Genomic DNA, 72,089 nt, shown 5'->3' with positions numbered 1-72,089 from the left:
TTAAAGTTATGAACAGAATCGGTGACAAAGGGCAGCCTTGGCGGAGTCCAACCCTCACTGGAAAGGGGTCCGACATACTGCCGGCAATGCGGACCAAGCGCTGACACTGATCATACAGGGAGACACCCGCCACAACCAGACATGCCGATACTCCATACTCTCTGAGCACTCCCCACAGGATTTACCGGGGGCCAAGGTCGAATGTCTTCTCCAAGTCCACAAAACTTATGTAGACTGGTTGGGCAAACTCCCATGCACACTCAAGGACCCTGCCGAGAGTATAGAGCTGGTCTACCGTTCCACGACCAGGACGAAAACCACACTGTTCGTCCTGGATCCGAGGTTCCTCCTCTCCATTACACATGAATAGACCTTACCGGGAAGGCTGAGGAGTGTGATCTACGATAGTTGGAACACACCCTCCGGTTCCCCTTCTTAAAGAGAGGAACCACCACCCCGGTCTGCCAATCCAGAGGTACCGCCCCCGATGTAGACGCAATGTTGCAGAGTCTTGTCAACCAAGACTGCCCCACAGCATCCAGAGCCTTAAGGAACTCCGGACGGAGCTCATCCACCCCCGGGGCCTTGCCACCGAGGAGCTTTTTAACTACCTTGGCAAACTCAGCCCCAGAAATAGGAGAGCCCACCACAGAATTCCCAGGCACTGTTTCCTCATAGGAAGACGTGTTGGTGGGACTGAGGAGGTCTCGCTTGGCCTGTCGATATGCCCACTGCCTCTGGAGTCCCATGAGCCAAAAGGACCCGGTGGCTCTTTCTTCAGCTTGACAGCATCCCTCACTGCTGGTGGATTACCGCCACGACAGGCACCAAACACCTTGCGGCCACAGCTTCAATCAGCTGGCTCAACAAGAGAGGAACGGAACATGGTCCACTCAGACTCAATGTCCAGCACCTCCCTCGTGACATGTTCAAAGTTCTTCCGGACATGTTCAAAGTTCTTCAGGAGACTCTGCTAGGTGTTCCCAGCAGACCCTTACAATGCGTTTGGGCCTGCCAGGTCTGACCGGCATCCTCCCCTACCATCGGAGCCAGCTCACCACCAGGTGGTGGTTGGTGGAAAGCTCTGCCCCTCTCTTCACCGAGTGTCCAAAACATGAGGCCGCAAATCCCATGACAGAACTACAAAGTCAATCATGCGGCCGAGGGTGTCCTTGTGCCAAGTGCACATATGGACACCCTTATGTTTGAACATTGTGTTTGTTATGGACAATCCGTGACAAGCACAAAAGTCCAATAACAAAGCACCACTTGGGTTCAAATCCAGGTGGCCATTTTTCCCAATCACGACTCTCCAGGTTTCACTGTCGTTGCCAACATAGCGTTGAAGTCCACCAGCAGAACAAGGGAATCAACCGAGGGAGCACTCTCCAGTCCTCCCTCAAGGGAATCCAAAAAGAGTTGGTACTCTGCGCTGCTGTTTGGTGTGTAAACACAAACAACAGTCAGGACCCGTCACCCAACCCGAAGGCTGAAGGAAGCTACCATCTCGTCTATTGGGTTTAAAGTCCAACGTGCAGGCTTTGAGCTGGGGGCAACAAGAATTGCCACCCCAGCCTCTCATTAGTTGCAACGCCAGTGTGGAATCTCTTCCACTCTGGCGTTGCAAGTAATGAAAGTTCAGCTCAGTCCAGCCCCTCTGAGAGAACAGGTTCCAGAGCCCTTGCTGTGAGTCCAACTATATCTAGCCGGGAACGTCTCCACCTCAAGCACCAGCTCAGGCTCCTTCCCTCCCAGCGAGGTGACGTTCCATGTCCCAAGAGCGAGCTTATGTAGCCGATAAGGGCACTTGGTGGTCACCAAGTGCCCTGCCTTCGGCTGCCGCCCAGCTCACACTGCACCCTCTATGACCCAGCCCATGAGTGGTGAGCCCTGGAGGGGGGATCCACGTTGCCTCTTCGAGTTGAGCACGGCTGGGCCCCATGGGGACAGGCCCGTCAATCGCCATCGTGCCACACCTCTGGGCCTGGCTCCACAGGGGAGCCACGGTGACCTGCGTCCGGGCGAGAAAAAATCTAGGTCCTCAATTGTACTTTTAATAAAGGTCTTTGAGCTGCTCTTTGTCTGATCCCTCACCTAGGACCTGTTTGTCTTGGGAGACCATAGAAGCCCCCGGACAACATAGTTCCTGGATCAGTGGGACACGCAAACCACAAAGGTGGCGGCTCAAAAAGCAGGTTATATAAATATAACTCCAAAACCAAACTTGCAATATGTCTAAACATGCCTGTAATATTGTATCAATGTGAGTTTTCCTAGAATCGGTTGTTTTTGTAAGGTTTGCAAATACAAAAATTAGGTTTTACTCACAATGACAAAATCACACTCAATATGACAGTTATTTAAACATAACTCATAAACCACACAAAAAAATGGCTAATAATGCCTGAAATAATGAATCATTGGGAGTTTTACTGAGTTTTACATTTTGCAAACACAAAAAGTAGTTTTTTACTTGACTGTAATGTTCTTAGAACCCTGAGATAATGGGAAAAAAGCAATACAAATGTATTTAAACCTAACTCCTAAACAACACATGCAAAATGGCTAATATGTTAGTTAGTTTAAAAAAATGATCTTTTGTAAAGATATAAAGGACACAAGCTAGTTTTTTTTATTCAATATGACAGTATAACAGTCATACTAAATATGAAAGTTATATAAACATAACTCCAAAACCAAACATGTGTCATGTCTAAAAATGCCTGTAATAATGTATTTAGGTGAGTTTGTAAGGTTTGCAAAAACAAAAAGTAGTTTTTTACTCATATGAAAGTAATGATCTTAGAATCCTGAGATAATGCGAAAAAAGCAATAAAAATGTATTTAAACTTAATTCCTAAACGACCCATGCAAAATGGCTAATAATGCCTGGAGACATGTATCTTTGTTAGTTTTACTAGAAAAATGATATTTTGTAAAGTTTGCAAAGACACAAGCTAGTTGTTTTTATTCAATAAGACAGTATAACAGTCATACTAAATATGAAAGTTATATAAACATAACTCCAGAACCAAACGTGTGTCATGTCTAAAATTGCCTATAATAATGTATTTATGTGAGTTTGTAAAGTTTGCAAAAACAAAAAGTAGTTTTTTACTCAATATGAAAGTAAGGATTTTAGAATCCTGAGATAATGCGAAAAAAGCAATAAAAATGTATTTAAACATAATTCCTAAACAACCCATGCAAAATGGCTAATAATGCCTGGAGACATGTATCTTTGTTAGTTTTACTAGAAAAATGATCTTTTGTAAAGATATCAAAGACATAAGCTAGTTTTTTTTATTGAATATGACAGTATAACAGTCCTACTAAATATGAAAGTTATCAAAACATAACTCCAAAACCAAAACATGTGTCATGTCTAAAAATGTCTGTAATAATGTATTTATGTGAGTTTGTAAGGTTTGCAAAAACAAAAAGTAGTTTTTTACTCATATGAAAGTAATGATCTTAGAATCCTGAGATAATGCGAAAAAAGCAATAAAAATGTATTTAAACATAATTCCTAAACAACCCATGCAAAATGGGTAATCATGCCTGGAGACATGTATCTTTGTTAGTTTTACTAGAAAAATGATCTTTTGTAAAGATATCAAAGACACAAGCTAGTTGTTTTTATTCAATATGACAGTATAACAGTCCCACTAAATATGAAAGTTATCAAAACATAACTCCAAAACCAAACATGTGTCATGTCTAAAAATGTCTGTAATAATGTATTTATGTGAGTTTGTAAGGTTTGCAAAAACAAAAAGTAGTTTTTTACTCAATATGAAAGTAATGATCTTAGAATCCTGAGATAATGCGAAAAAAGCAATAAAAATGTATTTAAACATAACTCCTAAACAACCCAGGCAAAATGGGTAATAATGCCTAGAGACATGTATCTTTGTTAGTTTTACTAGGAAATGTATATTTTGTAAAGTTTGCAAAGACACAAGCTAGTTGTTTTTATTCAATAAGACAGTATAACAGTCATACTAAATATGAAAGTTATATAAACATAACTACAGAACTAAACGTGTGTCATGTCTAAAATTGCCTATAATAATGTATTTATGTGAGTTTGTAAAGTTTGCAAAAACAAAAAGTAGTTTTTTCCTCAATATGAAAGTAAGGATTTTAGAATCCTGAGATAATGCGAAAAAAGCAATAAAAATGTATTTAAACATAATTCCTAAACAACTCATGCAAAATGGCTAATAATGCCTAGAGATATGTATCTTTGTTAGTTTTACTAGAAAAATGATCTTTTGTAAAGTTTGCAAAGACACAAGCAGGTTGTTTTTATTCAATAAGACAGTATAACTGTCATACTAAATATAAAAGTTATATAAACATAACTCCAAAACCAAACATGTGTCATGTCTAAAAATGTCTGTAATAATGTATTTATGTGAGTTTGTAAGGTTTGCAAAAACAAAAAGTAGTTTTTTACTCAATATGAAAGTAATGATCTTAGAATCCTGAGATAATGCGAAAAAAGCAATAAAAATGTATTTAAACATAACTCCTAAACAACCCAGGCAAAATGGGTAATAATGCCTGGAGACATGTATCTTTGTTAGTTTTACTAGGAAATGTATATTTTGTAAAGTTTGCAAAGACACAAGCTAGTTGTTTTTATTCAATAAGACAGTATAACAGTCATACTAAATATGAAAGTTATATAAACATAACTCCTGAACCAAACGTGTGTCATGTCTAAAATTGCCTATAATAATGTATTTATGTGAGATTGTAAGGTTTGCAAAAACAAAAAGTAGTTTTTTCCTCAATATGAAAGTAAGGATTTTAGAATCCTGAGATAATGCCAAAAAAGCAATGAAAATGTATTTAAACATAATTCCTAAACAACCCATGCAAAATGGGTAATAATGCCTGGAGACATGTATCTTTGTTAGTTTTACTAGAAAAATGATCTTTTGTAAAGATATAAAAGACACAAGCTAGTTTTTTTTATTCAATATGACAGTATAACAGTCATACTAAATATGAAAGTTATATAAACATAACTCCAAAACCAAACATGTGTCATGTCTAAAAATGCCTGTAATAATGTATTTAGGTGAGTTTGTAAGGTTTGCAAAAACAAAAAGTAGTTTTTTACTCATATGAAAGTAATGATCTTAGAATCCTGAGATAATGCGAAAAAAGCAATAAAAATGTATTTAAACTTAATTCCTAAACGACCCATGCAAAATGGCTAATAATGCCTGGAGACATGTATCTTTGTCAGTTTTACTAGAAAAATGATATTTTGTAAAGTTTGCAAAGACACAAGCTAGTTGTTTTTATTCAATAAGACAGTATAACAGTCATACTAAATATGAAAGTTATATAAACATAACTCCAGAACCAAACGTGTGTCATGTCTAAAATTGCCTATAATAATGTATTTATGTGAGTTTGTAAAGTTTGCAAAAACAAAAAGTAGTTTTTTACTCAATATGAAAGTAAGGATTTTAGAATCCTGAGATAATGCGAAAAAAGCAATAAAAATGTATTTAAACATAATTCCTAAACAACCCATGCAAAATGGCTAATAATGCCTGGAGACATGTATCTTTGTTAGTTTTACTAGAAAAATGATCTTTTGTAAAGATATCAAAGACACAAGCTAGTTTTTTTTATTGAATATGACAGTATAACAGTCCTACTAAATATGAAAGTTATCAAAACATAACTCCAAAACCAAACATGTGTCATGTCTAAAAATGTCTGTAATAATGTATTTATGTGAGTTTGTAAGGTTTGCAAAAACAAAAAGTAGTTTTTTACTCATATGAAAGTAATGATCTTAGAATCCTGAGATAATGCGAAAAAAGCAATAAAAATGTATTTAAACATAATTCCTAAACAACCCATGCAAAATGGGTAATAATGCCTGGAGACATGTATCTTTGTTAGTTTTACTAGAAAAATGATCTTTTGTAAAGATATCAAAGACACAAGCTAGTTGTTTTTATTCAATATGACAGTATAACAGTCCTACTAAATATGAAAGTTATCAAAACATAACTCCAAAACCAAACATGTGTCATGTCTAAAAATGTCTGTAATAATGTATTTATGTGAGTTTGTAAGGTTTGCAAAAACAAAAAGTAGTTTTTTACTCAATATGAAAGTAATGATCTTAGAATCCTGAGATAATGCGAAAAAAGCAATAAAAATGTATTTAAACATAACTCCTAAACAACCCAGGCAAAATGGGTAATAATGCCTAGAGACATGTATCTTTGTTAGTTTTACTAGGAAATGTATATTTTGTAAAGTTTGCAAAGACACAAGCTAGTTGTTTTTATTCAATAAGACAGTATAACAGTCATACTAAATATGAAAGTTATATAAACATAACTACAGAACTAAACGTGTGTCATGTCTAAAATTGCCTATAATAATGTATTTATGTGAGTTTGTAAAGTTTGCAAAAACAAAAAGTAGTTTTTTCCTCAATATGAAAGTAAGGATTTTAGAATCCTGAGATAATGCGAAAAAAGCAATAAAAATGTATTTAAACATAATTCCTAAACAACTCATGCAAAATGGCTAATAATGCCTAGAGATATGTATCTTTGTTAGTTTTACTAGAAAAATGATCTTTTGTAAAGTTTGCAAAGACACAAGCAGGTTGTTTTTATTCAATAAGACAGTATAACTGTCATACTAAATATAAAAGTTATATAAACATAACTCCAAAACCAAACATGTGTCATGTCTAAAAATGTCTGTAATAATGTATTTATGTGAGTTTGTAAGGTTTGCAAAAACAAAAAGTAGTTTTTTACTCAATATGAAAGTAATGATCTTAGAATCCTGAGATAATGCGAAAAAAGCAATAAAAATGTATTTAAACATAACTCCTAAACAACCCAGGCAAAATGGGTAATAATGCCTGGAGACATGTATCTTTGTTAGTTTTACTAGGAAATGTATATTTTGTAAAGTTTGCAAAGACACAAGCTAGTTGTTTTTATTCAATAAGACAGTATAACAGTCATACTAAATATGAAAGTTATATAAACATAACTCCTGAACCAAACGTGTGTCATGTCTAAAATTGCCTATAATAATGTATTTATGTGAGATTGTAAGGTTTGCAAAAACAAAAAGTAGTTTTTTCCTCAATATGAAAGTAAGGACTTTAGAATCCTGAGATAATGCCAAAAAAGCAATGAAAATGTATTTAAACATAATTCCTAAACAACCCATGCAAAATGGGTAATAATGTCTGGAGACATGTATCTTTGTTAGTTTTACTAGAAAAATGATCTTTTGTAAAGATATAAAAGACACAAGCTAGTTTTTTTTATTCAATATGACAGTATAACAGTCCTACTAAATATGAAAGTTATCAAAACATAACTCCAAAACCAAACATGTGTCATGTCTAAAAATGTCTTTAATAATGTATTTATGTGAGTTTGTAAGGTTTGCAAAAACAAAAAGTAGTTTTTTACTCAATATGAAAGTAATGATCTTAGAATCCTGAGATAATGCGAAAAAAGCAATAAAAATGTATTTAAACATAACTCCTAAACATCCCAGGCAAAATGGGTAATAATGCCTAGAGACATATATCTTTGTTAGTTTTACTAGGAAATGTATATTTTGTAAAATTTGCAAAGACACAAGCTAGTTGTTTTTATTCAATAAGACAGTATAACAGTCATACTAAATATGAAAGTTATATAAACATAACTACAGAACTAAACGTGTGTCATGTCTAAAATTGCCCAATGTATTTATGTAAGTTTGTAAAGTTTGCAAAAACAAAAAGTAGTTTTTTCCTCAATATGAAAGTAAGGATTTCAGAATCCTGAGATAATGCGAAAAAAGCAATAAAAATGTATTTAAACATAATTCCTAAACAACTCAGACAAAATGGCTAATAATGCCTGGAGACATGTATCTTTGTTAGTTTTACTAGAAAAATGATCTTTTGTAAAGTTTGCAAAGACACAAGCAGGTTGTTTTTATTCAATAAGACAGTATAACAGTCATACTAAATATAAAAGTTATATAAACATAACTCCAAAACCAAACATGTGTCATGTCTAAAAATGTCTGTAATAATGTATTTATGTGAGTTTGTAAGGTTTGCAAAAACAAAAAGTAGTTTTTTACTCATATGAAAGTAATGATCTTAGAATCCTGAGATAATGCGAAAAAAGCAATAAAAATGTATTTAAACATAATTCCTAAACAACCCATGCAAAATGGGTAATAATGCCTGGAGACATGTATCTTTGTTAGTTTTACTAGAAAAATGATCTTTTGTAAAGTTTGCAAAGACACAAGCTAGTTTTATTTTATTCAATATGACAGAATAACAGTCATAATAAATATAAAAGTTATATAAACATAACTCCAAAATCAAACATGTGTCATGTCTAAAAATGTCTGTAATAATGTATTTATGTGAGTTTGTAAGGTTTGCAAAAACAAAAAGTAGTTTTTTACTCAATATGAAAGTAATGATCTTAGAATCCTGAGATAATGCGAAAAAAGCAATAAAAATGTATTTAAACATAACTCCTAAACAACCCAGGCAAAATGGGTAATAATGCCTAGAGACATGTATCTTTGTTAGTTTTACTAGGAAATGTATATTTTGTAAAGTTTGCAAAGACACGAGCTAGTTGTTTTTATTCAATAAGACAGTATAACAGTCATACTAAATATGAAAATTATATAAACATAACTCCAGAACCAAACGTGTGTCATGTCTACAATTGCCTATAATAATGTATTTATGTGAGTTTGTAAAGTTTGCAATAACAAAAAGTAGTTTTTTCCTCAATATGAAAGTAAGGATTTTAGAATCCTGAGATAATGCAAAAAAAGAAATAAAAATGTATTTAAACATAATTCCTAAACAACCCATGCAAAATGGCTAATAATGCCTGGAGACATGTATCTTTGTTAGTTTTACTAGAAAAATGATCTTTTGTAAAGTTTGCAAAGACACAAGCTAGTTTTTTTTTATTCAATATGACAGAATAACAGTCATACTAAATATAAAAGTTATATAAACATAACTCCAAAATCAAACATGTGTCATGTCTAAAAATGTCTGTAATAATGTATTTATGTGAGTTTGTAAGGTTTGCAAAAACAAAAAGTAGTTTTTTACTCAATATGAAAGTAATGATCTTAGAATCCTGAGATAATGCGAAAAAAGCAATAAAAATGTATTTAAACATAACTCCTAAACAACCCAGGCAAAATGGGTAATAATGCCTAGAGACATGTATCTTTGTTAGTTTTACTAGGAAATGTATATTTTGTAAAGTTTGCAAAGACACAAGCTAGTTGTTTTTATTCAATAAGACAGTATAACAGTCGTACTAAATATGAAAGTTATATAAACATAACTACAGAACTAAACGTGTGTCATGTCTAAAATTGCCTATAATAATGTATTTATGTGAGTTTGTAAAGTTTGCAAAAACAAAAAGTAGTTTTTTCCTCAATATGAAAGTAAGGATTTTAGAATCCTGAGATAATGCGAAAAAAGCAATAAAAATGTATTTAAACATAATTCCTGAACAACTCATGCAAAATGGCTAATAATGCCTAGAGATATGTATCTTTGTTAGTTTTACTAGAAAAATGATCTTTTGTAAAGATATCAAAGACACAAGCTAGTTTTTTTTATTCAATATGACAGTATAACAGTCCTACTAAATATGAAAGTTATCAAAACATAACTCCAAAACCAAACATGTGTCATGTCTAAAAATGTCTGTAATAATGTATTTATGTGAGTTTGTAAGGTTTGCAAAAACAAAAAGTAGTTTTTTACTCAATATGAAAGTAATGATCTTAGAATCCTGAGATAATGCGAAAAAAGCAATAAAAATGTATTTAAACATAACTCCTAAACATCCCAGGCAAAATGGGTAATAATGCCTAGAGACATATATCTTTGTTAGTTTTATTAGGAAATGTATATTTTGTAAAATTTGCAAAGACACAAGCTAGTTGTTTTTATTCAATAAGACAGTATAACAGTCATACTAAATATGAAAGTTATATAAACATAACTACAGAACTAAACGTGTGTCATGTCTAAAATTGCCTAATGTATTTATGTGAGTTTGTAAAGTTTGAAAAAACAAAAAGTAGTTTTTTCCTCAATATGAAAGTAAGGATTTTAGAATCCTGAGATAATGCGAAAAAAGCAATAAAAATGTATTTAAACATAATTCCTAAACAATTCATACAAAATGGCTAATAATGCCTGGAGACATGTATCTTTGTTAGTTTTACTAGAAAAATGATCTTTTGTAAAGTTTGCAAAGACACAAGCAGGTTGTTTTTATTCAATAAGACAGTATAACAGTCCTACTAAATATGAAAGTTATCAAAACATAACTCCAAAACCAAACATGTGTCATGTCTAAAAATGTCTGTAATAATGTATTTATGTGAGTTTGTAAGGTTTGCAAAAACAAAAAGTAGTTTTTTACTCATATGAAAGTAATGATCTTAGAATCCTGAGATAATGCGAAAAAAGCAATAAAAATGTATTTAAACATAATTCCTAAACAACCCATGCAAAATGGGTAATAATGCCTGGAGACATGTATCTTTGTTAGTTTTACTAGAAAAATGATCTTTTGTAAAGTTTGCAAAGACACAAGCTAGTTTTTTTTAATTCAATATGACAGAATAACAGTCATACTAAATATAAAAGTTATATAAACATAACTCCAAAACCAAACATGTGTCATGTCTAAAAATGTCTGTAATAATGTATTCATGTGAGTTTGTAAGGTTTGCAAAAACAATAAGTAGTTTTTTACTCAATATGAAAGTAATGATCTTAGAATCCTGAGATAATGCGAAAAAAGCAATAAAAATGTATTTAAACATAACTCCTAAACAACCCAGGCAAAATGGGTAATAATGCCTAGAGACATGTATCTTTGTTAGTTTTACTAGGAAATGTATATTTTGTAAAGTTTGCAAAGACACGAGCTAGTTGTTTTTATTCAATAAGACAGTATAACAGTCATACTAAATATGAAAATTATATAAACATAACTCCAGAACCAAACGTGTGTCATGTCTACAATTGCCTATAATAATGTATTTATGTGAGTTTGTAAAGTTTGCAAAAACAAAAAGTAGTTTTTTCCTCAATATGAAAGTAAGGATTTTAGAATCCTGAGATAATGCGAAAAAAGCAATAAAAATGTATTTAAACATAATTCCTAAACAACTCATGCAAAATGGCTAATAATGCCTGGAGACATGTATCTTTGTTAGTTTTACTAGAAAAATGATCTTTTGTAAAGTTTGCAAAGACACAAGCTAGTTTTTTTTTATTCAATATGACAGAATAACAGTCATACTAAATATAAAAGTTATATAAACATAACTCCAAAATCAAACATGTGTCATGTCTAAAAATGTCTGTAATAATGTATTTATGTGAGTTTGTAAGGTTTGCAAAAACAAAAAGTAGTTTTTTACTCAATATGAAAGTAATGATCTTAGAATCCTGAGATAATGCGAAAAAAGCAATAAAAATGTATTTAAACATAACTCCTAAACAACCCAGGCAAAATGGGTAATAATGCCTAGAGACATGTATCTTTGTTAGTTTTACTAGGAAATGTATATTTTGTAAAGTTTGCAAAGACACAAGCTAGTTGTTTTTATTCAATAAGACAGTACAACAGTCATACTAAATATGAAAGTTATATAAACATAACTCCAGAACCAAACGTGTGTCATGTCTAAAATTGCCTATAATAATGTATTTATGTGAGTTTGTAAGGTTTGCAAAAACAAAAAGTAGTTTTTTCCTCTATATGAAAGTAAGGATTTTAGAATCCTGAGATAATGCGACAAAAGCAATACAAATGTATTTAAACATAATTCCTAAACAACCCATGCAAAAGGGCTAATAATGCCTGGAGACATGTATCTTTGTTAGTTTTACTAGAAAAATGATATTTTGTAAAGTTTGCAAAGACACAAGCTAGTTTTTGTTTTTATTCAATATGACAGTATAACTGTCATACTAAATATTAAAGTTATATAAACATAACTCCAAAACCGAACATGTGTCATGTCTAAAAATGCCTGTAATATTGTATCTGTGTGGGTTTAACTAGATTTAGTTGTTTTTGTAATGTTTGCAAATACAAAATAAGGGTTTTACTCACTATGACAGTTTACTGTCACACTCAATCTGACAGTTATTTATTCAAACATAACTCCTAAACCACACATGCAAAATGGATAATAATGCCTGGAGATATGTATCTTTGTGAGTTTTACTAGAAACATTATATTGTGTAAGGTTTAGTTAGTTTTTGTACTCAATCTGACAGTATAACTGTCATTCTAAATCCATCCATTTTCTTCCGCTTATCCGAGGTCGGGTTGCGGGGGCAGCAGCCTGAGCAGAAAATCCCAGACTTCCCTCTCCCCAGCCACTTCGTCCAGCTCTTCTCGGGGTATTCCGAGGCGTTCCCAGGCCAGCCGGGGACATAGTCTTTCCAATGTGTCCTAGGTCTTCCCCGTGGCCTCCTGCCACACCTCCCTAGAGGCGTTCGGGTGGCATCCTGAGCAGATGCCCGAACCACCTCATGGCTTCTCTCAATGTGGAGGAGCAGCGGCTTTACTTTGAGTTCCTCCCGGATGACAGAGCTTCTCACCCTGTCTCTAAGGGAGAGACCCACCACCCGGCAGAGGAAACGCATTTCGGACGCTTGTCCTTTCGGTCATAACCCAAAGCTGGTAACGTAGATCGACGGTAAATTGAGAGCTTTTCCTTCTGGCTCAGCTCCTTCTTCACCACAACGGATCGATATAGCGTCCTCAATACTGAAGACGCCGCACCAATCCGCCTGTGGATCTCTCGATCCACTCTATCCTCACTCGTGAACAAGACTCCTAGGTACTTGAACTCCTCCACTTGGGGCAAGATCTCCTCCCCAACCTGGAGATGGCACTCGACCCTTTCCTGCGCGAGAACCATGGACTTGGACTTGGAGGTGCTGATTCTCATCCCAGTCGCTTCACACTCAAGGACCCTGCCGAGAGTATAGACCTGGTCTACCGTTCCACGACCAGGACGAAAACCACACTGTTCGTCCTGGATCCGAGTTTCCTCCTCTCTGAATAGACCTTACCGGGAAGGCTGAGGAGTGTGTTTCACGATAGTTGGAACACACCCTCCGGTTCCCCTTCTTAAAGAGAGGAACCACCACCCCGGTGTGCCAATCCAGAGGTACCGCCCCCAATGTTCACGCGATGTTGCAGAGTCTTGTCAACCAAGACAGCCCCACAGTATCCAGAGCCTTAAGGAACTCATCCACCACCGGGGCCTTGCCACAGAGGAGCTTTTTAACTACCTAGGCAACCTAAGCCCCAGAAATAGGAGAGTCCACCACAGATTCCCCAGGCACTGCTTGGCCTGTCGGTATTGCCTCTGGAGTCCCATGAGCCAAAAGGACCCGATAGGCTCTTTCTTCAGCTTGACGGCATCCCTCACTGCTGGTGGCCACCAGCGAATTCTAGGATTACCGCCACGACAGGCACCAAACACCTTGCGGCCACAGCTCCAATCAGCAGGCTCGACAAGAGGGCACGGAACATGGTCCACTCAGACTCAATGTCCAGCACCTCCCTCGTGACATGTTCAAAGTTCTTCCGTATGTTTGAACATTGTGTTTGTTATGGACAATCCGTGACGAGCACAAAAGTCCAATAACAAAGCACCACTTGGGTTCAGATCCGGGTGGCCATTTTTCCCAATCACGACTCTCCAGGTTTCACTGTCCTTGCCAACATGAGCATTGAAGTCCCCCAACAGAACAAGGGAATCACCCGAGGGAGCACTCTCCAGTACTCCCTCAAGGGAGTCCAAAAAGAGTGGGTACTCTGAGCTGCTGTTTGGTGCGTAAACACAAACAACAGTCAGGACCCGTCACCCAACCCGAAGGCGGAGGGAAGCTACCATCTCGTCTACTGGGTTAAAGTCCAACGTGCAGGCTTTGAGCAACAACAATTGCCACCCCAGCCTCTCATTGCTTGCAACGCCAGAGTGGAAGAGAGTCCAGCCCCTCTTGAGAGAACAGGTTCCAGAGCCCTTGCTGTGCGTCGAAGTGAGTCCAACTATATCTAGCCGGAACTTCTTCACCTCGCGCACCAGCTCAGGCTCTTTCCCTCCCAGCGAGGTGACGTTCCACGTCCCAAGAGCGAGCTTATGTAGCCGATAATCGGACCGCCAAGTGCCCTGCCTTCGGCTTCCGCCCAGTTCACACTGCATCCGACCTCTATGACCTCAATGGGCCCATGAGTGGTGAGCCCATTGGAGGGTTGACCCACGTTGCCTCATGGAGACAGGCCCGGCCACCAGTCGCTCGCCATCGTGCCCCACCTCTGCGCCTGGCTCCACAGGGGAGCCACGGTGACCTGCGCCTGGGCGAGAAAAAATCTAGGTCCTCGATTTGTGCTTTTCATAAAGGTCTTTGAGCTGCTCTTTGTCTGATTCCTCACCTAGGACCTGTTTGTCTTGGGGGACCCTATCAGGGGGCATAGAAGCCCCCGGACAACATAGCTCCTAGGATCAGTGGGACACGCAAACCACAAAGGCGGCGGCTCAGAAAGCAGTGTGAAGCGACTGGGATGAGAATCAGCACCTCCAAGTCTGAGGTTCTCGCCCGGGAAAGGGTGGAGTGCCATCTCGAGGTTGGGCAGGAGATCTTGCCCCAAGTGGATGAGTTCAAGTACCTGGAGTCTTGTTCATGAGTGAGGGAAGAGTGGATCGTGAGATGCACAGGCTGATCGGTGCGGCGTCTTCAGTAATGAGGACGCTATATCGATTCGTTGTGGTAAGAAGGAGCTGCGCCAGAAGGAAAAGCTCTCAATTTACCGGTCAATCTACGTTCCCATCCTCACCTATGGTCATGAGCTTTGGGTTATGACCGAAAGGACAAGATCACGGGTACAAGCGGCCGAAATGAGTTTTCTCCGCTGGGTGGCGGGTCTCTCCCTTACTGTAAGAATTTTCACCGTTTAATTACAGTAACCTACTGGCAGCTAATGGTTCCAGTATAAAACTGTTTTTCTACAGCACACATACTGTGATTTATCACTACAGTTTATTACTGTAAAAAGTATCACAGTACTGTGCTGTATCAAATATACGCTTCACAGCATAATACTGTCATCTGTTTAGCGGCATTACACTGTTATTTTAGTGTATCTACTGTAATATCCATTAACTGTTAATTACAGTAAAATAATTGTAAGCACTATAGACTGAGCTTTACAGTATAATGCCACTAGAAGTTAATGAGTTGAACTTTTAATTTTTCAAAATCAAAACCCCTGCAATCTGCTGGCATAAAAATGACTGGAGAAATGGCCTTGCAAGATTATGTTTTTATTAACCAATTATTTTAAAGTGCATCAAATACATTCAATGTACATTTAGTGCATTCTTCTTATTTTCAGTAAAGCATTTTAACATTTATAACATGTCCACTTAATTTCTAACTGGAGACAAAACACTGAACACGAGTCCAGTGTTTAGTTGTCGGCTACATAAAGCCCCACTCAAAGTCTGTGAGATGTTTTATAAGGGTGGCTACGTGAGGATTTACAGTTGCTGCCTTTTTCTGGACCAGCTTCCCGGTCTTCTTGGACACCACCTTTCCCTGGCTAGCCTTTGTTCCCCTCTCAGGGTTAACGCCAATGAATCGCCTAAAAAAGAGAGAAAGCATATTAGATATTCTGTTGTGATTGAAGATTACTTGCAGTCGATACAGAACCCCCCTCACATTGTTATTTAGGAATATGCACTGCACAAATATTAATATCAATTTTAGGATATATGTGAGCCTATACCATAACCACAGCTGTAGATGAGTGAATGCTCTAAAACCCATTAAGACAAATTCAGAGAGGAAGACAATGCTAAAGCCTCCCCAATCCCTCTCTCTATTTATGTTTTCTCTCCATCTACGGGACCGTGTATTTACGCTGATGTTTCCTGCTTTCACCCATTTAACATATCGTTACCTGCTCATTACCTATCTTCTCTGCATCCTGGGGTCACACTGGTGCTTCTTGCCTTTACCCATTCAACATATCTTTACCTGCACATTACCTACCTTCTCTGCATAGTGTGGTCACGCTGCTGCTTTGTACCTTTACCCATTCAACATATCTTTACCTGCACATTACCTACCTTCTCTGTATCCTGGAGTCAAGCTGGTGTTTCCTGCCTTTACTCATTCAACATATCTTTACCTGCACATTACCTACCTTCTCTGTATCCTGGCGTCTAGCTGGTGTTTCCTGCCTTCACCCATTCAACATATCTTTACCTGCACATTACCTACCTTCCCTGCATCCTTGGGTCACACTGGTGCTTCTTTCTTTCACCATACAACATATATTCACCTGCACATACCTACCTTGTCTGCATGGCCTCGACCACACCTGCGCTTCCTTCTTTCACCCATTCAACATACCTTCACCCGCACATTACCTACCTTCCCTGCATAGTGGGGTCACACTGGTGCTTCCTGCCTTTACCCATTCAACATATCTTCACCTGCACATTACCTACTTGCTCTGCATTCTCGGGTCAAGCTGGTGCTTCCTGCCATCATCCAGTCAACATATCTTTACCTGCAAATTACCTACTTTTTCTGCATCCTGGGGTCAAACAGGTTCTTCCTTCTTTGACCCAGTCAACATATCTTTACCTGCACATTACCTACCTTCTCTGTATCCTAGAGTCAAACTGGTGCTTCGGTCCCTAATAAGAAGGTCCACAAAGGAACAGAAGAGTCATTGATTTAAGGGACAAAATTGGGGAAATGACAAGTCAAATTCCTGAACAGAGGTGAGAAATATAAAATAAAATATCCTAACAGTATTTTAACAGTATCAAGAGGATTTACCTTTGAACAAATTCCAATGTCCGAGGACCTTCCTCTTGGTATTCCAAGTTGAACACATAGTAGGTGGCAAGAAGGGCAGCAAGCCCTGAGATTAAGCTAGGTTGGACGCCTTTGCAGATGACATCACCTTCCATGCTGATCATCCAACGTTTTATTGTGACTTTGTCACCAGCAACTGGTACAGTCAAGAAATGCAGTTTATGTTCCTAAACAGTATCCAATATGGGTAGCATTTTAAAAGTATTTGGAATGGCCACCTCACTCGCTCTCTCTTTCCTCTGTTTACATCTAGTCTCCTAAGGTAGTGGTTCTCAAATGGGGGTACGCGTACTCCTGGGGGTACTTGAAGGTATGCCAAGGGGTACGTGAGATTTTTTTTAAATATTCTAAAAATAGCAACAATTCAAAAATCCTTTATAAATATATTTATTGAATAATACTTCGACAAAATATGAATGTAAGTTCATAAACTGAACAACTAATCAAGTAGGCTATTCCATTCATTACCATAAAGCCAGAGTTTCCCCCATGCCATGATGGTTTGACCCTACCTGGCGGTGCCACACGGCACCAACTGTCAATCAACTATCCATGTAGAAAACAATGGAGGCTTGGTTAAAGCGTAGTGGACATGTTCCATAAATATTGATGTTAAAGATTTCTTTTTTTGTGAAGAAATGTTGAGAATGAAGTTCATGAATCCAGATGGATCTCTATTGCAATCCCCAAAGAGGGCACTTTAAGTTGATTACTTCTATGTGTAAAAATCTTTATTTATAATTGAATCACTTGGTTATTTTTCAACAAGTTTTTTGTTATTTTTATATCTTTTTTTCCAAATAGTTCAAGAAAGACCACAACAAATGAGCAATATTTTGCACTGTTATACAATTTAATAAATCAGAAACTGATGACATAGTGCTGTATTTTACTTCTTTATCTCTTTTTTTCAACCAAAAATGCTTTGCTCTGATTAGGGGGTACTTGAATTTAAAAAATGTTCACAGGGGTACATCACTGAAAAAAGGTTGAGAACCACTGTCCTAAGGCAGTGGTTCTCAACCTTTTTTTTAGTGCTGTGAACATTTTTTTAATGCAAGTAGACCTCCATGTCTTCATAACAGGAATATCCTGAATTCTCAAGTTGCATATCACAATAGTCATCATCAGTGTTAATAACACGAGAGCTGTTTGGATTTGCTGTTGATCAAGTCAAACTTCGTTCAGTGTAGCCGTAGTGCTTCCTTGACGCGTGCGATGTGAAAGTAGACTTAACTGTAAAAAAAATTTCACATTGACTGAAGGGGCACGTAACTGTCCTACCTTCGGTAATATGACTTTTCAAATGCAGGAGAAAGGCCTGTATATCATCGCATTTCGCGCTACATGAGACAATATTACAAGGTAAACCTTCTGCGCTATACATATCAGTCCTACTCTTGCCATATTTATGACGACGGCTGTGAGTTTTGAAGGCTGAGAAGTTGGAAAAAACTCTTGTGCATTTAGGGAAAGCACACTTAAACGATGCATTAGGCATACAACTATGACTTCGCATGTGTCTAACATACGCAAATACATTGCTGCAAGTCGTAGCACATATGTTGCAAGTTATCATCTTTTATGATGACTATGACAAAAAAGAAGAAAACTTAGGTAGCTAGCATGCGGCGGTACATGCGCGTGGTCAACGATAGTGTCTGTGATGCTGACATTTCGGACTTTATAAATATATATATAAAGTAATTCAAACAGACAATGACACATCAAGGTACAAGTGACTCTTACCTTGTTATCAAAAACACACGATGCAGTAGGATGGATTTAGCTCGGTTGGACGAATTGTGGGCGGACCCAAGAAACAAGTCTGAAAAATACTGAATTACACTGTAGGTTTTACAGTAACTTACTGCTGGTCGATATTTTTTGAGAAATGCAACAACATTTACAGTACTTAACTGCATTTAAGAAGAACATGATAGGTTGATTGGCAACACTAAATTGGCCCTAGTGTGTGAATGTGAGTGTGAATGTTGTCTGTCTATCTGTGTTGGCCCTGCGATGAGGTGGCGACTTGTCCTGATTGTAGCTGAGACAGGCTCCAGCGCCCCCCGCGACCCCGAAGGCAATAAGCGGTAGAAAATGGATGGATGGATGGAGTATATAACTGTAATTGTATTTTTTATTCTTACAGTAATTTTTTACAGTGAAGGTCATGGGTGTCAAACTCTGGCCCGTGGGCCAAATTTGGCCCAACGTGTAATTTGACTTGGCCCTTGAGGCAATATCAAATTAACACTAAAGCTGGACCGTCGATTATACATTGCGGCAGTGCCACGGTAACACCGCATTCACCGCTACTTCTAATACTTGCCAACCCTCCCGGGAGTGACTCCAGCACTCCTCCCGAATTTTTTTTTTTTTTTTTTCAGCTAGTCAAACGAGGGCCCAGTTTCATGTCAGTGCAGCTTCTGCACCCACCCACACACACACACACACACACACACACACACAATTGAATGCAACGCATACTTCATCAACAGCGATACAGGTTAAACTGACGGTAGCCAAATAAAAAACTTTAACACTTTTAGAAATATACGCCACACTGTGAATCCACACCAAACAAGAATGACAAACACATTTCGGGAGAACATCCGCACCGTAACACAACATAAACACAACACAACAAATACCCAGAACCCTTTGTAGCACTAAATCTTCCGGGACGCTACAAGGTGTGTGTGTGTGGGGGGGGGGAGGTTTGGTGGTAGCGGGGGTGTATTTTGTAGCGTCCCGAAAGAGTTAGTGCTGCAAAAGATTCTGGGTATTTGTTCTTTTGTGTTTATGTTGTGTTACGGTGCGGATGTTCTCCCGAAAAGTGTTTTTTATTTTTGTTTGGTGTGGGTTCACAGTGTGGCGTATATTTCTAACAGTGTTAAAGTTTTTTATACTGGCACCCTCAGTGTAACCTGTATCGCTGTTGATGAAGTATGCGTTGCATTCATTTGTGTAAGCGTGCTGAAGCTGCACATATCTTGTGACTGGGTCTGAATGATGTTAGAATTGGGTGTACGAGATATGACTGTTGAACACCTTGTTTGATAATGAAAGTTGCCTCAGCTCAAAGCCTGAGCCCCGACATTAAAGAACTAGCATCTAAAAAAAGATGCCAGGTATCTGGCTTGGGCACATCAAATTAGATCAGTGTGTTGCAAACTGAGCAGTTTAAAGTCCTGAATGGTTGTTTTATTCATTGTTGTTTTATTTTCAAATGTATTAGCCTGTGGAAAAAGTTAACGTTGATATTTACCTCAGAAGGCTGCAAATAGAAAAGAGGCATTCAATTTTTATTTAAATTGTATTTGATATGCAATTGATATTTTTTAATTATTATTATTATTATTTGAAACTCCATTTTGCATGTCACTATAAAGTTTATAAGCCTTGCTTGTTCAATATTCAATGCAAAACTTGTTTGGGTCCCTATTAAAAGGTTAATTTGTTCAACCTTGGCCTGCGGCTTTGTTCAGTTTTAAACTTTGGCCCACTCTGTATTTGAGTTTTCTCATTTTTCCCAATCACGACTCTCCAGGTTTCACTGTCGTTGCCAACATAGCGTTGAAGTCCACCAGCAGAACAAGGGAATCACCCGAGGGAGCACTCTCCAGTACTCCCTCAAGGGAATCCAAAAAGAGTTGGTACTCTGAGCTGCTGTTTGGTGTGTAAACACAAACAACAGTCAGGACCCGTCACCCAACCCGAAGGCTGAAGGAAGCTACCATCTCGTCTATTGGGTTTAAAGTCCAACGTGCAGGCTTTGAGCCGGGGGGCAACAAGAATTGCCACCCCAGCCTCTCATTAGTTGCAACGCCAGTGTGGAATCTCTTCCACTCTGGCGTTGCAAGTAATGAAAGTTCAGCTCAGTCCAGCCCCTCTGAGAGAACAGGTTCCAGAGCCCTTGCTGTGAGTCCAACTATATCTAGCTGGGAACGTCTCCACCTCAAGCACTTGCTCAGGCTCCTTCCCTCCCAGCGAGGTGACGTTCCATGTCCCAAGAGCGAGCTTATGTAGCCGATAATCGGACCACCAAGTGCCCTGCCTTCGGCTGCCGCCCAGCTCACACTGCACCCTCTATGACCCAGCCCATGAGTGGTGAGCCCTGGAGGGGGGATCCACGTTGCCTCTTCGAGCTGAGCACGGCTGGGCCCCATGGGGACAGGCCCGACAATCGCCATCGTGCCACACCTCTGGGGAGCCACGGTGACCTGTGTCCGGGCGAGAAAAAATCTAGGTCCTCAATTGTACTTTTAATAAAGGTCTTAGAGCTGCTCTTTGTCTGATCCCTCACCTAGGACCTGTTTGTCTTGGGAGACCATAGTAGCAACATAGTTCCTGGATCAGTGGGACACGCAAACCACAAAGGTGGCGGCTCAGAAAGCAGGTTATATAAATATAACTCCAAAACCAAACATGCAATATGTCTAAACATGCCTGTAATATTGTATCAATGTGAGTTTTCCTAGAATCGGTTGTTTTTGTAAGGTTTGCAAATACAAAAATTAGGTTTTACTCACAATGACAAAATCACACTCAATATGACAAAAAAATGGCTAATAATGCCTGAAATAATGAATAATTGGGAGTTTTACTGAGTTTTACATTTTGCAAACACAAAAAGTAGTTTTTTACTTGACTTTAATGTTCTTAGAACCCTGAGATAATGGGAAAAAAGCAATAACAATGTATTTAAACCTAACTCCTAAACAACACATGCAAAATGGCTAATAATGCCTAGGGAGACATGTAACGTTGTTAGTTTAAAAAAATTATCTTTTGTAAAGATATCAAAGACACAAGCTAGTTTTTTTTATTCAATATGACAGTATAACAGTCATACTAAATATGAAAGTTATATAAACATAACTCCAAAACCAAACATGTGTCATGTCTAAAAATGCCTGTAATAATGTATTTATGTGAGTTTGTAAGGTTTGCAAAAACAAAAAGTAGTTTTTTACTCAATATGAAAGTAATGTTCTTAGAATCCTGAGATAATGCGAAAAAAGCAATACAAATGTATTCAAACACAAATTTTAAACCAAACATGTAAAATTTCTAAAAATGCCTGTAATATTGAATCTATATAAGTTTTACTAGAATCAATTGTTTTTGTAAGGTTTGCAAATACAAAAATTAGGTTTTACACATAATGACACTAAAACTGTAACACTCAATATGACAATTATTTATTTATAACTCCTAACCACACATGAAACATGTCTAATAATGCGTGAAAAAATGTATCTTTGTGAGTGTTACTAGAAATATTTTCTTTTGTAAGGTTTGCAAAGACAGGTTAGTTTTTTTTACTCAATATGACAGTATAACTGCCACACTCAATATGACAGTTATTTAAACATAACTCTTAAACTACACATGAAAAATGATTAACAATGCCTGAAATAGTGCATTCTTGTAAGTTTTACTCGAAACATATGCTTTTTTAAGGCTTGCAAACACAAAAATTATTTCTTTACTCAATATGACAGTAATGTTCTAAAATTCTGAGAAAATACGAACAAATTAATAAAAATGATTCCAACATAATTCCTAAACCAAACATGCAAAATGTCTAAAAATGTCTGTAATATTGAATCCATGTGAGTTTTACTAGATTTAAATGATTTTGTAAGGTTTGCAAATACATAAATTAGGTTTTACTTACTATGTCATAACTGACAGTATATGACAGTTATTTAACCATAACTCAAACCACACATGAAAAATGGCTAATAATGCCTGAAATAATGCATCCTTGGCCGTTTTACTCGAAACACATGCTTTTTTAAATCTTGCAAACACAAAAAGTAGTTTTTTACTCAATATGACTGTAATGTTCTTAAAATCCTGAGATAATGCGAAAAAAGCAATACAAATGTATTTAAACATTACTCCTAAACAACATATGCAAAATGGCTAATAATGCCTGGAAACATGTATCTTTGTTAGTTTTACTGGAAAAATTATATTTTGTGAAGTTTGCAAAGACACAAGCCAGTTTTTTTTTATTCAATATGACAGTATAACAGTCATACTAAATATGAAAGTTATATAAACATAACTCCAAAACCAAACATGTGTCATGTCTAAAAATGCCTGTAATAATGTATTAATGTGAGTTTGTAAGGTTTGCAAAAACAAAAAGTAGTTTTTTACTCAATATGAAAGTAATGATCTAAGAATCCTGAGATAATGCGAAAAAAGCAATAAAAATGTATTTAAACATAATTCCTAAACAACCCATGCAAAATGGGTAATAATGCCTGGAGACATGTATCTTTGTTAGTTCTACTAGAAAAATGATCTTTTGTAAAGTTTGCAAAGACACAAGCTAGTTTTTTTTAAATTTAATATGACAGTGTAACAGTCATACTAAATATAAAAGTTATATAAACATAACTCCAAAACCAAACATGTGTCATGGCTAAAAATGTCTGTTTATGTGAGTTTGTAAGGTTTGCAAAAACAAAAAGTAGTGTTTTACTCAATATGAAAGTAATGATCTTAGAATCCTGAAATAATGCGAAAAAAGCAATACAAATGTATTCAAACACAACTTTTAAACCAAACATGTAAATTGTCTAAAAATGCCTGTAATATTGAATCTATGTAAGTTTTACTAGAATCAATTGTTTTTGTAAGGTTTGCAAATACAAAAATTAGGGTTTACACATAATGACATTATAACTTTAACACTCAATATGAAAGTTATTTAATTATAACTCCTAAATACACATGAAACATGTCTAATAGCGTGAAAAAATTATCTTTGTGAGTGTTGCTAGAAACATTTTCTTTTGTAAGGTTTGCAAAGACACAAGTTAGTTTTTTTTAACTCAATATGACAGTATAACGCCACACTCAATATGACAGTTATTTAAACATAACTCCTAAACCACACCTGAAAAATGGCTAATAATGCCTGAAATAATGCATCTTTGGGAGTTTTACTGGAAACATATGCTTTTTTTAAGGCTTGCAAACACAAAAATTATTTTTTTACTCAATATGACAGTAATGTTCTAAAAATCCTGAGATAATGTGAAAAAAGCAATACAAATGTATTACAACATAATTCCTAAACCAAACATGCAAAATGTCTGAAAATGCCTGTAATATTGAATCCATGTGAGTTTTATTTGAATCAGTTGTATGGTTTGCTAATACAAAAATTGGGTTTTATGACAAACACAAGTTAGTTATTTTACTCAATATAACAGTTTAGCTGTCATACTATATATGAAAGTTATATAAACATAACTCCAAAACCAAACATGCATTATGTCCAAAACTGCCTGTAATATTGTATATATGTGAGTTTTACTAGAATCAGGGTTGCAAATACAAAAATTGGGTTTTATGACAGTATACTGTCACACTCAATATGACAGTATAACTGTCATACTAAATCCTTTTAAACATAACTCAAACAACACATGCAAAATGGCTAATAATGCCTGGAGCATGTATCTTAGTTAGTTTTACTAGAAAAATGGTATTTTGTAAGGTTTGCAAAGACACAAGTTAGTTGTTTTTTTTATTCAATATGACAGTATAACTGTCATACTAAATATGAAAGTTATATAAACATTACTCTAAAACCAAACATGCATTATGTCTAAAAATGTCTGTAATATTGTATCTGTGTGAGTTTAACTAGATTTAGTTGTTTTTGTAAGGTTTGCTAATACAAAATAAGGGTTTTACTCACTATGACAGTTTACAGTCACACTCAATCTGACAGTTATTTATTTAAACATAACTCCTAAACCACACATGCAAAATGGCTAATAATGCCTGGAGATATGTATCTTTGTGAGTTTTACTAGAAACATTATATTGTGTAAGGTTTAGTTAGTTTTTGTACTCAATCTGACAGTATAACTGTCATTCTAAATCCATCCATTTTCTTCCGCTTATCCGAGGTCGGGTTGCGGGGGCAGCAGCCTGAGCAGAAAATCCCAGACTTCCCTCTCCCCAGCCACTTCGTCCAGCTCTTCTCGGGGTATTCCGAGGCGTTCCCAGGCCAGCCGGGGACATAGTCTTTCCAATGTGTCCTAGGTCTTCCCCGTGGCCTCCTGCCACACCTCCCTAGAGGCGTTCGGGTGGCATCCTGAGCAGATGCCCGAACCACCTCATGGCTCCTCTCAATGTGGAGGAGCAGCGGCTTTACTTTGAGTTCCTCCCGGATGACAGAGCTTCTCACCCTGTCTCTAAGGGAGAGACCCACCACCCGGCAGAGGAAACGCATTTCGGACGCTTGTCCTTTCGGTCATAACCCAAAGCTGGTAACGTAGATCGACGGTAAATTGAGAGCTTTTCCTTCTGGCTCAGCTCCTTCTTCACCACAACGGATCGATATAGCGTCCTCAATACTGAAGACGCCGCACCAATCCGCCTGTGGATCTCTCGATCCACTCTATCCTCACTCGTGAACAAGACTCCTAGGTACTTGAAGTCCTCCACTTGGGGAAAGATCTCCTCCCCAACCTGGAGATGGCACTCGACCCTTTCCTGCGTGGACTTGGACTTGGAGGTGCTGATTCTCATCCCAGTCGCTTCACACTCAAGGACCCTGCCGAGAGTATAGACCTGGTCTACCGTTCCACGACCAGGACGAAAACCACACTGTTCGTCCTGGATCCGAGTTTCCTCCTCTCCAGTACACATGAATAGACCTTACCGGGAAGGCTGAGGAGTGTGTTTCACGATAGTTGGAACACACCCTCCGGTTCCCCTTCTTAAAGAGAGGAACCACCACCCCGGTCTGCCAATCCAGAGGTACCGCCCCCAATGTTCACGCGATGTTGCAGAGTCTTGTCAACCAAGACAGCCCCACAGTATCCAGAGCCTTAAGGAACTCATCCACCACCGGGGCCTTGCCACAGAGGAGCTTTTTAACTACCTAGGCAACCTAAGCCCCAGAAATAGGAGAGTCCACCACAGATTCCCCAGGCACTGCTTGGCTGTCGGTATGCCCGCTGCCTCTGGAGCCCCTGAGCCAAAAGGACCCGATAGGCTCTTTCTTCAGCTTGACGGCATCCCTCACTGCTGGTGGCCACCAGCGAATTCTAGGATTACCGCCACGACAGGCACCAAACACCTTGCGGCCACAGCTCCAATCAGCAGACTCGACAAGAGAGGCACAGAACATGGTCCACTCAGACTCAATGTCCAGCACCTCCCTCGTGACATGTTCAAAGTTCTTCCTTATGTTTGAACATTGTGTTTCTTATGGACAATCCGTGACGAGCACAAAAGTCCAATAACAAAGCACCACTTGGGTTCAGATCCGGGTGGCCATTTTTCCCAATTACGACTCTCCAGGTTTCACTGTCCTTGCCAACATGAGCATTGAAGTCCCCCAACAGAACAAGGGAATCACCCGAGGGAGCACTCTCCAGTACTCCCTCAAGGGAATCCAAAAAGAGTGGGTACTCTGAGCTGCTGTTTGGTGCGTAAACACAAACAACAGTCAGGACCCGTCACCCAACCCGAAGGCGGAGGGAAGCTACTGGGTTAAAGTCCAACGTGCAGGCTTTGAGCAACAACAATTGCCACCCCAGCCTCTCATTGCTTCAACGCCAGAGTGGAAGAGAGTCCAGCCCCTCTTGAGAGAACAGGTTCCAGAGCCCTTGCTGTGTGTCGAAGTGAGTCCAACTATATCTAGCCGGAACTAGATATAGTTCAGGCTCTTCCCCTCCCAGCGAGGTGACGTTCCACGTCCCAAGAGCGAGCTTATGTAGCCGATAATCGGACCGCCAAGTGCCCTTCGGCTGCCGCCCAGTTCACACTGCATCTGACCTCTATGACCTCAATGGGCCCATGAGTGGTGAGCCCATTGGAGGGTTGACCCACGTTGCCTCTTCGAGCTGAGCCCGGCAGGGCCCCATGGAGACAGGCCCGGCCACCAGTCGCTCGCCATCGTGCCCCACCTCTGCGCCTGGCTCCACAGGGGCGCCACGGTGACCTGCGCCTGGGCGAGAAAAAATCTAGGTCCTCGATTTGTACTTTTCATAAAGGTCTTTGAGCTGCTCTTTGTCTGATCCCTCACCTAGGACCTTTTCTCAGGGGATCCCGAGGCGTTCCCAGGCCAGCCGGGAGACATAGTGTTCCCAGTGTGTCCTGGGTCTTCCCCGTGGCCTCCAGGATGACAGAGCTTCACCTTCACCAGGGGTGTCAAACTCAAATACAGAGTGGGCCAAAGTTTAAAACTGAACAAAGCCGCGGGCCAAGGTTGAACAAATTAACCTTTTAATAGGGACCCAAACAAGTTTTGCATTGAATATTGAACAAGCAAGGCTTATAAACTTTATAGTGAAATGCAAAATGGAGTTTCAAATAATAATAATAATAATTAAAACATATCAATTGCATATCAAATACAATTTAAATAAAAATTGAATGCCTCTTTTCAATTTTCAGCCTTCTGAGGTAAATATCAACATTAACTTTTTCCACAGGCTAATAAATTTGAAAATAAAATAACAATGAATAAAACAACCATTCAGGACTTTAAACTGCTCAGTTTGCAACACACTGATCTAATTTGATGTGCCCAAGCCAGATACCTGGCATCTTTTTTCAGATGCTAGTTCTTTAATGTCGGGGCTCAGGCTTTGAGCTGAGGCAACTTTCATTATCGAACAAGGTGTTCAACAGTCATATCTCGTACACCCAATTCTAACATCATTCAGACCCAGTCACAAGATATGTGCAGCTTCAGCACGCATACACAACTGAATGCAACGCATACTTCATCAACAGCGATACAGGTTACACTGAGGGTGCCAGTATAAAAAACTTTAACACTGTTAGAAATATACGCCACACTGTGAACCCACACCAAACAAAAATAAAAAACACTTTTCGGGAGAACATCCGCACCGTAACACAACATAAACACAAAAGAACAAATACCCAGAATCTTTTGCAGCACTAACTCTTTCAGGACGCTACAAAATACACCCCCGCTACCACCAAACCTCCCCCCCCCCCACACACACACCTTGTAGCGTCCTGGAAGATTTAGTGCTACAAAGGGTTCTGGGTATTTGTTGTGTTGTGTTTATGTTGTGTTACGGTGCGGATGTTCTCCCGAAATGTGTTTGTCATTCTTGTTTGGTGTGGATTCACAGTGTGGCGTATATTTCTAAAAGTGTTAAAGTTTTTTATTTGGCTACCGTCAGTGTAACCTGTATCGCTGTTGATGAAGTTTGCGTTGCATTCAATTGTGTGTGGGTGCAGAAGCTGCACTGACATGAAACTGGGCCGGCACTCGTTTGACTAGCTGAAAAAAAAAAAAAAAAATTCGGGAGGAGAGCTGGAGTCACTCCCGGGAGGGTTGGCAAGTATTAGAAGTAGCGGTGAATGCGGTGTTACCGTGGCACTGCCGCAATGTATAATCGACGGTCCAGCTTTAGTGTTAATTTGATATTGCCTCAAGGGCCAAGTCAAATTACACGTTGGGCCAAATTTGGCCCACGGACCAGAGTTTGACACCCATGACCTTCACTGTAAAAAATTACTGTAAAAATAAAAAATAAAATTACAGTTATATACTCCATCCATCCATCCATTTTCTACCGCTTATTCCCTTCGGGGTCGCGGGGGGCGCTGGAGCCTATCTCAGCTACAATCAGGACAAGTCGCCACCTCATCGCAGGGCCAACACAGATAGACAGACAACATTCACACTCACATTCACACACTAGGGACAATTTAGTGTTGCCAATCAACCTATCATGTTCTTCTTAAATGCAGTTAAGTACTGTAAATTTTGTTGCATTTTTCAAAAAATATCGACCAGCAGTAAGTTACTGTAAAACCTACAGTGTAATTCAGTATTTTTCAGACTTGTTTCTTGGGTCCGCCCACAATTCGTCCAACCGAGCTTCATTTCACCTGGCCGACCCTGCTAAATCCATCCTACTGCATCGTGTGTTTTTGATAACAAGGTAAGAGTCACTTGTACCTTGATGTGTCATTTTCTGTTTGAATTACTTTATATATATATTTATAAAGTCCGAAATGTCAGCATCACAGACACTATCGTTGACCACGCGCATGTACCGCCGCATGCTAGCTAGCTAAGTTTTCTTCTTTTTTGTCATAGTCATCATAAAAGATGATAACTTGCAACATATGTGCTACGACTTGCAGCTATGTATTTGCGTATGTTAGACACATGCGAAGTCATAGTTGTATGCCTAATGCATCGTTTAAGTGTGCTTTCCCTAAATGCACAAGAGTTTTTTCCAACTTCTCAGCCTTCAAAACTCACAGCCGTCGTCATAAATATGGCAAGAGTAGGACTGATATGTATAGCGCAGAAGGTTTACCTTGTAATATTGTCTCATGTAGCGCGAAGTGCGATGATATACGGGCCTTTCTCCTGCATTTGAAAAGTCATATTACCGAAAGTAGGACAGTTACGTGCCCCTTCAGTCAATGTGAAAAAATATTAACAGTTAAGTCTACTTTCACATCGCACGCGTCAAGGAAGCACTACGGCTACACTGAACGAAGTTTGACTTGATCAACAGCAAATCCAAGCAGCTCTTGTGTTATTAACACTGATGATGACTATTGTGATATGCAACTTGAGAATTCAGGATATTCCTGTTATAAAGACATGGAGGTCTACTTGCATTAAAAAAATGTTCACAGCACTGAAAAAAGGTTGAGAACCACTGCCTTAGGACAGTGGTTCTCAACCTTTTTTCAGTGATGTACCCCTGTGAACATTTTTTAAATTCAAGTACCCCCTAATCAGAGCAAAGCATTTTTGGTTGAAAAAAAGAGATAAAGAAGTAAAATACAGCACTATGTCATCAGTTTCTGATTTATTAAATTGTATAACAGTGCAAAATATTGCTCATTTGTTGTGGTCTTTCTTGAACTATTTGGAAAAAAAGATATAAAAATAACTAAAAACTTGTTGAAAAATAACCAAGTGATTCAATTATAAATAAAGATTTTTACACATAGAAGTAATCAACTTAAAGTGCCCTCTTTGGGGATTGTAATAGAGATCCATCTGGATTCATGAACTTCATTCTCAACATTTCTTCACAAAAAAAGAAATCTTTAACATCAATATTTATGGAACATGTCCACTACGCTTTAACCAAGCCTCCATTGTTTTCTACATGGATAGTTGATTGACAGTTGGTGCCGTGTGGCACCGCCAGGTAGGGTCAAACCATCATGGCATGGGGGAAACTCTGGCTTTATGGTAATGAATGGAATAGCCTACTTGATTAGTTGTTCAGTTTATGAACTTACATTCATATTTTGTCGAAGTATTATTCAATAAATATATTTATAAAGGATTTTGGAATTGTTGCTATTTTTAGAATATTAAAAAAAAATCTCACGTACCCCTTGGCATACCTTCAAGTACCCCCAGGAGTACGCGTACCCCCATTTGAGAACCACTACCTTAGGAGACTAGATGTAAACAGAGGAAAGAGAGAGCGAGTGAGGTGGCCATTCCAAATACTTTTAAAATGCTACCCATATTGGATACTGTTTAGGAACATAAACTGCATTTCTTGACTGTACCAGTTGCTGGTGACAAAGTCACAATAAAACGTTGGATGATCAGCATGGAAGGTGATGTCATCTGCAAAGGCGTCCAACCTAGCTTAATCTCAGGGCTTGCTGCCCTTCTTGCCACCTACTATGTGTTCAACTTGGAATACCAAGAGGAAGGTCCTCGGACATTGGAATTTGTTCAAAGGTAAATCCTCTTGGTACTGTTAAAATACTGTTAGGATATTTTATTTTATATTTCTCACCTCTGATCAGGAATTTGACGTGTCATTTCCCCAATTTGGTGCCTTAAATCAATGACTCTTCTGTTCCTTTGTGGACCTTCTTATTAGGGACCGACGCACCAGTTTGACTCTAGGATACAGAGAAGGTAGGTAATGTGCAGGTAAAGATATGTTGACTAGGTCAAAGAAGGAAGCACCTGTTTGACCCCAGGATGCAGAAAAAGTAGGTAATTTGCAGGTAAAGATATGTTGACTGGATGATGGCAGGAAGCACCAGTGTGACCCCACTATGCAGGGAAGGTAGGTAATGTGCGGGTGAAGGTATGTTGAATGGGTGAAAGAAGGAAGCGCAGGTGTGGTCGAGGCCATGCAGACAAGGTAGGTATGTGCAGGTGAAGATATGTTGTATGGTGAAAGAAAGAAGCACCAGTGTGACCCAAGGATGCAGGGAAGGTAGGTAATGTGCAGGTAAAGATATGTTGAATGGGTGAAGGCAGGAAACACCAGCTAGATGCCAGGATACAGAGAAGGTAGGTAATGTGCAGGTAAAGATATGTTGAATGAGTAAAGGCAGGAAACACCAGCTTGACTCCAGGATACAGAGAAGGTAGGTAATGTGCAGGTAAAGATATGTTGAATGGGTAAAGGTAGAAAGCACCAGCGTGACCACACTATGCAGAGAAGGTAGGTATTGTGCAGGTAAAGATATGTTGAATGGGTAAAGGCAAGAAGCACCAGTGTGACCCCAGGATGCAGAGAAGATAGGTAATGAGCACGTAACGATATGTTAAATGGGTGAAAGCAGGAAACATCAGCGTAAATACACGGTCCCGTAGATGGAGAGAAAACATAAATAGAGTGAGGGATTGGGGAGGCTTTAGCATTGTCTTCCTCTCTGAATTTGTCTTAATGGGTTTTAGAGCATTAACTCATCTACAGCTGTGGTTATGGTATAGGCTCACATATATCCTAAAATTGATATTAATATTTGTGCAGTGCATATTCCTAAATAACAATGTGAGGGGGGTTCTGTATCGACTGCAAGTAATCTTCAATCACAACAGAATATCTAATATGCTTTCTCTCTTTTTTAGGCGATTCATTGGCGTTAACCCTGAGAGGGGAACAAAGGCTAGCCAGGGAAAGGTGGTGTCCAAGAAGACCGGGAAGCTGGTCCAGAAAAAGGCAGCAACTGTAAATCCTCACGTAGCCACCCTCATAAAACATCTCACAGACTTTGAGTGGGGCTTTATGTAGCCGACAACTAAACACTGGACTCGTGTTCAGTGTTTTGTCTCCAGTTAGAAATTAAGTGCACATGTTATAAATGTTAAAATGCTTTACTGAAAATAAGAAGAATGCACTAAATGTACATTGAATGTATTTGATGCACTTTACAATAATTGGTTAATAAAAACATAATCTTGCAAAGCCATTTCTCCAGTCATTTTTATGCCAGCAGATTGCAGGGATTTTGATTTTGCAAAATTAAAAGTTCAACTCATTAACTTCTAGTGGCATTATACTGTAAAGCTCAGTCTATAGTGCTTACAATTATTTTACTGTAATTAACAGTTAATGGATATTACAGTAGATACACTAAAATAACAGTGTAATGCCGCTAAACAGATGACAGTATTATGCTGTGAAGCGTATATTTGATACAGCACAGTACTGTGATACTTTTTACAGTAATAAACTGTAGTGATAAATCACAGTATGTGTGCTGTAGAAAAACAGTTTTATACTGGAACCATTAGCTGCCAGTAGGTTACTGTAATTAAACGGTGAAAATTCTTACAGTAAGGGAGAGACCCGCCACCCAGCGGAGAAAACTCATTTCGGCCGCTTGTACCCGTGATCTTGTCCTTTCGGTCATAACCCAAAGCTCATGACCATAGGTGAGGATGGGAACGTAGATTGACCGGTAAATTGAGAGCTTTTCCTTCTGGCGCAGCTCCTTCTTACCACAACAAATCGATATAGCGTCCTCATTACTGAAGACGCCGCACCGATCAGCCTGTGCATCTCACGATCCACTCTTCCCTCACTCATGAACAAGACTCCAGGTACTTGAATTCATCCACTTGGGGCAAGATCTCCTGCCCAACCTCGAGATGGCACTCCACCCTTTCCCGGGCGAGAACCTCGGACTTGGAGGTGCTGATTCTCATCCCAGTCGCTTCACACTCGGCTGCGAACCAATCCAATGAGAGCTGAAGATCCTGGCCAGTTAAAGCCATAAGGACCACATCATCTGCAAAAAGGAGGGACCTAATCCAAACCGGATCCCCTCAACGCCATGACTGCGCCTATAAATTCAGTCCATAAAATTTATGAACACATTTGGTGACAAAGGGCAGCCAACTTACTGCTGGCAATGCGGACCAAGCTCTGACACTGATCATACAGGGAGCGACCCGCCACAACCAGACATGCCGATACCCCATACTCTCTGAGCACTCCCCACATGACTTCCCGGGGTGGCCACGGTCGAATGTCTTCTCCAAGTCCACAAAGCACATGTAGACTGGTTGGACAAACTCCCATGCACACTCAAGGACCCTGCCGAGAGTAGAGAGCTGGTCTACCGTTCCACGACCAGGACGAAAACCACACTGTTCGTCCTGGATCCGAGGTTCCTCCTCTCCAGTACACATGAATAGACCTTACCGGGAAGGCTGAGGAGTGTGATCTACGATAGTTGGAACACACCCTCCGGTTCCCCTTCTTAAAGAGAGGAACCACCACCCCGGTCTGCCAATCCAGAGGTACCGCCCCTGATGTCCACGCGATGTTGCAGAGTCTTGTCAACTAAAACAGCCCCACAGCATCCAGAGCCTTAAGGAACTCCGGACGGAGCTCATCCACCCCCGGGGCCTTGCCACAGAGGAGCTTTTAAAACTACCTTGGCAACCTCAGCCCCAGAAATAGGAGAGCCCACCACAGATTCCCCATGCACTGCTTGGCCTGTCGGTATGCCCGGTGCCTCTGGAGTCCCATGAGCCAAAAGGACCAGATAAGCTCTTTCTTCAGCTTGACGGCATCCCGCACTGCTGGTGGCCACCAGCGGGTTCTAGGATTACCGCCACGACAGGCACCAAACACCTTGCTGCCACAGCTCCAATCAGCTGGCTTGACAAGAGAGGCACGGAACATGATCCATTCAGACTCAATGTCCAGCACCTCCTTTGTGACATGTTCAAAGTTCCTCCGGAGGTGGAAAAAGAAACTCTCTCTGACAGGAGACTCTGCTAGGCATTCCCAAAAGACTCTCACAATGCGTTTGGGCCTGCCAGGTCTGTCCGGGATCCTACCCCACCATCGGAGCCAGCTCACCAGGTGGTGATCGGTAGAAAGCTCGCCCCTCTCTTCACCCGAGTGTCCAAAACATGAGGCCGCAAATCCCATGACACAACTACAAAGTCAATAATGGAACTGCGGCCGAGAGTGTCCTGGTGCCAAGTGCACATATGGACACCCTTATGTTTGAACATTGTGTTTGTTATGGACAATCCGTGACGAGCACAAAAGTCCAATAACAAAGCACCACTTGGGTTCAGATCCGGGTGGCCATTTTTCCCAATCACGACTCTCCAGGTTTCAAAGTTGTTGCCAACATGAGCGTTGAAGACCCCCAGCAGAACAAGGGAATCACCCGAGGGAGCACTCTCAAGGGAATCCAAAAACAGTGGGTACTCTGAGCTGCTGTTTGGTGCGTAAACACCAACAACAGTCAGGACCCGTCACCCAACCCGAAAGCGGAGGGAAGCTACCATCTCGTCTTCTGGGTTAAGTCCAACGTGCAGGCTTTGAGCCGGGGGGCAACAAGAATTGCCAACCCAGCCTCTCATTACTTGCAACGCCAGAGTGGAAGAGAGTCCAACCCCTCTTGAGAGAACAGGTTCCAGAGCCCTTGCTGTGCGTCGAAGTGAGTCCAGCTTTATCTAGCCGGGAACTTCTCCACCTCGCGAGGTGACGTTCCACGTCCCAAGAGCGAGCTTATGTAGCCGATAATCGGACCGCCAAGTGCCCTGCCTTCGGCTTCCGCCCAGCTAACACTGCACCCGACCTCTATGACCCAGCCCATGAGTGGTGAGCCTATTGCAGGGGGGACCCACGTTGCCTCTTCGAGCTGGGCCCCATGGGCACCAGTCGCTCGCCATCGTGCCCCACCTCTGGGCCTGGCTCCACAGGGGAGCCACGGTGACCCGCGTCCGGGCGAGAAAATATCTAGGTCCTCGATTTGTACTTTTCATAAAGGTCTTTGAGCTGCTCTTTGTCTGATTCCTCTCCTAGGACCTGTTTGTCTTGGGAGACCCTACAAGGGGGCATAGAAGCCCCCGGACAACATAGCTCCTAGGATCAGTGGGACACGCAACCACAAAGGTGGCGGCTCAGAAAGCAGGTTATATAAACATAACTCCAAAACCAAACATGCAAGATGTCTAAACATGCCTTTAATATTGTATCAATGTGAGTTTTACTAGAATCGGTTGTTTTTTTAAGGCTTGCAAACACAAAAAGTTTTTTTTACTCAATATGACAGTAAGTTCTTAAAATGCTGAGATAATGTGAAAAAAACAATACAAATGTATTCCAACATGATTCCTAAACCAAACATGCAAAATGTCTAAAAATGCCTGTAATATTGAATCCATGTGAGTTTTACTAGAATCATTTGTTTTTGTAAGGTTTGCAAATACAAAAATTGAGTTTTATGACAGACACAAGTTAGTTTTTTTACTCATTATAACAGTATAGATGTCATACTATATATGAAAGTTATATAAACATAACTCGAAAACCAAACGTGCATTATGTCCAAAATTGCCTGTAATATTGTGTAGATGTAAGTTTTACTAGAATCAGGTTTGCAAATACAAAAATTGGGTTTTATAACAGTATACTGTCACACTCAATATGACAGTATAACTGTCATACTAATCCATCCATTTTCTTCCGCTTATCCGAGGTCGGGTTGCGGGGGCAGCAGCCTAAGCAGAGAGCCCAGACTTCCCTCTCCCCAGCCACTTCGTCCAGCTCTTCTCGGGGGATCCCGAGGCGTTCCCAGGCCATAGTCTTTCCAATGTATCCTAGGTCTTCCCCATGGCCTCCTGCCGTTCGGACCTAGGGAGGCGTTCGGGTGGCATCCTGAGCAGATGCCCGAACCACCTCATCTGGCTCCTCTCAATGTGGAGGAGCAGCGGCTTTACACTGAGTTCCTCCCAGATGACAGAGCTTCTCACCCTATCTCTAAGGGAGAGACCCACCACCCGGCGGAGGAAACTCATTTCGGCCGCTTGTACCCGTGACCTTGTCCTTTCGGTCATAACCCAAAGCTCATGACCATAGGTGAGGATGGGAACGTTGATCGACCGGTAAATTGAAAGCTTTTCCTTCTGGCTCAGCTCCTTCTTCACCACAACGGATCGATATAGCGTCCTCATTACTGAAGACGCCGCACCGATCCGCCTGTAGATCTCACAATCCACTCTATCCTCACTCGTGAACAAGACTCCTAGGTACTTGACTCCTTCACTTGGGGCAAGATCTCTTTCCCAACCTCGAGATGGCACTCCACCCTTTCCCGGGCGAGAACCATGGACTCGGACTTGGAGGTGCTGATTCTCATCCCAGTCGCTTCACTGCGAACCGATCCAATGAAAGCTGAAGATCTTGGCCAGTTGAAGCCATCAGGACCACATCATCTGCAAAAAGCAGAGACCTAATCCTGCAGCCACCAAACCAGGCGCAGTCATGGCGTTGAGGGGATCCTCAAAGCCATGACTGCGCCTAGATATTCTGTCCATTAAAGTTATGAACAGAATCGTTGACAAAGGGCAGCCTTGGCGGAGTCCAACCCTCACTGGAAAGGGGTACGACATACTGCCGGCAATGCGGACCAAGCTCTGACACTGATCATACAGGGAGACACCCGCCACAATCAGACATGCCGATACTCCATACTCTCTGAGCACTCCTCACAGGATTTACCGGGGGCCAAGGTCGAATGTCTTCTCCAAGTCCACAAAACTTATGTAGACTGGTTGGGCAAACTCCCATGCACACTCAAGGACCCTGCCGAGAGTATAGAGCTGGTCTACCGTTCCACGACCAGGACGAAAACCACACTGTTCGTCCTGGATCCGAGGTTCCTCCTCTCCATTACACATGAATAGACCTTACCGGGAAGGCTGAGGAGTGTGATCTACGATAGTTGGAACACACCCTCCGGTTCCCCTTCTTAAAGAGAGGAACCACCACCCCGGTCTGCCAATCCAGAGGTACCACCCCCGATGTAGACGCAATGTTGCAGAGTCTTGTCAACCAAGACTGCCCCACAGCATCCAGAGCCTTAAGAAACTCCGGACGGAGCTCATCCACCCCCGGGGCCTTGCCACCGAGGAGCTTTTTAACTACCTTGGCAACCTCAGCCCCAGAAATAGGAGAGCCCACCACAGACTTCCCAGGCACTGTTTCCTCATAGGAAGACGTGTTGGTGGGACTGAGGAGGTCTCGCTTGGCCTGTCGGTATGCCCACTGCCTCTGGAGTCCCATGAGCCAAAAGGACCCGGTGGCTCTTTCTTCAGCTTGACAGCATCCCTCACTGCTGGTGGATTACCGCCACGACAGGCACCAAACACCTTGCGGCCACAGCTTCAATCAGCTGGCTCAACAAGAGAGGACCGGAACATGGTCCACTCAGAGTCAATGTCCAGCACCTCCCTCGTGACATGTTCAAAGTTCTTCCGGACATGTTCAAAGTTCTTGAGGAGACTCTGCTTGGTGTTCCCAGCAGACCCTTACAATGCGTTTGGGCCTGCCAGGTCTGACCGGCATCCTCCCCTACCATCGGAGCCAGCTCATCACCAGGTGGTGGTTGGTAGAAAGCTCTGCCCCTCTCTTCACCGAGTGTCCAAAACATGAGGCCGCAAATCCCATGACACAACTACAAAGTCAATCATGCGGCCGAGGGTGTCCTTGTGCCAAGTGCACATATGGACACCCTTATGTTTGAACATTGTGTTTGTTATGGACAATCCGTGACAAGCACTTGGGTTCAGATCCGGGTGGCCATTTTTCCCAATCACGACTCTCCAGGTTTCACTGTCGTTGCCAACATAGCGTTGAAGTCCACCAGCAGAACAAGGGAATCACCCGAGGGAGCACTCTCCAGTACTCCCTCAAGGGAATCCAAAAAGAGTTGGTACTCTGAGCTGCTGTTTGGTGTGTAAACACAAACAACAGTCAGGACCCGTCACCCAACCCGAAGGCTGAAGGAAGCTACCATCTCGTCTATTGGGTTTAAAGTCCAACGTGCAGGCTTTGAGACGGAGGGCAACAAGAATTGCCACCCCAGCCTCTCATTAGTTGCAACGCCAGTGTGGAATCTCTTCCACTCTGGCGTTGCAAGTAATGAAAGTTCAGCTCAGTCCAGCCCCTCTGAGAGAACAGGTTCCAGAGCCCTTGCTGTGAGTCCAACTATATCTAGCTGGGAACGTCTCCACCTCAAGCACCAGCTCAGGCTCCTTCCCTCCCAGCGAGGTGACGTTCCATGTCCCAAGAGCGAGCTTATGTAGCCGATAAGGGCACTTGGTGGTCACCAAGTGCCCTGCCTTCGGCTGCCGCCCAGCTCACACTGCACCCTCTATGACCCAGCCCATGAGTGGTGAGCCCTGGAGGGGGGATCCACGTTGCCTCTTCGAGCTGAGCACGGCTGGGCCAAATGGGGACAGGCCCGTCAATCGCCATCGTGCCACACCTCTGGGCCTGGCTCCACAGGGGAGCCACGGTGACCTGCGTCCGGGCGAGAAAAAATCTAGGTCCTCAATTGTACTTTTAATAAAGGTCTTTGAGCTGCTCTTTGTCTGATCCCTCACCTAGGACCTGTTTGTCTTGGGAGACCATAGAAGCCCCCGGACAACATAGTTCCTGGATCAGTGGGACACGCAAACCACAAAGGTGGCGGCTCAAAAAGTAGGTTATATAAATATAACTCCAAAACCAAACATGCAATATGTCTAAACATGCCTGTAATATTGTATCAATGTGAGTTTTCCTAGAATCGGTTGTTTTTGTAAGGTTTGCAAATACAAAAATTAGGTTTTACTCACAATGACAAAATCACACTCAATATGACAGTTATTTAAACATAACTCATAAACCACACAAAAAAATGGCTAATAATGCCTGAAATAATGAATCATTGGGAGTTTTACTGAGTTTTACATTTTGCAAACACAAAAAGTAGTTTTTTACTTGACTGTAATGTTCTTAGAACCCTGAGATAATGCGAAAAAAGCAATAACAATGTATTCAAACCTAACTCCTAAACAACACATGCAAAATGGCTAATATGTTAGTTAGTTTAAAAAAATGATCTTTTGTAAAGATATCAAAGACACAAGCTAGTTTTTTTTATTCAATATGACAGTATAACAGTCATACTAAATATGAAAGTTATATAAACATAACTCCAAAACCAAACATGTGTCATGTCTAAAAATGCCTGTAATAATGTATTTAGGTGAGTTTGTAAGGTTTGCAAAAACAAAAAGTAGTTTTTTACTCATATGAAAGTAATGATCTTAGAATCCTGAGATAATGCGAAAAAAGCAATAAAAATTTATTTAAACTTAATTCCTAAACAACCCATGCAAAATGGGTAATAATGCCTGGAGACATGTATCTTTGTTAGTTTTACTAGAAAAATGATATTTTGTAAAGTTTGCAAAGACACAAGCTAGTTGTTTTTATTCAATAAGACAGTATAACAGTCATACTAAATATGAAAGTTATATAAACATAACTCCAGAACCAAACGTATGTCATGTCTAAAATTGCCTATAATAATGTATTTATGTGAGTTTGTAAAGTTTGCAAAAACAAAAAGTAGTTTTTTCCTCAATATGAAAGTAAGGATTTTAGAATCCTGAGATAATGCGAAAAAAGCAATAAAAATGTATTTAAACATAATTCCTAAACAACCCATGCAAAATGGGTAATAATGCCTGGAGACATGTATCTTTGTTAGTTTTACTAGAAAAATGATCTTTTGTAAAGTTTGCAAAGACACAAGCTAGTTTTTTTTTTATTCAATATGACAGAATAACAGTCATACTAAATATAAAAGTTATATAAACATAACTCCAAAATCAAACATGTGTCATGTCTAAAAATGTCTGTAATAATGTATTTATGTGAGTTTGTAAGGTTTGCAAAAACAAAAAGTAGTTTTTTACTCAATATGAAAGTAATGATCTCAGAATCCTGAGATAATGCGAAAAAAGCAATAAAAATGTATTTAAACATAACTCCTAAACAACCCAGGCAAAATGGGTAATAATGCCTAGAGACATGTATCTTTGTTAGTTTTACTAGGAAATGTATATTTTGTAAAGTTTGCAAAGACACAAGCTACTTGTTTTTATTCAAAAAGACAGTATAACAGTCATACTAAATATGAACGTTATATAAACATAACTACTGAACTAAACGTGTGTCATGTCTAAAATTGCCTATAATAATGTATTTATGTGAGTTTGTAAAGTTTGCAAAAACAAAAAGTAGTTTTTTCCTCAATATGAAAGTAAGGATTTTAGAATCCTGAGATAATGCGAAAAAAGCAATAAAAATGTATTTAAACATAATTCCTAAACAACTCATGCAAAATGGCTAATAATGCCTGGAGACATGTATCTTTGTTAGTTTTACTAGAAAAATGATCTTTTGTAAAGTTTGCAAAGACACAAGCAGGTTGTTTTTATTCAATAAGACAGTATAACAGTCATACTAAATATAAAAGTTATATAAACATAACTCCAAAACCAAACATGTGTCATGTCTAAAAATGTCTGTAATAATGTATTTATGTGAGTTTGTAAGGTTTGCAAAAACAAAAAGTAGTTTTTTACTCAATATGAAAGTAATGATCTTAGAATCCTGAGATAATGCGAAAAAAGCAATAAAAATGTATTTAAACATAACTCCTAAACAACCCATGCAAAATGGGTAATAATGCCTGGAGACATGTATCTTTGTTAGTTTTACTAGAAAAATGATCTTTTGTAAAGATATCAAAGACACAAGCTAGTTTTTTTATTCAATATGACAGTATAACAGTCCTACTAAATATGAAAGTTATCAAAACATAACTCCAGAACCAAACGTGTGTCATGTCTAAAATTGCCTATAATAATGTATTTATGTGAGCTTGTAAATTTTGCAAAAACAAAAAGTAGTTTTTTCCTCAATATGAAAGTAAGGATTTTAGAATCCTGAGATAATGCGACAAAAGCAATAAAAATGTATTTAAACATAATTCCTAAACAACCCATGCAAAATGGGTAATAATGCCTGGAGACATGTATCTTTGTTAGTTTTACTAGAAAAATGATATTTTGTAAAGTTTGCAAAGACACAAGCTAGTTTTTTTTAATTCAATATGACAGTATAACAGTCATATTAAATATAAAAGTTATATAAACATAACTCCAAAACCGAACATGTGTCATGTCTAAAAATGCCTGTAATAATGTATTCATGTGAGTTTGTAAGGTTTGCAAAAACAAAAAGTAGTTTTTTCCTCAATATGAAAGTAAGGATTTTAGAATCCTGAGATAATGCGAAAAAAGCAATAAAAATGTATTTAAACATAATTCCTAAACAACCCATGCAAAATGGGTAATAATTCCTGGAGACATGTATCTTTGTTAGTTTTACTAGAAAAATGATCTTTTGTAAAGTTTGCAAAGACACAAGCTAGTTTTTTTTTTTATTCAATATGACAGTATAACAGTCATACTAAATATAAAAGTTATATAAACATAACTCCAGAACCAAACGTGTGTCATGTCTAAAATTGCTTTTAATAATGTATTCATGTGGGTTTGTAAGGTTTGCAAAAAGAAAAAGTAGTGTTTTACTCAATATGAAAGTAATGATCTTAGAATCCTGAGATAATGCGAAAAAAGCAATACAAATGTATTCAAACACAATTTTTAAACCAAACATGTAAATTGTCTAAAAATGCCTGTAATATTGAATCTATGTAAGTTTTACTAGAATCAATTGTTTTTGTAAGGTTTGCAAATACAAAAATTAGGTTTTACACATAATGACATTATAACTTTAACACTCAATATGAAAGTTATTCAATTATAACTCCTAAATACACATAAAACATGTCTAATAGCGTGAAAAAAATTATCTTTGTGAGTGTTGCTGGAAACATTTTCTTTTGTAAGGTTTGCAAAGACACAAGTTAGTTTTTTTAACTCAATATGACAGTATTACGCCACACTCAATATGACAGTTATTTAAACATAACTCCTAAACCACACCTGAAAAATGGCTAATAATGCCTGAAATAATGCATCTTTGGGAGTTTTACTGGAAACATATGCTTTTTTTAAGGCTTGCAAACACAAAAATTATTTGTATTGTATTATGTATTACAACATAATTCCTAAACCAAACATGCAAAATGTCTGAAAATGCCTGTAATATTGAATCCATGTGAGTTTTATTTGAATCAGTTGTATGGTTTGCTAATACAAAAATTGGGTTTTATGACAAACACAAGTTAGTTTTTTTACTCAATATAACAGTTTAGCTGTCATACTATATATGAAAGTTATATAAACATAACTCCAAAACCAAACCATTATGTCCAAAACTGCCTGTAATATCGTATTTATGTGAGTTTTACCAGAATCAGGGTTGCAAATACAAAAATTGGGTTTTATGACAGTATACTGTCACACTCAATATGACAGTTATTTAAACATAACTCAAACAACACATGCAAAATAGCTAATAATGCCTGGAGCATGTATCTTAGTTAGTTTTACTAGAAAAATGGTATTTTGTAAGGTTTGCAAAGACAGAAGTTAGTTGTTGTTTTTATTCAATATGACAGTATAACTGTCATACTAAATATTTAAGTTATATAAACATAACTCTAAAACCAAACATGCATTGTGTCTAAAAATGCCTGTAATATTGTATCTGTGTGGGTTTAACTAGATTTAGTTGTTTTTGTAAGGTTTGCAAATACAAAATAAGGGTTTTACTCACTATGACAGTTTACTGTCACACTCAATCTGACAGTTATTTATTCAAACATAACTCCTAAACCACACATGCAAAATGGCTAATAATGCCTGGAGATATGTATCTTTGTGAGTTTTACTAGAAACATTATATTGTGTAAGGTTTAGTTAGTTTTTGTACTCAATCTGACAGTATAACTGTCATTCTAAATCCATCCATTTTCTTCCGCTTATCCGAGGTCGGGTTGCGGGGGCAGCAGCCTGAGCAGAAAATCCCAGACTTCCCTCTCCCCAGCCACTTCGTCCAGCTCTTCTCGGGGTATTCCGAGGCGTTCCCAGGCCAGCCGGGGACATAGTCTTTCCAATGTGTCCTAGGTCTTCCCCGTGGCCTCCTGCCACACCTCCCTAGAGGCGTTCGGGTGGCATCCTGAGCAGATGCCCGAACCACCTCATGGCTTCTCTCAATGTGGAGGAGCAGCGGCTTTACTTTGAATTCCTCCCGGATGACAGAGCTTCTCACCCTGTCTCTAAGGGAGAGACCCACCACCCGGCAGAGGAAACGCATTTCGCCCGCTTGTCCTTTCGGTCATAACCCAAAGCTGGTAACGTAGATCGACGGTAAATTGAGAGCTTTTCCTTCTGGCTCAGCTCCTTCTTCACCACAACGGATCGATATAGCGTCCTCAATACTGAAGACGCCGCACCAATCCGCCTGTGGATCTCTCGATCCACTCTATCCTCACTCGTGAACAAGACTCCTAGGTACTTGAACTCCTCCACTTGGGGCAAGATCTCCTCCCCAACCTGGAGATGGCACTCGACCCTTTCCTGCGCGAGAACCATGGACTTGGACTTGGAGGTGCTGATTCTCATCCCAGTCGCTTCACACTCAAGGACCCTGCCGAGAGTATAGACCTGGTCTACCGTTCCACGACCAGGACGAAAACCACACTGTTCGTCCTGGATCCGAGTTTCCTCCTCTCCAGTACACATGAATAGACCTTACCGGGAAGGCTGAGGAGTGTGTTTCACGATAGTTGGAACACACCCTCCGGTTCCCCTTCTTAAAGAGAGGAACCACCACCCCGGTGTGCCAATCCAGAGGTACCGCCCCCAATGTTCACGCGATGTTGCAGAGTCTTGTCAACCAAGACAGCCCCACAGTATCCAGAGCCTTAAGGAACTCAGCCACCACCGGGGCCTTGCCACAGAGGAGCTTTTTAACTACCTAGGCAACCTAAGCCCCAGAAATAGGAGAGTCCACCACAGATTCCCCAGGCACTGCTTGGCCTGTCGGTATTGCCTCTGGAGTCCCATGAGCCAAAAGGACCCGATAGGCTCTTTCTTCAGCTTGACGGCATCCCTCACTGCTGGTGGCCACCAGCGAATTCTAGGATTACCGCCACGACAGGCACCAAACACCTTGCGGCCACAGCTCCAATCAGCAGACTCGACAAAAGAGGCACAGAACATGGTCCACTCAGACTCAATGTCCAGCACCTCCCTCGTGACATGTTCAAAGTTCTTCCTTATGTTTGAACATTGTGTTTGTTATGGACAATCCGTGACGAGCACAAAAGTCCAATAACAAAGCACCACTTGGGTTCAGATCCAGGTGGCCATTTTTCCCAATTACGACTCTCCAGGTTTCACTGTCCTTGCCAACATGAGCATTGAAGTCCCCCAACAGAACAAGGGAATCACCCAAGGGAGCACTCTCCAGTACTCCCTCAAGGGAATCCAAAAAGAGTGGGTACTCTGAGCTGCTGTTTGGTGCGTAAACACAAACAACAGTCAGGACCCGTCACCCAACCCGAAGGCGGAGGGAAGCTACTGGGTTAAAGTCCAACGTGCAGGCTTTGAGCAACAACAATTGCCACCCCAGCCTCTCATTGCTTGCAACGCCAGAGTGGAAGAGAGTCCAGCCCCTCTTGAGAGAACAGGTTCCAGAGCCCTTGCTGTGCGTCGAAGTGAGTCCAACTATATCTAGCCGGAACTAGATATAGTTCAGGCTCTTTCCCTCCCAGCGAGGTGACGTTCCACGTCCCAAGAGCGAGCTTATGTAGCCGATAATTGGACCGCCAAGTGCCCTTCGGCTGCCGCCCAGTTCACACTGCATCTGACCTCTATGACCTCAATGGGCCCATGAGTGGTGAGCCCATTGGAGGGTTGACCCACGTTGCCTCTTCGAGCTGAGCCCGGCAGGGCCCCATGGAGACAGGCCCGGCCACCAGTCGCTCGCCATCGTGCCCCACCTCTGCGCCTGGCTCCACAGGGGCGCCACGGTGACCTGCGCCTGGGCGAGAAAAAATCTAGGTCCTCGATTTGTACTTTTCATAAAGGTCTTTGAGCTGCTCTTTGTCTGATCCCTCACCTAGGACCTTTTCTCAGGGGATCCCGAGGCGTTCCCAGGCCAGCCGGGAGACATAGTGTTCCCAGTGTGTCCTGGGTCTTCCCCGTGGCCTCCAGGATGACAGAGCTTCACCTTCACCAGGGGTGTCAAACTCAAATACAGAGTGGGCCAAAGTTTAAAACTGAACAAAGCCGCGGGCCAAGGTTGAACAAATTAACCTTTTAATAGGGACCCAAACAAGTTTTGCATTGAATATTGAACAAGCAAGGCTTATAAACTTTATAGTGACATGCAAAATGGAGTTTCAAATAATAATAATAATAATTAAAACATATCAATTGCATATCAAATACAATTTAAATAAAAATTGAATGCCTCTTTTCAATTTGCAGCCTTCTGAGGTAAATATCAACATTAACTTTTTCCACAGGCTAATAAATTTGAAAATAAAATAACAATGAATAAAACAACCATTCAGGACTTTAAACTGCTCAGTTTGCAACACACTGATCTAATTTGATGTGCCCAAGCCAGATACCTGGCATCTTTGTTCAGATGCTAGTTCTTTAATGTCGGGGCTCAGGCTTTGAGCTGAAGCAACTTTCATTATCGAACAAGGTGTTCAACAGTCATATCTCGTACACCCAATTCTAACATCATTCAGACCCAGTCACAAGATATGTGCAGCTTCAGCACGCATACACAACTGAATGCAACGCATACTTCATCAACAGCGATACAGGTTACACTGAGGGTGCCAGTATAAAAATTTTTAACACTGTTAGAAATATACGCCACACTGTGAACCCACACCAAACAAAAATAAAAAACACTTTTCGGGAGAACATCCGCACCGTAACACAACATAAACACAAAAGAACAAATACCCAGAATCTTTTGCAGCACTAACTCTTTCGGGACGCTACAAAATACACCCCCGCTACCACCAAACCTCCCCCCCCCCACACACACACACACCTTGTAGCGTCCTGGAAGATTTAGTGCTACAAAGGGTTCTGGGTATTTGTTGTGTTGTGTTTATGTTGTGTTACGGTGCGGATGTTCTCCCGAAATGTGTTTGTCATTCTTGTTTGGTGTGGATTCACAGTGTGGCGTATATTTCTAAAAGTGTTAAAGTTTTTTATTTGGCTACCGTCAGTGTAACCTGTATCGCTGTTGATGAAGTATGCGTTGCATTCAATTGTGTGTGTGGGTGCAGAAGCTGCACTGACATGAAACTGGGCCGGCACTCGTTTGACTAGCTGAAAAAAAAAAAAAAAATTCAGGAGGAGTGCTGGAGTCACTCCCGGGAGGGTTGGCAAGTATTAGAAGTAGCGGTGAATGCGGTGTTACCGTGGCACTGCCGCAATGTATAATCGACGGTCCAGCTTTAGTGTTAATTTGATATTGCCTCAAGGGCCAAGTCAAATTACACGTTGGGCCAAATTTGGCCCACGGGCCAGAGTTTGACACCCATGACCTTCACTGTAAAAAATTACTGTAAAAATAAAAAATAAAATTACAGTTATATACTCCATCCATCCATCCATTTTCTACCGCTTATTCCCTTCGGGGTCGCGGGGGGCGCTGGAGCCTATCTCAGCTACAATCAGGACAAGTCGCCACCTCATCGCAGGGCCAACACAGATAGACAGACAACATTCACACTCACATTCACACACTAGGGCCAATTTAGTGTTGCCAATCAACCTATCATGTTCTTCTTAAATGCAGTTAAGTACTGTAAATTTTGTTGCATTTTTCAAAAAATATCGACCAGCAGTAAGTTACTGTAAAACCTACAGTGTAATTCAGTATTTTTCAGACTTGTTTCTTGGGTCCGCCCACAATTCGTCCAACCGAGCTTCATTTCACCTGGCCGACCCTGCTAAATCCATCCTACTGCATCGTGTGTTTTTGATAACAAGGTAAGAGTCACTTGTACCTTGATGTGTCATTTTCTGTTTGAATTACTTTATATATATATTTATAAAGTCCGAAATGTCAGCATCACAGACACTATCGTTGACCACGCGCATGTACCGCCGCATGCTAGCTAGCTAAGTTTTCTTCTTTTTTGTCATAGTCATCATAAAAGATGATAACTTGCAACATATGTGCTACGACTTGCAGCAATGTATTTGCGTATGTTAGACACATGCGAAGTCATAGTTGTATGCCTAATGCATCGTTTAAGTGTGCTTTCCCTAAATGCACAAGAGTTTTTTCCAACTTCTCAGCCTTCAAAACTCACAGCCGTCGTCATAAATATGGCAAGAGTAGGACTGATATGTATAGCGCAGAAGGTTTACCTTGTAATATTGTCTCATGTAGCGCGAAGTGCGATGATATACGGGCCTTTCTCCTGCATTTGAAAAGTCATATTACCGAAAGTAGGACAGTTACGTGCCCCTTCAGTCAATGTGAAAAAATATTTACAGTTAAGTCTACTTTCACATCGCACGCGTCAAGGAAGCACTACGGCTACACTGAACGAAGTTTGACTTGATCAACAGCAAATCCAAGCAGCTTTTGTGTTATTAACACTGATGATGACTATTGTGATATGCAACTTGAGAATTCAGGATATTCCTGTTATAAAGACATGGAGTTCTACTTGCATTAAAAAAATGTTCACAGCACTGAAAAAAGGTTGAGAACCACTGCCTTAGGACAGTGGTTCTCAACCTTTTTTCAGTGATGTACCCCTGTGAACATTTTTTAAATTCAAGTACCCCCTAATCAGAGCAAAGCATTTTTGGTTGAAAAAAAGAGATAAAGAAGTAAAATACAGCACTATGTCATCAGTTTCTGATTTATTAAATTGTATAACAGTGCAAAATATTGCTCATTTGTTGTGGTCTTTCTTGAACTATTTGGAAAAAAAGATATAAAAATAACTAAAAACTTGTTGAAAAATAAACAAGTGATTCAATTATAAATAAAGATTTTTACACATAGAAGTAATCAACTTAAAGTGCCCTCTTTGGGGATTGCAATAGAGATCCATCTGGATTCATGAACTTCATTCTCAACATTTCTTCACAAAAAAAGAAATCTTTAACATCAATATTTATGGAACATGTCCACTACGCTTTAACCAAGCCTCCATTGTTTTCTACATGGATAGTTGATTGACAGTTGGTGCCGTGCTTTATGGTAATGAATGGAATAGCCTACTTGATTAGTTGTTCAGTTTATGAACTTACATTCATATTTTGTCGAAGTATTATTCAATAAATATATTTATAAAGGATTTTGGAATTGTTGCTATTTTTAGAATATTTAAAAAAAATCTCACGTACCCCTTGGCATACCTTCAAGTACCCCCAGGAGTACGCGTACCCCCATTTGAGAACCACTACCTTAGGAGACTAGATGTAAACAGAGGAAAGAGAGAGCGAGTGAGGTGGCCATTCCAAATACTTTTAAAATGCTACCCATATTGGATACTGTTTAGGAACATAAACTGCATTTCTTGACTGTACCAGTTGCTGGTGACAAAGTCACAATAAAACGTTGGATGATCAGCATGGAAGGTGATGTCATCTGCAAAGGCGTCCAACCTAGCTTAATCTCAGGGCTTGCTGCCCTTCTTGCCACCTACTATGTGTTCAACTTGGAATACCAAGAGGAAGGTCCTCGGACATTGGAATTTGTTCAAAGGTAAATCCTCTTGATACTGTTAAAATACTGTTAGGATATTTTATTTTATATTTCTCACCTCTGATCAGGAATTTGACGTGTCATTTCCCCAATTTGGTGCCTTAAATCAATGACTCTTCTGTTCCTTTGTGGACCTTCTTATTAGGGACCGACGCACCAGTTTGACTCTAGGATACAGAGAAGGTAGGTAATGTGCAGGTAAAGATATGTTGACTAGGTCAAAGAAGGAAGCACCTGTTTGACCCCAGGATGCAGAAAAAGTAGGTAATTTGCAGGTAAAGATATGTTGACTGGATGATGGCAGGAAGCACCAGTGTGACCCCACTATGCAGGGAAGGTAGGTAATGTGCGGGTGAAGGTATGTTGAATGGGTGAAAGAAGGAAGCGCAGGTGTGGTCGAGGCCATGCAGACAAGGTAGGTATGTGCAGGTGAAGATATGTTGTATGGTGAAAGAAAGAAGCACCAGTGTGACCCAAGGATGCAGGGAAGGTAGGTAATGTGCAGGTAAAGATATGTTGAATGGGTGAAGGCAGGAAACACCAGCTAGATGCCAGGATACAGAGAAGGTAGGTAATGTGCAGGTAAAGATATGTTGAATGAGTAAAGGCAGGAAACACCAGCTTGACTCCAGGATACAGAGAAGGTAGGTAATGTGCAGGTAAAGATATGTTGAATGGGTAAAGGTAGAAAGTACCAGCGTGACCACACTATGCAGAGAAGGTAGGTATTGTGCATGTAAAGATATGTTGAATGGGTAAAGGCAAGAAGCACCAGTGTGACCCCAGGATGCAGAGAAGATAGGTAATGGGCAGGTAACGATATGTTAAATGGGTGAAAGCAGGAAACATCAGCGTAAATACACAGTCCCGTAGATGGAGAGAAAACATAAATAGAGTGAGGGATTGGGGAGGCTTTAGCATTGTCTTCCTCTCTGAATTTGTCTTAATGGGTTTTAGAGCATTAACTCATCTACAGCTGTGGTTATGGTATAGGCTCACATATATCCTAAAATTGATATTAATATTTGTGCAGTGCATATTCCTAAATAACAATGTGAGGGGGGTTCTGTATCGACTGCAAGTAATCTTCAATCACAACAGAATATCTAATATGCTTTCTCTCTTTTTTAGGCGATTCATTGGCGTTAACCCTGAGAGGGGAACAAAGGCTAGCCAGGGAAAGGTGGTGTCCAAGAAGACCGGGAAGCTGGTCCAGAAAAAGGCAGCAACTGTAAATCCTCACGTAGCCACCCTCATAAAACATCTCACAGACTTTGAGTGGGGCTTTATGTAGCCGACAACTAAACACTGGACTCGTGTTCAGTGTTTTGTCTCCAGTTAGAAATTAAGTGGACATGTTATAAATGTTAAAATGCTTTACTGAAAATAAGAAGAATGCACTAAATGTACATTGAATGTATTTGATGCACTTTAAAATAATTGGTTAATAAAAACATAATCTTGCAAGGCCATTTCTCCAGTCATTTTTATGCCAGCAGATTGCAGGGATTTTGATTTTGAAAAATTAAAAGTTCAACTCATTAACTTCTAGTGGCATTATACTGTAAAGCTCAGTCTATAGTGCTTACAATTATTTTACTGTAATTAACTGTTAATGGATATTACAGTAGATACACTAAAATAACAGTGTAATGCCGCTAAACAGATGACAGTATTATGCTGTGAAGCGTATATTTGATACAGCACAGTACTGTGATACTTTTTACAGTAATAAACTGTAGTGATAAATCACAGTATGTGTGCTGTAGAAAAACAGTTTTATACTGGAACCATTAGCTGCCAGTAGGTTACTGTAATTAAACGGTGAAAATTCTTACAGTAAGGGAGAGACCCGCCACCCAGCGGAGAAAACTCATTTCGGCCGCTTGTACCCGTGATCTTGTCCTTTCGGTCATAACCCAAAGCTCATGACCATAGGTGAGGATGGGAACGTAGATTGACCGGTAAATTGAGAGCTTTTCCTTCTGGCGCAGCTCCTTCTTACCACAACGAATCAATATAGCGTCCTCATTACTGAAGACGCCGCACCGATCAGCCTGTGCATCTCACGATCCACTCTTCCCTCACTCATGAACAAGACTCCAGGTACTTGAACTCATCCACTTGGGGCAAGATCTCCTGCCCAACCTCGAGATGGCACTCCACCCTTTCCCGGGCGAGAACCTCGGACTTGGAGGTGCTGATTCTCATCCCAGCCGCTTCACACTCGGCTGCGAACCAATCCAATGAGAGCTGAAGATCCTGGCCAGTTAAAGCCATAAGGACCACATCATCTGCAAAAAGGAGAGACCTAATCCAAACCGGATCCCCTCAACGCCATGACTGCGCCTATAAATTCAGTCCATAAAATTTATGAACACATTTGGTGACAAAGGGCAGCCAACTTACTGCTGGCAATGCGGACCAAGCTCTGACACTGATCATACAGGGAGCGACCCGCCACAACCAGACATGCCGATACCCCATACTCTCTGAGCACTCCCCACATGACTTCCCGGGGTGGCCACGGTCGAATGTCTTCTCCAAGTCCACAAAGCACATGTAGACTGGTTGGACAAACTCCCATGCACACTCAAGGACCCTGCGGAGAGTATAGAGCTGGTCTACCGTTCCACGACCAGGACGAAAACCACACTGTTCGTCCTGGATCCGAGGTTCCTCCTCTCCAGTACACATGAATAGACCTTACCGGGAAGGCTGAGGAGTGTGATCTACGATAGTTGGAACACACCCTCCGGTTCCCCTTCTTAAAGAGAGGAACCACCACCCCGGTCTGCCAATCCAGAGGTACCGCCCCTGATGTCCACGCGATGTTGCAGAGTCTTGTCAACTAAAACAGCCCCACAGCATCCAGAGCCTTAAGGAACTCCGGACGGAGCTCATCCACCCCCGGGGCCTTGCCACCGAGGAGCTTTTAAAACTACCTTGGCAACCTCAGCCCCAGAAATAGGAGAGCCCACCACAGATTCCCCAGGCACTGCTTGGCCTTTCGGTATGCCCGGTGCCTCTGGAGTCCCATGAGCCAAAAGGACCAGATAAGCTCTTTCTTCAGCTTGACGGCATCCCGCACTGCTGGTGGCCACCAGCGGGTTCTAGGAATCCCGCCACGACAGGCACCAAACACCTTGCGGCCACAGCTCCAATCAGCTGGCTTGACAAGAGAGGCACGGAACATGATCCATTCAGACTCAATGTCCAGCACCTCCTTTGTGACATGTTCAAAGTTCCTCCGGGGGTGGAAAAAGAAACTCTCTCTGACAGGAGACTCTGCTAGGCATTTCCAAAAGACTCTCACAATGCGTTTGGGCCTGCCAGGTCTGTCCGGGATCCTACCCCACCATCGGATCCAGCTCACCAGGTGGTGATCGGTAGAAAGCTCGCCCCTCTCTTCACCCGAGTGTCCAAAACATGAGGCCGCAAATCCCATGACACAACTACAAAGTCAATAATGGAACTGCGGCCGAGGGTGTCCTGGTGCCAAGTGCACATATGGACACCCTTATGTTTGAACATTGTGTTTGTTATGGACAATCCGTGACGAGCACAAAAGTCCAATAACAAAGCACCACTTGGGTTCAGATCCGGGTGGCCATTTTTCCCAATCACGACTCTCCAGGTTTCAAAGTCGTTGCCAGCATGAGCGTTGAAGACCCCCAGCAGAACAAGGGAATCACCCGAGGGAGCACTCTCAAGGGAATCCAAAAACAGTGGGTACTCTGAGCTGCTGTTTGGTGCGTAAACACCAACAACAGTCAGGACCCGTCACCCAACCCGAAAGCGGAGGGAAGCTACCATCTCGTCTTCTGGGTTAAGTCCAACGTGCAGGCTTTCAGCCGGGGGGCAACAAGAATTGCCAACCCAGCCTCTCATTACTTGCAACGCCAGAGTGGAAGAGAGTCCAACCCCTCTTGAGAGAACAGGTTCCAGAGCCCTTGCTGTGCGTCGAAGTGAGTCCAGCTTTATCTAGCCGGGAACTTCTCCACCTCGCGAGGTGACGTTCCACGTCCCAAGAGCGAGCTTATGTAGCCGATAATCGGACCGCCAAGTGCCCTGCCTTCGGCTTCCGCCCAGCTAACACTGCACCCGACCTCTATGACCCAGCCCATGAGTGGTGAGCCTATTGCAGGGGGGACCCACGTTGCCTCTTCGAGCTGGGCCCCATGGGCACCAGTCGCTCGCCATCGTGCCCCACCTCTGGGCCTGGCTCCACAGGGGAGCCACGGTGACCCGCGTCCGGGCGAGAAAATATCTAGGTCCTCGATTTGTACTTTTCATAAAGGTCTTTGAGCTGCTCTTTGTCTGATTCCTCTCCTAGGACCTGTTTGTCTTGGGAGACCCTACAAGGGGGCATAGACGCCCCCGGACAACATAGCTCCTAGGATCAGTGGGACACGCAACCACAAAGGTGGCGGCTCAGAAAGCAGGTTATATAAACATAACTCCAAAACCAAACATGCAAGATGTCTAAACATGCCTTTAATATTGTATCAATGTGAGTTTTACTAGAATCGGTTGTTTTTTTAAGGCTTGCAAACACAAAAAGTTTTTTTTACTCAATATGACAGTAAGTTCTTAAAATGCTGAGATAATGTGAAAAAAGCAATACAAATGTATTCCAACATGATTTCTAAACCAAACATGCAAAATGTCTAAAAATGCCTGTAATATTGAATCCATGTGAGTTTTACTAGAATCATTTGTTTTTGTAAGGTTTGCAAATACAAAAATTGAGTTTTATGACAGACACAAGTTAGTTTTTTTACTCATTATAACAGTATAGATGTCATACTATATATTAAAGTTATATAAACATAACTCGAAAACCAAACGTGCATTATGTCCAAAATTGCCTGTGATATTGTGTAGATGTAAGTTTTACTAGAATCAGGTTTGCAAATACAAAAATTGGGTTTTATGACAGTATACTGTCACACTCAATATGACAGTATAACTGTCATACTAAATCCATCCATTTTCTTCCGCTTATCCGAGGTCGGGTTGCGGGGGCAGCAGCCTAAGCAGAGAGCCCAGACTTCCCTCTCCCCAGCCACTTCGTCCAGCTCTTCTCGGGGGATCCCGAGGCGTTCCCAGGCCATAGTCTTTCCAATGTATCCTAGGTCTTCCCCATGGCCTCCTGCCGTTCGGACCTAGGGAGGCGTTCGGGTGGCATCCTGAGCAGATGCCCGAACCACCTCATCTGGCTCCTCTCAATGTGGAGGAGCAGCGGCTTTACACTGAGTTCCTCCCAGATGACAGAGCTTCTCACCCTATCTCTAAGGGAGAGACCCACCACCCGGCGGAGGAAACTCATTTCGGCCGCTTGTGCCCGTGACCTTGTCCTTTCGGTCATAACCCAAAGCTCATGACCATAGGTGAGGATGGGAACGTTGATCGACCGGTAAATTGAAAGCTTTTCCTTCTGGCTCAGCTCCTTCTTCACCACAACGGATCGATATAGCGTCCTCATTACTGAAGACGCCGCACCGATCCGCCTGTAGATCTCACAATCCACTCTATCCTCACTCGTGAACAAGACTCCTAGGTACTTGACTCCTTCACTTGGGGCAAGATCTCTTTCCCAACCTCGAGATGGCACTCCACCCTTTCCCGGGCGAGAACCATGGACTCGGACTTGTAGGTGCTGATTCTCATCCCAGTCGCTTCACTGCGAACCGATCCAATGAAAGCTGAAGATCTAGGCCAGTTGAAGCCATCAGGACCACATCATCTGCAAAAAGCAGAGACCTAATCCTGCAGCCACCAAACCAGGCGCAGTCATGGCGTTGAGGGGATCCTCAAAGCCATGACTGCGCCTAGATATTCTGTCCATTAAAGTTATGAACAGAATCGTTGACAAAGGGCAGCCTTGGCGGAGTCCAACCCTCACTGGAAAGGGGTACGACATACTGCCGGCAATGCGGACCAAGCTCTGACACTGATCATACAGGGAGACACCCGCCACAATCAGACATGCCGATACTCCATACTCTCTGAGCACTCCTCACAGGATTTACCGGGGGCCAAGGTCGAATGTCTTCTCCAAGTCCACAAAACTTATGTAGACTGGTTGGGCAAACTCCCATGCACACTCAAGGACCCTGCCGAGAGTATAGAGCTGGTCTACCGTTCCACGACCAGGACGAAAACCACACTGTTCGTCCTGGATCCGAGGTTCCTCCTCTCCATTACACATGAATAGACCTTACCGGGAAGGCTGAGGAGTGTGATCTACGATAGTTGGAACACACCCTCCGGTTCCCCTTCTTAAAGAGAGGAACCACCACCCCGGTCTGCCAATCCAGAGGTACCACCCCCGATGTAGACGCAATGTTGCAGAGTCTTGTCAACCAAGACTGCCCCACAGCATCCAGAGGCATGTTTATGTCTAAACATGCCTGTAATACTGTATCAATGTGAGTTTTCTTAGAATCGGTTGTTTTTGTAAGGTTTGCAAATACAAAAATTAGGTTTTACTCACAATGACAAAATCACACTCAATATGACAAAAAAATGGCTAATAATGCCTGAAATAATGAATCATTGGGAGTTTTACTGAGTTTTACATTTTGCAAACACAAAAAGTAGTTTTTTACTTGACTTTAATGTTCTTAGAACCCTGAGATAATGGGAAAAAAGCAATAAAAATGTATTTAAACCTAACTCCTAACAACACATGCAAAATGGCTAATAATGCCTAGGGAGACATGTAACGTTGTTAGTTTAAAAAAATGATCTTTTTTAAAGATATCAAAGACACAAGCTAGTTTTTTTTATTCAATATGACAGTATAACAGTCATACTAAATATGAAAGTTATATAAACATAACTCCAAAACCAAACATGTGTCATGTCTAAAAATGCCTGTAATAATGTATTTATGTGAGTTTGTAAGGTTTGCAAAAACAAAAAGTAGTTTTTTACTCAATATGAAAGTAATGTTCTTAGAATCCTGAGATAATGCGAAAAAAGCAATACAAATGTATTCAAACACAAATTTTAAACCAAATATGTAAAATGTCTAAAAATGCCTGTAATATTGAATCTATATAAGTTTTACTAGAATCAATTGTTTTTGTAAGGTTTGCAAATACAAAAATTAGGTTTTACACATAATGACACTAAAACTGTAACACTCAATATGACAATTATTTATGTATAACTCCTAACCACACATGAAACATGTCTAATAATGCGTGAAAAAATTTATCTTTGTGAGTGTTACTAGAAACATTTTCTTTTGTAAGGTTTGCAAAGACAGGTTAGTTTTTTTTACTCAATATGACAGTATAACTGCAACACTCAATATGACAGTTATTTAAACATAACTCTTAAACTACACATGAAAAATGATTAACAATGCCTGAAATAATGCATTCTTGTAAGTTTTACTCGAAACATATGCTTTTTTAAGGCTTGCAAACACAAAAATTATTTCTTTACTCAATATGACAGTAATGTTCTAAAATTCTGAGAAAATACGAACAAATTAATAAAAATGATTCCAACATAATTCCTAAACCAAACATGCAAAATGTCTAAAAATGTCTGTAATATTGAATCCATGTGAGTTTTACTAGATTTAAATGATTTTGTAAAGTTTGCAAATACATAAATTAGGTTTTACTTACTATGTCATAACTGACAGTATATGACAGTTATTTAACCATAACTCAAACCACACATGAAAAATGGCTAATAATGCCTGAAATAATGCATCCTTGGCCGTTTTACTCGAAACACATGCTTTTTGTGCAAACACAAAAAGTAGTTTTTTACTCAACATGACTGTAATGTTCTTAAAATCCTGAGATAATGCGAAAAAAGCAATACAAATGTATTTAAACATCACTCCTAAACAACATATGCAAAATGGCTAATAATGCCTGGAAACATGTATCTTTGTTAGTTTTACTGGAAAAATGATCTTTTGTAAAGTTTGCAAAGACACAAGCCCGTTTTTTTTTTTAATTCAATATGACAGTATAACAGTCATACTAAATATGAAAGTTATATAAACATAACTCCAAAACCAAACGTGTGTCATGTCTAAAATTGCCTATAATAATGTATTTATGTGAGTTTGTAAGGTTTGCAAAAACAAAAAGTAGTTTTTTCCTCAATATGAAAGTAAGGATTTTAGAATCCTGAGATAATGCGAAAAAAAGCAATACAAATGTATTTAAACATAATTCCTAAACAAACCATGCAAAATGGCTAATAATGCCTGGAGACATGTATCTTTGTTAGTTTTACTAGAAAAATGATCTTTTGTAAAGATATCAAAGACACAAGCTAGTTTTTTTTATTCAATATGACAGTATAACAGTCCTACTAAATATGAAAGTTATCAAAACATAACTCCAAAACCAAACATGTGTTATGTCTAAAAATGCCTGTAATTATGTATTTATGTGAGTTTGTAAGGTTTGCAAAAACAAAAAGTAGTTTTTTACTCAATATGAAAGTAATGATCTAAGAATCCTGAGATAATGCGAAAAAAGCAATAAAAATGTATTTAAACATAATTCCTAAACAACCCATGCAAAATGGGTAATAATGCCTGGAGACATGTATCTTTGTTAGTTTTACTAGAAAAATGATCTTTTGTAAAGGTTGCAAAGACACAAGCTAGTTTTTTTTTACTTAATATGACAGTATAACAGTCATACTAAATATAAAAGTTATATAAACATAACTCCAAATCCAAACATGTGTCATGTCTAAAATTGTCTGTAATAATGTATTTATGTGAGTTTGTAAGGTTTGCAAAAACAAAAAGTAGTGTTTTACTCAATATGAAAGTAATGATCTTAGAATCCTGAGATAATGCGAAAAAAGCAATACAAATGTATTCAAACACAACTTTTAAACCAAACATGTAAATTGTCTAAAAATGCCTGTAATATTGAATCTATGTAAGATTTACTAGAATCAATTGTTTTTGTAAGGTTTGCAAATACAAAAATTAGGTTTTACACATAATGACATTATAACTTTAACACTCAATATGAAAGTTATTTAATTATAACTCCTAAATACACATGAAACATGTCTAATAGCGTGAAAAAAATTATCTTTGTGAGTGTTGCTAGAAACATTTTCTTTTGTAAGGTTTGCAAAGACACACGTTATTTTTTTTTAACTCAATATGACAGTATAACGCCACACTCAATATGACAGTTATTTAAACATAACTCCTAAACCACACCTGAAAAATGGCTAATAATGCCTGAAATAATGCATCTTTGGGAGTTTTACTGGAAACATATGCTTTTTTTAAGGCTTGCAAACACAAAAATTATTTTTTTACTCAATATGACAGTAATGTTCTAAAAATCCTGAGATAATGTGAAAAAAGCAATACAAATGTATTACAACATAATTCCTAAACCAAACATGCAAAATGTCTGAAAATGCCTGTAATATTGAATCCATGTGAGTTTTATTTGCATCAGTTGTATGGTTTGCTAATACAAAAATTGGGTTTTATGACAAACACAAGTTAGTTATTTTACTCAATATAACAGTTTAGCTGTCATACTATATATGAAAGTTATATAAACATAACTCCAAAACCAAACATGCATTATGTCCAAAACTGCCTGTAATATTGTATGTATGTGAGTTTTACTAGAATCAGGGTTGCAAATACAAAAATTGGGTTTTATGACAGTATACTGTCACACTCAATATGACAGTTATTTAAACATAACTCAAACAACACATGCAAAATGGCTAATAATGCCTGGAGCATGTATCTTAGTTAGTTTTACTAGAAACATGGTATTTTGTAAGGTTTGCAAAGACACAAGTTAGTTGTTTTTTTTATTCAATATGACAGTATAACTGTCATACTAAATATGAAAGTTATATAAACATTACTCTAAAACCAAACATGCATTATGTCTAAAAATATCTGTAATATTGTATCTGTGTGAGTTTAACTAGATTTAGTTGTTTTTGTAAGGTTTGCAAATACAAAATAAGGGTTTTACTCACTATGACAGTTTACAGTCACACTCAATCTGACAGTTATTTATTTAAACATAACTCCTAAACCGCACATGCAAAATGGCTAATAATGCCTGGAGATATGTATCTTTGTGAGTTTTACTAGAAACATTATATTGTGTAAGGTTTAGTTAGTTTTTGTACTCAATCTGACAGTATAACTGTCATTCTAAATCCATCCATTTTCTTCCGCTTATCCGAGGTCGGGTTGCGGGGGCAGCAGCCTGAGCAGAAAATCCCAGACTTCCCTCTCCCCAGCCACTTCGTCCAGCTCTTCTCGGGGTATTCCGAGGCGTTCCCAGGCCAGCCGGGGACATAGTCTTTCCAATGTGTCCTAGGTCTTCCCCGTGGCCTCCTGCCACACCTCCCTAGAGGCGTTCGGGTGGCATCCTGAGCAGATGCCCGAACCACCTCATGGCTCCTCTCAATGTGGAGGAGCAGCGGCTTTACTTTGAGTTCCTCCCAGATGACAGAGCTTCTCACCCTGTCTCTAAGGGAGAGACCCACCACCCGGCAGAGGAAACGCATTTCGGCCGCTTGTCCTTTCGGTCATAACCCAAAGCTGGTAACGTAGATCGACGGTAAATTGAGAGCTTTTCCTTCTGGTTCAGCTCCTTCTTCACCACAACGGATCGATATAGCGTCCTCAATACTGAAGACGCCGCACCAATCCGCCTGTGGATCTCTCGATCCACTCTATCCTCACTCGTGAACAAGACTCCTAGGTACTTGAACTCCTCCACTTGGGGCAAGATCTCCTCCCCAACTTGGAGATGGCACTCGACCCTTTCCTGCGTGGACTTGGACTTGGAGGTGCTGATTCTCATCCCAGTCGCTTCACACTCAAGGACCCTGCCGAGAGTATAGACCTGGTCTACCGTTCCACGACCAGGACGAAAACCACACTGTTCGTCCTGGATCCGAGTTTCCTCCTCTCCAGTACACATGAATAGACCTTACCGGGAAGGCTGAGGAGTGTGTTTCACGATAGTTGGAACACACCCTCCGGTTCCCCTTCTTAAAGAGAGGAACCACCACCCCGGTGTGCCAATCCAGAGGTACCGCCCCCAATGTTCACGCGATGTTGCAGAGTCTTGTCAACCAAGACAGCCCCACAGTATCCAGAGCCTTAAGGAACTCATCCACCACCGGGGCCTTGCCACAGAGGAGCTTTTTAACTACCTAGGCAACCTAGGCCCCAGAAATAGGAGAGTCCACCACAGATTCCCCAGGCACTGCTTGGCCTGTCGGTATGCCCGCTGCCTCTGGAGTCCCATGAGCCAAAAGGACCCGATAGGCTCTTTCTTCAGCTTGACAGCATCCCTCACTGCTGGTGGCCACCAGCGAGTTCTAGGATTACCGCCACGACAGGCACCAAACACCTTGCGGCCACAGCTCCAATCAGCAGGCTCGACAAGAGAGGCACGGAACATGGTCCACTCAGACTCAATGTCCAGCACCTCCCTCATGACATGTTCAAAGTTCTTCCTTATGTTTGAACATTGTGTTTGTTATGGACAATCTGTGACGAGCACAAAAGTCCAATAACAAAGCACCACTTGGGTTCAGATCCGGGTGGCCATTTTTCCCAATCACAACTCTCCAGGTTTCACTGTCCTTGCCAACATGAGCATTGAAGTCCCCCAACAGAACAAGGGAATCACCCGAGGGAGCACTCTCCAGTACTCCCTCAAGGGAATCCAAAAAGAGTGGGTACTCTGAGCTGCTGTTTGGTGCGTAAACACAAACAACAGTGAGGACCCGTCACCCAACCCGCAGGCGGAGGGAAGCTACCATCTCGTCTACTGGGTTAAAGTCCAACGTGCAGGCTTTGAGCAACAACAATTGCCACCCCAGCCTCTCATTGCTTGCAACGCCAGAGTGGAAGAGAGTCCAGCCCCTCTTGAGAGAACAGGTTCCAGAGCCCTTGCTGTGCGTCGAAGTGAGTCCAACTATATCTAGCCGGAACTTCTTCACCTCGCGCACCAGCTCAGGCTCTTTCCCTCCCAGCGAGGTGACGTTCCACGTCCCAAGAGCGAGCTTATGTAGCCGATAATCGGACCGCCAAGTGCCCTGCCTTCGGCTGCCGCCCAGTTCACACTGCATCCGACCTCTATGACCTCAATGGGCCCATGAGTGGTGAGCCCATTGGAGGGTTGACCCACGTTGCCTCTTCGAGCTGAGCCCGGCAGGGCCCCATGGAGACAGGCCCGGCCACCAGTCGCTCGCCATCGTGCCCCACCTCTGCGCCTGGCTCCACAGGGGAGCCACGGTGACCTGCGCCTGGTCGAGAAAAAATCTAGGTCCTCGATTTGTACTTTTCATAAAGGTCTTTGAGCTGCTCTTTGTCTGATCCCTCACCTAGGACCTTTTCTCAGGGGATCCCGAGGCGTTCCCAGGCCAGCCGGGAGACATAGTGTTCCCAATGTGTCCTGGGTCTTCCCTGTGGCCTCCAGGATGACAGAGCTTCACCTTCACCAGGGGTGTCAAACTCAAATACAGAGTGGGCCAAAATTTAAAACTGAACAAAGCCGCGGGCCAAGGTTGAACAAATTAACCTTTTAATAGGGACCCAAACAAGTTTTGCATTGAATATTGAACAAGCAAGGCTTATATAACTTTATAGTGACATGCAAAATCGAGTTTCAAATAATAATAATAATAATTAAAAAATATCAATTGCATATCAAATACAATTTAAATAAAAATTGCCTCTTTTCTATTTGCAGCCTTCTGAGGTAAATATCAACATTAACTTTTTCCACAGGCTAATACATTTGAAAATAAAATAAGAACGAATAAAACAACCATTCAGGACTTTAAACTGCTCAGTTTGCAAAACACTGATCTAATTTGATGTGCCCAAGCCAGATACCTGGCATCTTTTTTTAGATGCTAGTTCTTTAATGTCGGGGCTCAGGCTTTGAGCTGAGGCAACTTTCATTATCGAACGAAGGTGTTCAACAGTTATATCTCGTACACCCAATTCTGACATCATTCACACCCAGTCACAAGATATGTGCAGCTTCAGCACGTATACACAAATGAATGCACCGCATACTTCATCAACAGCGATACAGGTTACACTGAGGGTGCCAGTATAAAAAACTTTAACACTGTTAGAAATATACGCCACACTGTGAACCCACACCAAACAAAAATAAAAAACACTTTTCGGGAGAACATCCGCACCGTAACATAACATAAACACAAAAGAACAAATACCCAGAATCTTTTGCAGCACTAACTCTTTCGGGACGCTACAAAACACACCCCCGCTACCACCAAATTTGGCCCACGGGCCAGAGTTTGACACCCATGACCTTCACTGTAAAAAATTACTGTAAAAATAAAAAATAAAATTACAGTTATATACTCCATCCATCCATCCATTTTCTACCGCTTATTCCCTTCGGGGTCGCAGGGGGCGCTGGAGCCTATCTCAGCTACAATCAGGCGGAAGGCGGGGTACACCCTGGACAAGTCGCCACCTCATCGCAGGGCCAACACAGATAGACAGACAACATTCACACTCACATTCACACACTAGGGCCAATTTAGTGTTGCCAATCAACCTATCATGTTCTTCTTAAATGCAGTTAAGTACTGTAAATTTTGTTGCATTTTTCAAAAAACATCGACCAGCAGTAATTTACTGTAAAACCTACAGTGTAATTCAGTATTTTTCAGACTTGTTTCTTGGGTACGCCCACAATTCGTCCAACCGAGCTTCATTTCACCTGGCCGACCCTGCTAAATCCATCCTACTGCATCGTGTGTTTTTGATAACAAGGTAAGAGTCACTTGTACCTTGATGTGTCATTTTCTGTTTGAATTACTTTATATATATATTTATAAAGTCCGAAATGTCAGCATCACAGACACTATCGTTGACCACGCGCATGTACCGCCGCATGCTAGCTAGCTAAGTTTTCTTCTTTTTTGTCATAGTCATCATAAAAGATGATAACTTGCAACATATGTGCTACGACTTGCAGCAATGTATTTGCGTATGTTAGACACATGCGAAGTCATAGTTGTATGCCTAATGCATCGTTTAAGTGTGCTTTCCCTAAAAGCACAAGAGTTTTTTCCAACTTCTCAGCCTTCAAAACTCACAGCCGTCGTCATAAATATGGCAAGAGTAGGACTGATATGTATAGCGCAGAAGGTTTACCTTGTAATATTGTCTCATGTAGCGCGAAGTGCGATGATATACGGGCCTTTCTCCTGCATTTGAAAAGTCATATTACCGAAGGTAGGACAGTTACGTGCCCCTTCAGTCAATGTGAAAAAAGATTTACAGTTAAGTCTACTTTCACATCGCACGTGTCAAGGAAGCACTACGGCTACACTGAACGAAGTTTGACTTGATCAACAGCAAATCCAAGCAGCTCTTGTGTTATTAACACTGATGATGACTATTGTGATATGCAACTTGAGAATTCAGGATATTCCTGTTATGAAGACATGGAGGTCTACTTGCATTAAAAAAATGTTCACAGCACTGAAAAAAGGTTGAGAACCACTGCCTTAGGACAGTGGTTCTCAACCTTTTTTCTGTGATGTACCCCTGTGAACATTTTTTAAATTCAAGTACCCCCTAATCAGAGCAAAGCATTTTTGGTTGAAAAAAAGAGATAAAGAAGTAAAATACAGCACTATGTCATCAGTTTCTGATTTATTAAATTGTATAACAGTGCAAAATATTGCTCATTTGTTGTGGTCTTTCTTGAACTATTTGGAAAAAAAGATATAAAAATAACTAAAAACTTGTTGAAAAATAAACAAGTGATTCAATTATAAATAAAGATTTTTACACATAGAAGTAATCAACTTAAGTTGGGGATTGTAATAGAGATCCATCTGGATTCATGAACTTCATTCTCAACATTTCTTCACAAAAAAAAAAATCTTTAACATCAATATTTATGGAACATGTCCACTACGCTTTAACCAAGCCTCCATTGTTTTCTACATGGATAGTTGATTGACAGTTGGTGCCGTGTGGCACCGCCAGGTAGGGTCAAACCATCATGGCATGGGGGAAACTCTGGCTTTATGGTAATGAATGGAATAGCCTACTTGATTAGTTGTTCAGTTTATGAACTTACATTCATATTTTGTCGAAGTATTATTCAATAAATATATTTATAAAGGATTTTTGAATTGTTGCTATTTTTAGAATATTTAAAAAAAATCTCACGTACCCCTTGGCATACCTTCAAGTACCCCCAGGAGTACGCGTACCCCCATTTGAGAACCACTGCCTTAGGAGACTAGATGTAAACAGAGGAAAGAGAGAGCGAGTGAGGTGGCCATTCCAAATACTTTTAAAATGCTACCCATATTGGATACTGTTTAGGAACATAAACTGCATTTCTTGACTGTACCAGTTGCTGGTGACAAAGTCACAATAAAACGTTGGATGATCAGCATGGAAGGTGATGTCATCTGCAAAGGCGTCCAACCTAGCTTAATCTCAGGGCTTGCTGCCCTTCTTGCCACCTACTATGTGTTCAACTTGGAATACCAAGAGGAAGGTCCTCGGACATTGGAATTTGTTCAAAGGTAAATCCTCTTGATACTGTTAAAATACTGTTAGGATATTTTATTTTATATTTCTCACCTCTGTTCAGGAATTTCACGTGTCATTTCCCCAATTTGGTGCCTTAAACCAATGACTCTTCTGTTCCTTTGTGGACCTTCTTATTAGGGACCGACGCACCAGTTTGACTCTAGGATACAGAGAAGGTAGGTAATGTGCAGGTAAAGATATGTTGACTGGGTCAAAGAAGGAAGCACCTGTTTGACCCCAGGATGCAGAAAAAGTAGGTAATTTTCAGGTAAAGATATGTTGACTGGATGATGGCAGGAAGCACCAGCTTGACCCGAGAATGCAGAGCAAGTAGGTAATGTGCGGGTGAAGATATGTTGAATGGGTAAAATGGGTGAAAGAAGGAAGCGCAGGTGTGGTCGAGGCCATGCAGACAAGGTAGGTATGTGCAGGTGAAGATATGTTGTATGGTGAAAGAAAGAAGCACCAGTGTGACCCAAGGATGCAGGGAAGGTAGGTAATGTGCAGGTAAAGATATGTTGAATGGGTGAAGGCAGGAAACACCAGCTATACGCCAGGATACAGAGAAGGTAGGTAATGTGCAGGTAAAGATATGTTGAATGAGTAAAGGTAGAAAGCACCAGCGTGACCACACTAACAGTGTAATGCCGCTAAACAGATGACAGTATTATGCTGTGAAGCGTATATTTGATACAGCACAGTACTGTGATACTTTTTACAGTAATAAACTGTAGTGATAAATCACAGTATGTGTGCTGTAGAAAAACAGTTTTATACTGGAACCATTAGCTGCCAGTAGGGTTACTGTAATTAAACGGTGAAAATTCTTACAGTAAGGGAGAGACCCGCCACCCAGCGGAGAAAACTCATTTCGGCCGCTTGTACCCGTGATCTTGTCCTTTCGGTCATAACCCAAAGCTCATGACCATAGGTGAGGATGGGAACGTAGATTGACCGGTAAATTGAGAGCTTTTCCTTCTGGCGCAGCTCCTTCTTACCACAACGAATCGATATAGCGTCCTCATTACTGAAGACGCCGCACCGATCAGCCTGTGCATCTCACGATCCACTCTTCCCTCACTCATGAACAAGACTCCAGGTACTTGAACTCATCCACTTGGGGCAAGATCTCCTGCCCAACCTCGAGATGGCACTCCACCCTTTCCCGGGCGAGAACCTCGGACTTGGAGGTGCTGATTCTCATCCCAGTCGCTTCACACTCGGCTGGGAACCAATCCAATGAGAGCTGAAGATCCTGGCCAGTTAAAGCCAAAAGGACCACATCATCTGCAAAAAGGAGAGACCTAATCCTGCGGCCACCAAACCGGATCCCCTCAACGCCATGACTGCGTCTAGAAATTCTGTCCATAAAATTTATGAACACATTTGGTGACAACACGAGGGTTGGACTCCGGTCCAACCCTCACTGGAAAGGGGTCCGACTTACTGCTGGCAATGCGGACCAAGCTCTGACACTGATCATACAGGGAGCGACCCGCCACAATCAGACATGCCGATACCCCATACTCTCTGAGCACTCCCCACAGGACTTCCCGGGGTGGCCACGTTCGAATGTCTTCTCCAAGTCCACAAAGCACATGTAGACTGGTTGGACAAACTCCCATGCACACTCAAGGACCCTGCCGAGAGTATAGAGCTGGTCTACCGTTCCACGACCAGGACGAAAACCACACTGTTCGTCCTGGATCCGAGGTTCCTCCTCTCCAGTACACATGAATAAACCTTACCGGGAAGGCTGAGGAGTGTGATCTACGATAGTTGGAACACACCCTCCGGTTCCCCTTCTTAAAGAGAGGAACCACCACCCCGGTCTGCCAATCCAGAGGTACCGCCCCTGATGTCCATGCGATGTTGCAGAGTCTTGTCAACTAAAACAGCCCCACAGCATCCAGAGCCTTAAAGAACTCCGGATGGAGCTCATCCACCCCCGGGGCCTTGCCACCGAGGAGCTTTTTAACTACCTTGGCAACCTCAGCCCCAGAAATAGGAGAGCCCACCACAGATTCCCCAGGCACTGCTTGGCCTGTCGGTATGCCCGCTGCCTCTGGAGTCCCATGAGCCAAAAGGACCAGATAAGCTCTTTCTTCAGCTTGACGGCATCCCGCACTGCTGGTGGCCACCAGCGGGTTCTAGGATTACCGCCACGACAGGCACCAAACACCTTGCGGCCACAGCTCCAATCAGCTGGCTTGAAAAGAGAGGCACGGAACATGATCCATTCAGACTCAATGTCCAGCACCTCCTTTGTGACATGTTCAAAGTTCCTCCGGAGGTGTAAAAAGAAACTCTCTCTGACAGGAGACTCTGCTAGGCATTCCCAAAAGACTCTCACAATGCTATTGGGCCTGCCAGTTCCGTCCGGGATCTTACCCCACCATCAGAGCCAGCTCACCAGGTGGTGATCGGTAGAAAGCTCGTCCCTCTCTTCACCCGAGTGTCCAAAACATGAGGCCGCAAATCCCATGACACAACTACAAAGTCAATAATGGAACTGCGGCCGAGGGTGTCCTGGTGCCAAGTGCACATATGGACACCCTTATGTTTGAACATTGTGTTTGTTATGGACAATCCGTGACGAGAACAAAAGTCCAATAACAAAGCACCACTTGGGTTCAGATCCGGGTGGCCATTTTTCCCAATCACGACTCTCCAGGTTTCAAAGTCGTTGCCAACATGAGCGTTGAAGACCCCCAGCAGAACAAGGGAATCACCCGAGGGAGCACTCTCAAGGGAATCCAAAAACAGTGGGTACTCTGAGCTGCTGTTTGGTGCGTAAACACCAACAACAGTCAGGACCCGTCACCCAACCCGAAAGCGGAGGGAAGCTACCATCTCGTCTTCTGGGTTAAGTCCAACGTGCAGGCTTTGAGCCGGGGGGCAACAAGAATTGCCAACCCAGCCTCTCATTACTTGCAACGCCAGAGTGGAAGAGAGTCCAACCCCTCTTGAGAGAACAGGTTCCAGAGCCCTTGCTGTAAGTCAAAGTGAGTCCAGCTTTATCTAGCCGGGAACTTCTCCACCTCGCGAGGTGACGTTCCACGTCCCAAGAGCGAGCTTATGTAGCCGATAATCGGACCGCCAAGTGCCCTGCCTTCGGCTTCCGCCCAGCTAACACTGCACCCGACCTCTATGACCCAGCCCATGAGTGGTGAGCCTATTGCAGGGGGGACCCACGTTGCCTCTTCGAGCTGGGCCCCATGGGCACCAGTCGCTCGCCATCGTGCCCCACCTCTGGGCCTGGCTCCACAGGGGAGCCACGGTGACCCGCGTCCGGGCGAGAAAATATCTAGGTCCTCGATTTGTACTTTTCATAAAGGTCTTTGAGCTGCTCTTTGTCTGATTCCTCACCTAGGACCTGTTTGTCTTGGGGGACCCTACCAGGGGGCATAGAAGCCCCCGGACAACATAGCTCCTAGGATCAGTGGGACACGCAAACCACAAAGGCGGCGGCTCAGAAAGCAGGTTATATAAACATAACTCCAAAACCAAACATGCAAGATGTCTAAACATGCCTGTAATATTGTATCAATGTGAGGTTTACTAGAATCGGTTGTTTTTTTAAGGCTTGCAAACACAAAAAGTTTTTTTACTCAATATGACAGTAAGTTCTTAAAATGCTGAGATAATGTGAAAAAAAGCAATACAAATGTATTCCAATATGATTCCTAAACCAAACATGCAAAATGTCTAAAAATGCCTGTAATATTGAATCCATGTGAGTTTTACTAGAATCATTTGTTTTTGTAAGGTTTGCAAATACAAAAATTGAGTTTTATGACAGACACAAGTTAGTTTTTTTACTCATTATAACAGTATGGATGTCATACTATATATTAAAGTTATATAAACATAACTCCAAAACCAAACGTGCATTATGTCCAAAATTGCCTGTAATATTGTATAGATGTGAGTTTTACTAGAATCAGGTTTGCAAATACAAAAATTGGGTTTTATGACAGTATACTGTCACACTCAATATGACAGTATAACTGTCATACTAAATCCATGCATTTTCTTCCGCTTATCCGAGGTTGGGTTGCGGGGGCAGCAGCCTAAGCAGAGAGCCCAGACTTCCCTCTCCCCAGCCACTTCGTCCAGCTCTTCTCGGGGGATCCCGAGGTGTTCCCAGGCCATAGTCTTTCCAATGTATCCTAGGTCTTCCCCATGGCCTCCTGCCGTTCGGACCTAGGGAGGCGTTCGGGTGGCATCCTGAGCAGATGCCCGAACCACCTCATCTGGCTCCTCTCAATGTGGAGGAGCAGCGGCTTTACACTGAGTTCCTCCCAGATGACAGAGCTTCTCACCCTATCTCTAAGGGAGAGACCCACCACCCGGCGGAGGAAACTCATTTCGGCCGCTTGTACCCGTGACCTTGTCCTTTCGGTCATAACCCAAAGCTCATGACCATAGGTGAGGATGGGAACGTTGATCGACCGGTAAATTGAAAGCTTTTCCTTCTGGCTCAGCTCCTTCTTCACCACAACGGATCGATATAGCGTCCTCATTACTGAAGACGCCGCACCGATCCGCCTGTAGATCTCACAATCCACTCTATCCTCACTCGTGAACAAGACTCCTAGGTACTTGAACTCCTTCACTTGGGGCAAGATCTCTTTCCCAACCTGGAGATGGCACTCCACCCTTTCCCGGGCGAGAACCATGGACTCGGACTTGGAGGTGCTGATTCTCATCCCAGTCGCTTCACTGCGAACCGATCCAATGAAAGCTGAAGATCTTGGCCAGTTGAAGCCATCAGGACCACATCATCTGCAAAAAGCAGAGACCTAATCCTGCAGCCACCAAACCAGGCGCAGTCATGGCGTTGAGGGGATCCTCAAAGCCTAGATATTCTGTCCATTAAAGTTATGAACAGAATCGGTGACAAAGGGCAGCCTTGGCGGAGTCCAACCCTCACTGGAAAGGGGTCCGACATACTGCCGGCAATGCGGACCAAGCTCTGACACTGATCATACAGGGAGACACCCGCCACAACCAGACATGCCGATACTCCATACTCTCTGAGCACTCCCCACAGGATTTACCGGGGGCCAAGGTCGAATGTCTTCTCCAAGTCCACAAAACTTATGTAGACTGGTTGGGCAAACTCCCATGCACATTTAAGGACCCTGCCGAGAGTATAGAGCTGGTCTACCGTTCCACGACCAGGACGAAAACCACACTGTTCGTCCTGGATCCGAGGTTCCTCCTCTCCATTACACATGAATAGACCTTACCGGGAAGGCTGAGGAGTGTGATCTACGATAGTTGGAACACACCCTCCGGTTCCCCTTCTTAAAGAGAGGAACCACCACCCCGGTCTGCCAATCCAGAGGTACCGCCCCCGATGTAGACGCAATGTTGCAGAGTCTTGTCAACCAAGACTGCCCCACAGCATCCAGAGCCTTAAGGAACTCCGGATGGAGCTCATCCACCCCCGGGGCCTTGCCACCGAGGAGCTTTTTAACTACCTTGTGAAACTCAGCCCCAGAAATAGGAGAGCCCACCACAGACTTCCCAGGCACTGTTTCCTCATAGGAAGACGTGTTGGTGGGACTGAGGAGGTCTCGCTTGGCCTGTCGGTATGCCCACTGCCTCTGGAGTCCCATGAGCCAAAAGGACCCGGTGGCTCTTTCTTCAGCTTGACAGCATCCCTCACTGCTGGTGGATTACCGCCACGACAGGCACCAAACACCTTGCGGCCACAGCTTCAATCAGCTGGCTCAACAAGAGAGGAACGGAACATGGTCCACTCAGACTCAATGTCCAGCACCTCCCTCGTGACATGTTCAAAGTTCTTCCGGACATGTTCAAAGTTCTTCAGGAGACTCTGCTAGGTGTTCCCAGCAGACCCTTACAATGCGTTTGGGCCTGCCAGGTCTGACCGGCATCCTCCCCTACCATCGGAGCCAGCTCACCACCAGGTGGTGGTTGGTGGAAAGCTCTGCCCCTCTCTTCACCGAGTGTCCAAAACATGAGGCCGCAAATCCCATGACACAACTACAAAGTCAATCATGCGGCCGAGGGTGTCCTTGTGCCAAGTGCACATATGGACACCCTTATGTTTGAACATTGTGTTTGTTATGGACAATCCGTGACAAGCACAAAAGTCCAATAACAAAGCACCACTTGGGTTCAGATCCGGGTGGCCATTTTTCCCAATCACGACTCTCCAGGTTTCACTGTCATTGCCAACATAGCGTTGAAGTCCACCAGCAGAACAAGGGAATCACCCGAGGGAGCACTCTCCAGTCCTCCCTCAAGGGAATCCAAAAAGAGTTGGTACTCTGCGCTGCTGTTTGGTGTGTAAACACAAACAACAGTCAGGACCCGTCACCCAACCCGAAGGCTGAAGGAAGCTACCATCTCGTCTATTGGGTTTAAAGTCCAACGTGCAGGCTTTGAGCCGGGGGGCAACAAGAATTGCCACCCCAGCCTCTCATTAGTTGCAACGCCAGTGTGGAATCTCTTCCACTCTGGCGTTGCAAGTAATGAAAGTTCAGCTCAGTCCAGCCCCTCTGAGAGAACAGGTTCCAGAGCCCTTGCTGTGAGTCCAACTATATCTAGCCGGGAACGTCTCCACCTCAAGCACCAGCTCAGGCTCCTTCCCTCCCAGCGAGGTGACGTTCCATGTCCCAAGAGCGAGCTTTTGTAGCCGATAAGGGCACTTGGTGGTCACCAAGTGCCCTGCCTTCGGCTGCCGCCCAGCTCACACTGCACCCTCTATGACCCAGCCCATGAGTGGTGAGCCCTGGAGGGGGGATCCACGTTGCCTCTTCGAGCTGAGCACGGCTGGGCCCCATGGGGACAGGCCCGTCAATCGCCATCGTGCCACACCTCTGGGCCTGGCTCCACAGGGGAGCCACGGTGACCTGCGTCCGGGCGAGAAAAAATCTAGGTCCTCAATTGTACTTTTAATAAAGGTCTTTGAGCTGCTCTTTGTCTGATCCCTCACCTAGGACCTGTTTGTCTTGGGAGACCATAGAAGCCCCCGGACAACATAGTTCCTGGATCAGTGGGACACGCAAACCACAAAGGTGGCGGCTCAAAAAGCAGGTTATATAAATATAACTCCAAAACCAAACATGCAATATGTCTAAACATGCCTGTAATATTGTATCAATGTGAGTTTTCCTAGAATCGGTTGTTTTTGTAAGGTTTGCAAATACAAAAATTAGGTTTTACTCACAATGACAAAATCACACTCAATATGACAGTTATTTAAACATAACTCATAAACCACACAAAAAAATGGCTAATAATGCCTGAAATAATGAATCATTGGGAGTTTTACTGAGTTTTACATTTTGCAAACACAAAAAGTAGTTTTTTACTTGACTGTAATGTTCTTAGAACCCTGAGATAATGGGAAAAAAGCAATAAAAATGTATTTAAACCTAACTCCTAAACAACACATGCAAAATGGCTAATATGTTAGTTAGTTTAAAACAATGATCTTTTGTAAAGATATCAAAGACACAAGCTAGTTTTTTTAATTCAATATGACAGTTTAACAGTCATACTAAATATGAAAGTTATATAAACATAACTCCAAAACCAAACATGTGTCATGTCTAA

Source organism: Entelurus aequoreus, linkage group LG26 (assembly GCF_033978785.1).
Source record: "Entelurus aequoreus isolate RoL-2023_Sb linkage group LG26, RoL_Eaeq_v1.1, whole genome shotgun sequence".
Taxonomy (NCBI): Eukaryota; Metazoa; Chordata; class Actinopteri; order Syngnathiformes; family Syngnathidae; genus Entelurus; species Entelurus aequoreus.
Note: the sequence above shows the minus strand (reverse complement) of the source record.